Genomic DNA, 60,948 nt, shown 5'->3' with positions numbered 1-60,948 from the left:
TACAAGTAGGCTATTCAACTAATCACCTGAATTATCTAATTAACTCGAAACACCTTGCGAGGGTTTCCTGAGCCTTAAAAACACTCAGCTTGGTTCAGTAAACTAAATCACAAGTATGGGGAAAACTGCTGATCTGTCTGCTGTCCAGAGGACCATCATTGATACCCTCCATCAGGAGGGTAAGACACAAAAAGAAATTTCTCAAAGAGCAGGCTGTTCACAGAGTGCAGTTTCAAAGCATATCCACATAAAGTCTGTTGGAAGGGAAAAATGTGGCCGGAAACGCTGCACAACCAAGAGAGATGACCGCAGCCTTAACAAAATTGTGAAGAAGAGCCGCTTCCAGAATTTGGGGGAGCTTCAAAGACAGTGGGCTGAAGCTGGAGTCCAGGTATCAAAAGCCACAGTTCACAGACGTGTCCGGGAAATGGGCTACAATAGCCGTATTCCCATGGTCAAGCCACTTCTGAACTCAAGACAACGGAAGAAGCGTCTGACTTGGGCTATGGAGAAGAAGCACTGGACAGTTGCAGAGTGGTCCAAAGTCCTCTTTTCAGACAAAAGCAAGTTTTGCATTTCATTTGGAAGTCAAGGCGCCAGAGTCTGGAGAAAGGCTGGAGAGGAGCAAAATCCAAGTTGCTTGAAATCCAGTGTGAAGTTCCCACAGTCAGCAATGGTTTGGGGAGCCATGTCAGCTGCTGGTGTTGGTCCACTGTGTTTCATCAAGTCCAGAGTAAATGCAACTGTGTACCAAGAGATTTTAGAGCACTACATGCTTCCATCTGCTGAAAAGCTCTATGGAGATGAGGATTTCATTTTCCAGCATGATCTGGCACCTGCCCACAGTGCCAAAACCACCAGTAACTGGTGCACTGACCATGGCATCACTGTCCTTGATTGGCCTGCTAATTCCCCTGACCTGAACCCCATCGAGAATTTGTGGGGTATAGTTAAGAAGAAGATGAAAGACACCAGACCTACAAATGCAAATGAGCTGAAGGCCGCTATCGAAGCATCCTGGGCATCAATAACACCTCAGCAATGCCACAGGCTGATTGCCTCCATGCCACGCCGGATTGATGCAGTAATCCGTGCAAAAGGATTCCCAACCAAGTACTGAGTGCATCAATGGACATTTTCAAATGTTTGATTTAGTTTTGCTGTTATAAAATTATTCTTTTACTTAGTCTGAGGAAGTATTCTAATATTTTGAGATAGGATTTTTGAGTTTTTTTCAGCTGTAAGCCAAAATCAGCAATATTCAAATAATAAAAGGCTTGAAATAGTTCAGTTGATGTGTAATGAATCCAGAATGTATGACATTTTTGTTTTTTTAATTGCATTACAGAAAATAAAGAACTTTATCACAATATTCTAATTTTCTGAGACAGTCCAGTATATATATATATATATATATATATATATATATATATATATATATATATGTACACATATATAGTTATGGTACATCATTTTCTTTGGTGTGTCTTAGCCAAGTACAACCTGATGACGTCCATCACTCTCCAGACAATATATACTTTCAATATCAACTCGTACTGGGTACATATTGATTTCTTTAAAACATCTGGCACTCCTTGTCAGTGAAAGTCATTCACCTGTACTCAAAGCCGGAAAAGCGTAACTGCTTGGCGTCACCTGTTTTGTTATTCAAAAAGTACTCCACAAACAAATCCAATTTAATTGGAGGAGAAAAACAAGCGCGCACGACTCGGATTATCCATAATTAGGATGATTAATTCCCTCTGTGTGTTGCTTATTTTGAAGGTGAGCAGTCAGCGAGGCCTAATAGATGCGTCTCGTCAGGGGCGATTAAAGATATGCAGATTTGTCTGATACATAAAAAGTGCATGTGAAATAAGGCAAACGAAAATACAATGTTGTCTCAATTAAATTGTTTACTGCCTATTTTTTGTAAATTGCTAGTTATTAAATGTCTCATCTCATCTCATTAGCCACACCACTTATCCTCAGTAGGGTCACGGGGGTGCTGGAGCCTATCCCAGCAATCATCGGGCAGTGGCAAAAGGATATTTAGTCACGGCCCAACATTTCAATCACACATCTTCAGAATAATAGGTTCCAATTGGAAAATGACCCTGCAAAATTCACGAAATTGTGGGCTATAGGATTGACCTTGTATCAAGGCTTCGTAATTTATTTATTTATATAGCACAGCGGCGCAGTGGTTAGCGCGTGTGCAGCCACACTTCTAAGGAACCTCCTGTGTGGGTTTAAATCCTGTGCGGAGTTTGTATGTTCTCCCCGTGCTTGCGTGGGTTTCCTCCGGGCATTTCGTTTTCCTCCCACGTTCCAAAGACATGCATTTCAGGTGGATTGGCCGGTCCAAATTGTCCCTAGGTGGGAATGATCGAGCGAAATGTCTGTCCCTGTGTTCCCTGGGACTGTCTGGCAACCAGTTCAGGGTGTCCCCTGCCCACTGCCCGATGATTGCTGGGATGGGCTCCAGCACCCCTGCGACCCTACTGAGGATAAGCGGTGCAGCTAATGACATGAGATGAGATTATTTTTTGTTGTTTAGAGTTTTTAAAACGATCATATAATTTAAATAGGTGAATAAACACAACATTTTGGGAGTGATGATTGTGCAGGGTTTAAAATGGGAAACAGTGACTAAAAGTGTAGAATCCTCGGGTAATTTGTAATTCTTAAAGGAATGTTATTCTCCTAGTTTTTTATTTTGCAAAGTTTTGAGTGTTTTTACTCATTAATTATTGTTTTGTTTTTGCAAGTGTAATCATTTTATATTCTTATTCAACTTAATTGCATAATAACAATATATAATCTTTAAATACTTTCTTTATAAGGTAATTTTACGATGGTAATTGATGATTATAATTTCTTCCATTTTACGTTGTAAAATGAAGGCTTTTATTTGTGTGCTAAAGCCCAGGTTTGAGGCACACTTTCAAATTTCTGGCCAAATTGGAGTTTTTAGGTGCATTTTTATGGAAAATACAGTACTTTGTAGTCAACAATAAATAGTTGCCTTAAAGTACTTCAGAAATCAAACATAGTCAAGTTCTTTTTCCTAGCATTTTCAAAACATAGTAATTATATGAAGTGATTAGTTTGACTGCTGTGTTTACTCAGCCCCCCTAAGAGACAAATTCATCCCCCACCATGCTTCAAGGAGGGATTTAATTATCTGGCTAGTTTGACGTCGCCTTTGACGATTTTTTCCTGCATAGAGTCGTGACGACAACATGACCTTTGACGCACAACGGGCAGTAATCAGCATGAAAATGATGAAAATGGGCTCTTTGCTCCCCTCTTCATCTGCGATCTGGGCGGAGGACCTTGACTAAAGGCGATGACGGTCGGTCCGACGAGGACGGAAAAGAGCACAAAGTTTCTGTTAAAGTTGCCGTGTTTTTTCCATTAGGTCATTAGTGCTAATGGTAATGTTACCTCGGACGTTACCTAGCTGCTCTCCAGTACTGCCTCATACACTGAAGAGCTCAGGCCATTAGGAAGGCAAACAATAGACATTTTTCATAGGCCACGCTGGGTAACTGATAATTGGTCATTTCTGGATGCATTTATAGCACAATATATCACATTTGTGGAGATGCTTTTTTGGACCTTAGAATTCAGACTTTATTTTAAAAGTCATTGCATAACAAATACATACACACACACACACATATATATATATATATATATATATATATATATATATATATATATATATATATATATATATATATATATATATATATATATATATATATATATATATATATATGTGCTCAAGTTAAAAGAAATGTTTCTGCATGCTTTCTTCCTCCCATTGCCTTAGTTTTGTCTCACAATTTTTGCCTATTAAGAACTGTATTTCTGGACTATGAGGCGCACCGGATTATATGCCGCATTTCCAAAAGAAGTCTATTTTTAAAAATGTCATAAACAAAAAAGGCAAAAAAATGTCATAAACAGTATAAGGTGCCCCAGACTTTAAACTGCAAGGGATTAAAACTACTGTGGCGCATAAAAAAACATCAGAAACTAATGGAACCTTATTTTATAGAACATAAACTATTATTGTTAGATTTTGTTTCACCACTAAAATATATATTCATTCAGAAATGGTTACATATAATGTAGCATTTAATTGTAATTATGCATTTCCAGTTTTATTATAATGCAATATTTATACCATATTTTCTGGCCTATAAGCTGCACTGCATTATAAGACGCACCTGCAAATTACTGGTAAATCTTTAGTTTTTAGGTGTGCCTTATAGTCCGGAAAATACAGTAAATTAAAAGCTTAAAAAAATATTGTTTTTGTAATATAAAAGAAGATAAATATTTGGATCCAGTGTATGGAAAAAATACTTAAAACTGTTTGCTATCTACAAGACAAGACAATTGTTATTATTTTAAGCATGCATTTTCTCCCCCAAAAAAACTGTTATTTTTCTCTTAAAATTAAAAAGGTTACACTAAGTATAAGCAAAAATATCTGCAAATTCCGATTCACATATACCTTATTTTTAATCTGGTACACATGTATTCAGAATGAAAGGTTGATACATTTGTCCTGCACAGTTTTCGCAATAAATACAAATTTACAAATGTTATGGACGTGAAATAGTAGATACATAATTTTTGCCATATGAATACTGTACAGTACTGCAAAAGGAGCATCTCAAATAGATGCGCAAAATGTCAAGTAAACATATATTCACCCTAAAAAACAACAAAGTGCATAAAGTAGGATTTTATTTTCTGCAGGGTACATACACAGTGCATGATATCCATTATCTGTACCAGTTTGAAAAAGCTGGACGTCATTGGTTATCCTCTCGGTAGGAGGGGAAAAAACGTTATTTTGCATCTCACCGTTGGTGTAGCACAATGTGTTTCCATCAGAGACTCAACACTAATGTGAGAAAGTACGTCACCTGATCCAACATGGAAAGGTCACAGTCTTTTTCAGAGCTCGAGAGCAACAGTAGACTATCTGGATAACAGATGTGTGCTAAGCTCAGTATTGTATTCAATTAAAGATCATCACCAACATTGGAACGTTCATTTGCACCAGCTTCTATTACTTCACAAACCTCGATTGCAGCATTCAAATCAGTCAAGCAAGCAGCAAAATCTAGAAATAACTCGCAATCCCTAGATTGTAAAAACAAGCTGCGGGCAAGGCGTGTAAATAAAACCATGCCTGGACGATTCCAGGAGGGTCAATAAAAAGGAGCTGGGAAGCATTTAGAGGTCGTCATTAGAGGATCTCATTTCTCATTCGGCCCTGGCGGTTTGTGAGAAGATCCCAACCAATCAATACAAGCGCCATTAAGCTTAACAATGCTGCTTTGGCAATAAAACAGGACGAAAATGAAGGGAAAAACCAAAGCACTCAGGGACACCTGAGCAGCTTTTCTCAAATACTGTGCAGATATACATGTGCCCATATTTAACGTGAATAAATGAAATGGGGTTTTGGGGTTTTTAAGGGTTATTGTTCTATCTTCGTTATTCATTATCCATTATCCGTTATCGGTCAGTTCATTATACGCTACAAAGCCTAGGAGCCGGGACACTTACTCTCAGCCAAAAGGCCAAGCTAAGGTCCTAGCCCTAAAGCCATGTTGCGATCATTACGAATGCACCGTTCCCGGAGGTACTGCAATACCGGGCCGATGCGTGGAGTGGACAGAGCAAGCTCTTATTCCATCTCCGGAATGCAAAAATCAAAAGGCCAAGCGGCCAAGTTAAGGTCCTAGCAGGCCAAGCTAAGGACCTGGCATCAAAGATGAGGACGGCTTACCGTGAATTTCATAATTGCGGCTATGTGGATTGCATTACTGTATTTCAAATATTTGTAACAATAAAAAGGTTTTAACAATAACCTCTATTTTGGGGTTGACAAACTCTTTTTAGCTCAGGGGCCACATGGTAAAAAAAATAATTCTCACCGGTTGGGACTATTAATATAATTTCATAAAAAGTGAGCCTTAACTGGAGGGCTTGGGTTTATTTTCTGAGGCACACAAATAAACTATGATTCAGGGATGTAAGATTTGATCATCAAAATTTTTTTGGGATTTCAATATTTTTTTCTTTCAGTAAAATTGTAACTTTGGTAATGTTTAAACTCTGTATTTGTTAAATAAAAGAAAACATAAAAGGTAAACAACAATTAAATTAATTTCTACTTCAGCTTATTTAACTGAGGAAACTCATGCAGACTGGAAAGTAACAAATAGCATAGAAACACTCATTTAAATGACTGAATTTATGATTTCAAAGTGTTGATCTTTTTTATTTTTTTTATGAAAGTATTGAACTGACTTTGGGAACTACGTTGTCGGAGTTAATATGTACTGTATTATAGAAAGGAGGTAAAGCATCTTTACACTTTTGCAGATACACCCGGGTGCTATTTTTTAATTTTTTGTATTTCTTTAAACAGCACGTCTGTGATTTTTATTTTAAGTACAATAATGTCGTAGTGGGTTTCCTCAATGCTATCTTGTCAATAAACGGTAGAATGCAAATGCAGCTTAAGTCCTTTGTGAGTGGTGCCTGGAATCCAGTGAACATATTTTAATCTGCAGGTCATTGTGGCTCATTTTTCTCTTGTGCCTCTCCCAGCATAAAATATCGTGTCGGACCATATTTGGCCTGCGGGCTATTAGTTTGACTCATGCGCTCTATCTGAAATTAAAAAGGTTTGTAATTTTCAAACTTTTGTTTTAAAAGCAATTTCTCAAAAGTTTCTATTCTTTGTACTCCTAAATGTTTTAATACGTTCAGAACGGTTCTATTTTTACTATCACATATAAAGCCAGGTCAAGGGAAAATACTATATAGGATATTCATGCAAAGATAGTATTGCTGATTTTCTCCTTTTTTGTCTTTGTGTGTAATTCAGCATACAAATGCATGTCTACATCATAGAGACAAGTTCATCAAAATAAATCATTGCATTTTTGTTTTTTCAAGATCACGTCGCCACATGTTAAAATGCAAAACGAAAAACACAGCAACGACAACTCCATTCTGTTTCAGGACCTAATAGCCTTACTTAGCCCGACCACTTTTATCATGGATAATTGGTTGTCATGACAAACACTTGTGTGTCTATTCATGGTCTGTCTCCAACCCCAACCCCTGTAAAAATCCAACATCAAAACGACGTGAGAGGGTTTGTTATATGTCTAAGTGGCAGGAGGGAATTTTTTATTGATAAATATTAGCAATCTCCGTTCACTGCTTGCTGTCACTTTATTTAGTTTTAAATCAACAGTTAACAATGTTGAAATACAGTGAAAATAAGATTTTACTTCTTAGGTAGCTGCCATTCTACTATTAACAGATGTAGTTGTGTTTAGCTTGCTGGCATTTAGTAAAAGTCTCACTTGATAATGAAGCAAAGTATGAGCTCCCAATTGCTGTGTCAGTTTGTTACTTATTACAAACTAATGCATTTAACTAATACATTTGTAATCATTGTAAATTTACTGTCGTTCAGAATAAGGGGAATTGTCTTCATAGGACTCTTTTCATGATTACATATGGCTCAGTGATGAAATTATATTGCTTCAAATCTTTATTATTATTATTCAGCCAGTATCAACCATCAACATGATATCTACCGGAAATCATTTTGTCACGCAAAGCTATCGACGCGACTCGTCGCCTTCGATCGGCGCCGGGATTTTAGACCCAATTGCTGTGTTGGGAGTCGTTAGGTGACCAAACCCCCCAATTCCAACCCTTAATGCCGAGCGCCAAGCAGGGAGGCAAATGTTGTAAGTCTTAGGTATGACTCGGCCGAGGCTTGAACCAGCGACCTCCCAGTCTCGGAGCGGGCGCCCTACCATCTAGGCTACCGAGCTGGTTCCATAGTGTTCTGATTTTGGTGAATGTGGAATCAAGTCTAGTGAACACATACTGTAGCTGACAGCACTTATAATGAAAATGGTTCGGTCCGGTAGATAAAGGGCATACTCTTCACTACAGTTTACAGTCAAGGTGTAACACCAACAGACCCCATCTTGGCTGTACGTCGCTAAGAAATCCTTTGTATGGTAGCTCATTAAACAATTGAGGTTCACTGTTGAGACACTTTTTAATGAAAACCCACAGAAAAACTGTAAACAGCCAGAAATGCCAGCCAAGCACACGAAGCCATTTGATTAGGTGAGCGGTAGGGATGGGTGGAGTAATGCACACAGCGCATATTTCTCAGTCCAGCGCCGTTTGATCAAGGTAAATACGTCAGTATGCTCATTTGCAGTATTTTGTGACATTTTTACAAAATAAATATTCTTGCACCTTGGTTTGAAACCATTATTTATGTAAAAAAAGGGAAGGTAAAAATAAGCCTTAAAAATCTTAAGTAATTGCGGGAGGGAGACAAGTTTAAAGTGGTATATTTGTTGATATGGGACACAGGCTCTGGCATTGTTCTTATTTCATACATTTTATCAAATCTTCTAATGTGATGAAACATTTGGTTTGTCTGCGGCGCAGGTTTGACGATGTTCTAAAATTTGTCTTAAAATATATGGTATGACTCGCTCAAAAAAAAAAAATCAAAGTATTTTGCTATCATGGCTCTTTGGGTTAAATAAGTTCCTGGTCCCTAGTGAGATCAAAAACATAGAAAAATTCACCGAGAAATATTAATAACCGGGCTATTTTCCTTGGCCCTTGTTAAAACCAGAATAACAAATACAACAGACATGCATGCAGGAGTGGCGACATCACACATTTACACTCTCATCGATTGTTCAGCTCTGTTGGCATAGTATTTACAAAGTTTTCATCACCTTTACACGATAAACAGACGTCACATCGAGCATTGCAGTATTTTTTCATTTTTTTGACAACCACATATAACCAAGGTCGCAAAAACATACAATAGCACACCAATCTATAATACAAGTCACATTACCAGTTTTAACACTGGCGAACGAAATAACCCCTTACTTCCTTGGAAAATTATGACCTGTAGGTTCTCCAGAGTTAAATACATATTTCTTTTAGATTTTTCAACAAAAAAAGTATTTTTTTGACTTCCTTTCTGTCTGTTATATGTCTTTTAGATGTCTTTTCAATTATATTTTGCAGGAAAGGAAACACTCGAGAGAAAAACCTGTTTTGATTACTTTGGACTGGACGAGATATAACATCTTTTTGGAGTTGATGGCTATTTAAAACACCGCAAAATTGTGTCCATGGGCCTGACTGAACTCCTGAAAGTAGTCAAACAATAATCAAATTATTTATGAAAACCCATTTCATATATCTGAAGTGGTGTGTAACATGCATACACAAGAGACATAGTCAGAAGGTGAGCATTCAGCGAGGCCTAATAGATGCGTCTCGTCAGGGGCGATTAAAGATATGCAGATTTGTTTGATACATAAAAAGTGCATGTGAAATAAGGCAAACGAAAATACAATGTTGTCTCAATTAAATTGTTTACTGCCTATTTTTTGTAAATTGCTAGTTAATAAATGTGTTTATCCTTAATTATAAGGCAGGTCTTTAATTTTGTCATAGCAAGTCAGGTAACAGCTCTGAGATTTTCATCAAGTACTGGCAAAAGGTTATTTAGTCACGGCCCAACATTTCAATCACACATCTTCAGAATAATAGGTTCCAATTGGAAAATGACCCTGCAAAATTCACAAAATTGTGGACTATAAGATTGATCTTGTATGAAGGCTTCGTAATTTATTTATTTACTGTGCGGAGTTTTTATGTTCTCCCCGTGCTTGCGTGGGTTTCCTCCGGGCATTCCGTTTTCCTCCCACGTTCCAAAGACATGCATTTCAGGTGGATTGGCCGGTACAAATTGTCCCTAGGTGTGAATTAGCGAGCAAGTTCTCTGTCCCTGTGTGCCCTGCGATTGGCTGGCAACCAGTTCAGGGTGTCCCCTGCCCACTGCCCGATGATTGCTGGGATGGGTTCCAGCATCCCCGGGACCCTACTGAGGATAAGCGGTGCAGCTAATGACATGAGATGATATTATTTTTTGTTGTTTAGAGTTTTTAAAACAATCATATAACTTAAATAGGTGAATAAACACAACATTTTGGGAGTGATGATTGTGCAGGGTTTAAAATGGGAAACAGTGACTAAAAGTGTAGAATCTTATGGTAATTTGTAATTCTAAAAACAATGTTATTCTCCTAGTTTTGATTTTGCAAAGCTTTGAGTGGTTTTACTTATTAATTATTGTTTTGTTTTTGCAAGTGTAATCAGGTTATATTCTTATACAACTTTATTGGATGATAACAATGTCTAATCTTTAATTACTCTTTCTTTATAAGGTAATTTTATGATGGTAATCGATGATTATAATTTCTTCTATTTTACGTTGTAAAATGAAGGCTTTTATTTGTGTGCTTAAGCCCAGGTTTGAGGCACACTTTCAAATTTCTGGCCAAATTGGAGTTTTTAGGTTCATTTTTATGGAAAATACAGAAATTTGTAGTCAACAATAAATAGTTTCCTTAAAGTGCTTCAGAAGTCAGAGTCAAGTTCTTTTTCCTAGCATTTTCAAAACATAGTAATTAAATGAAGTGATTAGTTTGACTGCGGTGTACCTTCAGCATCATCTTCAACATGCTCAAATAAGGGACCCCATTTTTTCTGAAGGCCACAAAACTACATGTCAGGGCTCCTTTGAACTCGATCAAACAATCAATCAAACAGCAGAAAATCCCTAAACGGGTTGACAATCTGTCCTTTTCACTTTTCCCATTACCTTTCATGTTGTATTTGTCAATTTCAACCTTAATTGTCTTCAAAGTCAGCTTTCATTTGTTGGGATGAAATGCATGCTTTCTTCATGAGTGACTCTGTGAGTCACATAATTGCGAAGGCTAGCGTGATTCCACCTATTTTTTCTGTGACACAATGATTGATTTGATTCTGTGTGTCTTCTTGTCCTCATTCACCTCCTACAACAAGGCTGTTTTCTCCTTCTTTCACTTATGGTCTAATTTGTACTGCTGGGTTGGGGTTGGACGGTTTTGGGTTGAGGGTATGGGTTTGTGGTTAGGATTAAGGTTTAGGAGTTAGAGTTTATGGTCAGAGGCCAGGGTTAAGGGTAAGGCGTTAGGGGCTATGGTTGAGGGTTAGGCGTTAGGGGCTATGGTTGAAGGTTAGGCGTTCGAGGCTAGGGTTATGGTCAAGGTTTAGGGGTTAGAGTTAGGGATAGGCTAGAGGCTAGGGTGAGGTGTTAGGGTAAGGTGATAGTGTGTGGGGAATGGTTAGAGCAAGGGTGTCAAACTCATTTTAACTCGGGGACCACACGATAGAACAAACATTCTGTCGGGGGCCGGACTAGTAGATTAAAGAAAAAGAAAAAGAGAGATATAGAAGTAAGAGAAAGAAGGAGGGAAAAGGAGAGAGGGCGGGACAAAGAAAGAAAAAGAGAGGGAGAGAGCGTGAGAAACAAAAGATAAAAAGTCGCGAGAGAGGGAGAAAAGAAAGGGAGAGGAAGAAAGAAATCCAAAGAGAAATAAAAAGACAGAAGGAGAGAAAAGAGAAAAGAAAGCATGAAGGGTATGAAGAGAGAAAGAGAAAAGAGAGAGAAGGAAAAAAGGAAATTAGAGCAAAAGAGGTTAAAAGACAGAGAGAGTAAGAGACAAACAGCAACAAAGGAAGAGAAAAAGAGAGACGGAGTGGAAAAAAGGTGTGTAAAAGAAAGAGAGAGAGAGAGGGGGGGGGGGAGAGAGAGAGGGAGAGAAAGAAATACAAGTACAGTGTCTTTGTGAGAGGCACCTGGATTTGGCAACATCAAGTTGACATATTTCAACCTGCAGCTTGTTTTTCTCTTGCGCTTCTCTGTGTGTTGTCTCGAGGGCCGGATTCAATCCCTTAGCGGGTCTAGTCTGGCTCGCGGGCCGCCCGTTTGATACCTGTGGGTTAGAGGGTTGCAATTAGGGGGTTGAGGCTAGGTACCGGTCTTCGGTTTAGTGGTTGGGGACCCTGTTTTAGAGTACTTAACTACTTCATGTATGGGTTTAAATTGAATCCATCATGATGTTTATGTTTGTATTCATACTTATTTTGGGTTGTTTTTTCTGCTTCTACCTGTCCTCTGCAAGCTCCATAGCTCTTGCTGCATTGGAGGATTGTTATTTTAGTACTTAAACATCACAAAAAGGTTTAGTTTTTCTTCAATGCATGAACTGGAACAATACATTTTATTTAGAATCAGCCATCTCTAAAATTATTTTAGCACTCTATTTTGACAAACTGAGTGTGATCATTCTAACTTCCTGCCTTCCTCAATTGCAGCGTTAGTCAGCTTTTACTTTTCAGTTCATGTTGGGTCATTGGATTTTGTGTCTGTTGTTTTTTTGCCAGCTGCCATGCCTGTGATCAAGTTTTGTTAAGTGGTTTGTTTCTCAAAAACTTTTGGAAAGCTCCCTGTTTCCTTTTATAAATTCCAATTAAGCTTTATTTTGTTGAGTACCAAAAACAATCAGTGACAACATCTTACCGATAATGAGAAGTGGCATTTACGTTTGAAATTCTAATTCTGGTGCTTTGCATGGCCGTCACTGTGACTCATGGTTTGTATAATTGTTAAGGAAATGACTGAACAGCCAAACATTTTAATTGCTGATCAAACTTAAGTAAACACGATAACGTTTGATTAGCCTTTACGGTGTAAAGGACAAGTTTTACAAATGTTCCTTTGATATTATGAACAACTTTTACGAATGCTATTGCTTTAACGCAACACTGTTGTTTCAGGAATTTAGGAAGAAATCAGCATTATACCAAGCTGATACATTGACATTCAAAATAAGTACAAAATATATCGATGGATTTTAAACTTGCAAGGAGAACAGGGAAGAGAGCCCAAACCTCAGTTGGGAAATTCTGACACATTCTAAAAGCCCTCCCGTGAGACAATTCTTTTTATTAAATCTCTTACGTTATAAAAGCAGATCCCCCCTCAAAGGTGTGGGAATCAAAAACAGCAACATGATTGGCCTTTTGTAAAAATGATGTTATAACAGTGAAAACAACAAACTGTGCAAAATAATAGTCAAAATATCGAACTGGCATCCTATTCAATCTCCTTTGTGGATGTCCTTTATTAAAAACAGAATAAATGTATTTCAAGCTTTCTTTTTACATATCTTTTTTGATGAGAGAAATTAATTTTATGTATATTGTTATCAGTATGTGGTATCTTTGTAGCTGTGTTAGGGTTTGTCATACCTCCCACACCAAAGGGCCTTAACTGGCATTTTAAACCGGGCATCGGTGTGTCCAACTATCATACATCTGTGCCTAATCATCCTTGACCCTTTAAAAGGATGTTTTGTTTCAGCAAAATCTGTTGGGTCATTTTGAGTTCGCCTGTCATCATCCTCGTGTCATTTTCACCACCACGCCAGGCTTCTGTGTTACTTCTTTGTTCCACGTTTATGTTTCTATTTTGTTAGTTGATTTGTGCCCACTTGTTTGGCCCTCATTTCGGTAATAAATACCGTAGTTTTTGAGAACATCTGCCTGCAGTCCCTGCCTCTTCTATATGGGTCAATCATCCACGACCATCAAAATTTAACAGAATAAGTACTTGAGCGCAATGACTACGATTTTAATTCAGCTCATGAACAGTTAGCAAGTTAACGCACTGCAAAAATAACACTAACAATATTTTTGTTATTATTTTTCCATTTTCACATTATTTTGCCATATTTGCAGTAAATGGATGGACATATTTTGATTAATATTGTGTATTTTTGTGTATCTATAGTACCTAGCTACCCAAATACCTACCGATGTCTGTCTCTCTTTCTTAAGGTAAAATGTACACATAAAACAGTCCATCCATCCATCCTTTATCTGCACCGCTTATCCTCAGTAGGGTCGCTGGGGTGCTGGAGCCCATCGCAGCTATCTTCAGGAAGTGGGCAGGGGACACCCTGAACTGGTTGCCAGCCAGTCGCAGGGCACACAGGATTAGACAATTTGCCCGCTCATTCGGACCGAGGGACAATTTGGACCGGCCAATTAACCTGTTTTTGGAATATGGGAGGAAACCGGAGTGCCCGGAGGAAAGCCATGCAAGCATGGGGAGAACATGCAAACTCCACACAGGAGGTTCGATCTCATGACCTCAGAACTGTGCCGCACATGCGGTAACCACTGCGCCGTCGTGCTGCATTAAAGTCTTCCATTCCAAATATGTTTTCATTAACATTATGAGCATCATTGTTGTTTTCCTAGTTTCCATACTCACAATACAACCCACTTATCAGCGATGCATCAGCCCTTGAAGGATGTTTCCCCTGTCCAAATTGTCACCCTCAGACGTTTCGAGGAGCTTGATAATTTCCCAGCTCCGCAGGGTGCCAAGGGGCTTCCTGTTTGCTCAAGTGTGGGTGTGACAGAAGGATGCAAACGACAAAAAATAGTGTCTGTTTTTGGCAGCTGCTCTTTGAAGCTGCAACTAACCCCAAATATTTTATCCGTCACCATGGCAACACTTTAAAGTAAAAATGGCATGGCTGTATGTGCACACTAACATTTTCTTTTTAATCACTTTGGGTGCTTTAATAAATTTTTCCCTCCTGGAAATGTCAACACGTTTAGCAAGTTTGTATTGACTGGAACTAATTTGTGACTGAGCTAATTCACCAAGTGATAAATTAAATAAGTGAATTAAAAGTTTGTGTTGTCAGTTCAAATCAATGTTATGTAAAAGATCCTTAGCTAGGTCGATGAGTCTTCTCAGCTTTCTCTTCTGGACTTTAGTTTACATCCGACGTGTGCATGTGTGGGTGTTGATACTCCAGGCCTTAAATGCTTCAATATGTCCTAACATTAGGTAAACTATCAGTATAGTCAAACATATTTTTTGCAACAATGACTTTTGGTGATTTAAAAGGCACATCAATAAAACATTTTTCTCAAATTTACCTTTGCACAAAATGTTTTCATTTTGGCCTGCATTGCAATTAATCCATTAGTCATTATTGTATTTATTTTCAATATATCACTCTGAGAGCTGTTTGGATTAGGCAATAAACCTCAAGTCATATAATTGTGCAGTTGTGACTTGGATATTCTTTGCAACCACTCATGTGAAAAAAATGTTAATTCCCAGATATGAATTGCAAAGAAATCAACACAAAGGGCCAATGATGGTGACAGCGAAGTTAGTGGGGTATAATTATAATTTCTCGAGAATCACACTCTGTTGGAATTGAATAAGTTGTGGTAGAGATTGACCCAGAGAGACGGTTTGTTTTGCAAAATGACTGATAAATAATAAGCAACTGGGCTTTTTACAACTTGTTTGGTTTGCACTCGATATTCAGTATTCCCTAGCCATTTCATAGTCCGCCTTTACACTCAAACCAATCAGAGAATTGCCTTTTGTTTCCCTCTGGTGGTTTGCAGCTATCCGAATGAATCATTGCCATACCAAGTGACAAATATTCCTGTATACATGCCATTTGTGAGCAATCCAATTGGGGGGGAAGCACGTGCAACATCTTTATGCTAAGACATTGTTTCTTCACTTAACTTTTGACATTAAATACCGGTAAAGAATTATGTAATTAATAACACTACCAAAAATCAACGAAATACAGTGCTGGTTTGTTCCCAAACTCCATTGCTGCCTCCCATCTATTTACAAGTTCGGCTTGTCCATGGCTTGTCAGAAGCATGTGAACTAACACTATGTACAAAACATCATTTTTTTCTTTGATTCAATGCAGCATCATGAAGGAACCAAGTTTGGGATCTGTACCTTCCTGACAGTCCTGGTGCAGTTTGCCGTCTTCATTACCACCCTTAACAATTGCAGTGTGAAACATAATAAAAGTCAATGACTATGTTTACATGCATGCAAAAATACAATTGGAAACAGAATATTGGATTTCCTAGGAAATTCAAATTCATTGTTTTTATACCTAGAGACAGACGTGTATACAAGATGTGCTCTTATGCTTTGCTTTGACAAAAGCATAGACTTCCACTATATATAGATGTATACAACTGATACAACCACTCTTTCTCTTTCTCTCTCTCTCTTCCTCTCAATATAAAATGAACACATAGAACAGTCTTTTTATGGAACAAATACAACTGGCATTTTCCCCGTGGAGACAGGAAAAAAAGGAAATGTTAAAAAAAAATCAAACAATACACATAAGGCTCTTTCTAACATTTTTGTGTATGTGTCCACATTGCTTTGTAGTATAAAATATCGCAGATGAGGTCAACTGTGGCAGCACGGCGGCTGAGTGCTTAGTGTTTCTGCGGCACAGTACTGAGGTCATGAGATCGAACCTTACTCCGGGCACTCTGGTTTTCCCCATTATTCTAAAAAGATGCATGTCAGGTTAATTGGCCGCTCCAAATTGTCCCGAGGTGCGAATGAGCGAGTGAGTTGTCTGTCTCTGTGTAACCTGCAACTGGTTGGCAACCAGTTCAGGGTGTCTCCTGCCCACTGCCTGAGGATAGCTGGGATGAGCTCCAGCACCCCCGCGACCCTACTGACGATAAGCGGTGAAGATAATGGATGGAAATTAACTGTTTCTGCGCAGAAATTTAACACCTAATATGGGTGGTTATGGAGAGAACTATATGTATTCCATACTTAAGTCCATTTTAAGGTCTAGAGTGCTTTGTTAAAGGAACTTTACACATACGTACAGCTTGAGTAATGCATAATCACCCGAAGACATCAGTGAACCAAACATTTTCTGAATCTTATCATTATGGACAAAATAATATATTTCTTTAAAAAAGTTAAATGGGAGTACGTTCAAACCCCTCTTTGGGCATCTACAAAGACAATCATAGCAAACAGGAAACATCCAGCCGATTTATGCGCAGGAAAAATCCATGTTCTGCAATGACAAAAATGATTGATATCAAATTGATTGAATTATATTAAAAACAAAAAATACAGTATAACTAGAATTGATGATACCGTCGTTGGAATCTGAACCGTGTCTTCTTTAAATTTGCGATTCTCCTCCACGACAGGGGCGGGGAAGTACCCGATAATGCCCATCTGGTCCACGTAGCGGTCACTGTAAACCTAACAGTCAACACACCAATATAGCCTAAATCAAATCATTTTGAATCTCAAAATGAGGTAAATCTAGTTTAGTTTGTTCTTAACATACACTGCCAGACCAGAAGACTCCGCCGCCCTCCTCTGGCACGAGTTTAGAGTACACATAAACTTTCTGACCCTTCTTGATGTTGATGAATCTGCAGTCTGGAGCTATGAAGTCGTCCAAGGCCGTAGCCATGGAGAGAACCACTACATAGAAAATTTGAAGAGAAAACATGCAAAGTAAAATGTTTGAGTTTAAAAATGAGGTGTTGAAACAGGCACATTGACTTACGTGAACACTCTACATCGCCACAAATCTTGTTGTCTGCCAGCTTGTCCATGAGGACGGCCTCTGAGGTGTGAAGCATTTCCAGACAGAGCACAAGCACAAACAGATGTCGCATTTTAGAAAGTAATCTCATGTACGAGTGCATATTCCCGATGAGACTTCACAAAACTGAAAAGCAAAAAGGGGTGTTGCTCCATATCACAAACAGACTGGCCAATCACGGTTGACCTTGAGAAATGTCACACACTGGGTATTTGGGTTGCCCATGGTCCAAAAAATGTTTGCTATTTTTTCCCTTTTTTGGAATTGTCTTTGTTTCTGTGTCTGTGTTTGTCTTGCTGTCGGTCACCCCTCTTGAGGGATATGACCAAGGTCGATAGATAAATATATATACTGTATACATCCATCGATCCATTATCTGCACCGCTTATCCTCAGTAGGGTCGCGGGGGTGCTGGAGCCCCCTCACAGCTAGCTTCGGGCAGTGGGCAGGGGACACACTGAATTGGTTGCCAGCCTACTGTACTCATATATTTATTTGTTTAATTATTATTAAAATTGATAGCAATGTAGTCTATATTGTTTTACAATTAGATTTGGCATGGTGCTCCTGGATAAAAATGTTAGATTTTTATATATCTACAAGACTTATAATATAAAAATAACATAAATGAGAATAAGGGAATATAGAGATAATATTCATTAGGAAAGCGAGCTGTGTTGTGGGCACAGAGCTGGACAGCCCGACAACAGTAGCTGAGAGACCGGCACTGAAAAAGCTGCATTCAATCATGGACAATTCATCTCATCCACTACACAGCATTATCTCCAAACGGAAGAGCAGCTTCAGCGACAGACTGCTGTCACAGTCTTGTTCCACGGACAGACTGAGGAGATCATTTCTTCCTCATGCCATGAGGCTCTTTAACTCCACCCGGGGGAGCAAAGGCCCACATTAAATCACAACCGCTCATTGCATATTACCGTATTTTTATTACAGTGTGTAATTTATGTAGCACTATCTAAATACCCTATATCAACACGTTACATTGGGTATTTATGTATTATATTCCTTTTTCTTTATTATTGTTTTATTTTTAACACAAGGATACTGCTGGACGGGCAGCACGGCGGCGCAGTGGTTAGCGCTTGTGCGGCACAGTTCATGTCATGGGAACCTGTCGTGGGTTCCAATCCAGCTCCAGACTTCCTGTGCGGAGTTTGTATGTTCTCCCCGTGCTTGCGTGGGTTTCCTTCGGGCACTCCGGTTTCCTCCCACATTCCAAAAACATGCATTTCAGGTGAATTGGCCGGTCCAAATTGTCCCTAGGTGTGAATGAGCGAATGAGTTGTCTGTCCCTGTGTGCCCTGCGATTGGCTGGCAACCAGTTCAGGGTGTCCCCTGCCCACTGCCCGGAGATGGCTGGGATGGGCTCCAGCCCCCCCGCGACCCTAATGAGGATAAGCGGTACGGCTGATGAGATGAGATGAGATACTGCTGGAAGTATCTATCTATCCATCTATCTATCTATTTATAGTACATATACTTACATTACTCTATATAGTCTTTTTTTCAAGGATATGAGTCCATCTGACTCTAAACCATTTATCATAGTGTGTTTGTGTATTCGTGCCCTTCAGTATAAACCTTTATGAGACTTGGGCAATTCCTGTGTATTATCCACCCCTAGATGACTCAAGTAGTCAGAAAAAACAGCTGAGGTAAAAGGAAAATGTAGCAGTAAGATACCAGATCCTATCCAAATAAGTAATTAAATACACAGTATTTCCCTGTACATCGTGAAGAGAAAATTAGAATAGTAAAAGAAAAAAAAATCATAATACTGTAATTACAGGGTAGTGGTTGTCTACTGGCCTAAATTGTATGTGCCTTTGAAAATGGTGCAGTGACATTAGCAGCAAAACTTAGCAAAAGTAAGAATAAAGAAAATAATTATCAACATACATTTACATTCTGATGTCATTTTTTACAGTGTTGAGTCATTGTTTAGGGCAGTGATGGCTCTGTAGAATCGACTCTCTCAGCTTGTGACTTCTTTGTTTTACCAGGCCTATAGCGCCTGCCAAATGGCAGCATCTCAATGAGGTGGTGACCTGGGTGAGAGAAGATCTTAACAATGTTCAAATCTTATCAAAACGTATCTCTATGGCACTTTTCAGTCACTTGCATAGCACTTAAAAGCTCTGCTGTGGTACCACCAGCAAGTAACATCTTCCAGCCTGGGCAGGGAGCAGCCGAGGATTTTCTGGGCTGCGCTGATGACTCTGTGAGGTTCTTCCACCTATCACACTGTGACACTGTATTTGGAGTGCTAAATTATACTTACGATCAGCTGAAATGGTTCCAGCTTCAAAATGGTCCCTGATTTTGCTTTGTGGGGAACCTTACTCTTCTCATGGACCAGAAACTTCCGGAGAGTCATCAAGAAGGCAGGTCAGGAACAGAATACAACCAGGCAAAAAAAAAAAAAAAGAAAATACACGGCAAAAGTTGCAGGCGACCTTTAAAACGTCTTTTTTTAAAAGGATTATTAGTGTTCAAAAGACACCATGTTGTAGTATAATATTGTAATTAAACTGTTATTACTGTACTTTCTTAGCCAACCATTTGCAACATTTCCTTTTTAACACTAGATATTGTTGTCTCACTGCAAAGGGCACACAAAGAGTGTAAAAATAATACATTACAGTATTGTTTCTATAATTTTAATACAGGGGTCTACAATGTGTTGCCGGTGGGCACCAGGTAGACCGTAACAAACACCTGAGTAGCCTGCGGACGGGCTCTTAAAATAGCTCACAAGGTAGGGTCATATGTATTTTCTAGGCATTGGGATTTATAACTAGCATGATAATTTATTGACATGATCTGTGTCTTTAGAAATGATATTTTAGTGATTGACTGTGCTGATCAAAACCCGACATCCAATAATTACAGCCTGTTGATAACATAATAACATAGTAACTGTCAAGACCAGAACGGAGATAGGACCCACTTGCATTACGTTTCTCTCAGTTTTATTGGAGGAAAGAAAAGGGTTGCACTCACGATCCGGTGATCGCTGGACGCGGGGAGCAGGTCGCTCTGAACGCGGAAGTGGGACTTCCGTGGCGAGCGATGGCGGTGTCGGGAACGGAAAAAAACGGGTCAGTGGGCGTGACAGGAGAGCAAAAACGTGGTCGAGATCGGAAACAAGTCGAAAGCCAGGAGAGCAGAATAGACGTGGTCAGGTTCAAAAAACGTGTCGAAGCCGGGAAATAGACGGGGGCAAAAACAGGTAAGAGTCAGGGTTGAAAAAGCTTGCCAAGAGTATACTGAGGTTTGCAGACGGACTGACAACAGGTTACAAAAAGACGTTGGTTTAAATAGTGACAGGGAGCCAATCAGAGTCGGAGGCAGTTGGCGCCAAAGTAGCGGGTACAGGTGCATCATATCGGTAATCATGACAGAAACGAGAAAGTATTAACATAAGTTGCTATTTTAGAAATGCATTTCAAAGTGGTTGCCCTTCTCACTAGTGTGTAACAAAAAAATAGCTCCCGGGTTACAAAAGGTTGGCGACCCCTGTTCTAGTATATTCTAATTCTATTGTTAGAATAGAATAACCTGCGACTGGCTGGCAACCAGTTCAGGGTGTCCCATGACCATTGTCCGAAGAGAGCTGAGATGGGCTCCAGCACCCATGCGGCCCTACTGAGGATAAGCGGTGCAGAAAATGGTTGGATGGAATAGAATTAAGAAAATCATTGACCTTAAAAAGGCCATATTGCTAGATTGCTGTGACAATTAAATCAATGTTTGGAAAATGTTTTCTTCATTAAAATGGGGAATTGGGGCTTGTATGCTGGTTATAATATTAAATAAGCTACAGAAATCGTATTATTATGTAGTATAGTATTATGTAGTAGTATGCTTTCAAAACATTTATGAACAACTCTGTTCATTAAACCTAATTGCCCTGAAATCTACATGAATAAACATCTTATTTCCCTTTGTCTGCAGTTTGAAAACACAAATATATGAATTTCACACTTAAATGCAAACTTTCGTCAGTCTTGTTGACAAACATTCGCTTCCTCGTTGGCTGACGCAAAGCCCTGCAAAGTGTCTTGGGCTGGAAAGTGTACGCGCGCTGAAAATCACCTCGATAGCTGACACGGGCGGTGCTTATTAGGTTAACCTACGAAATGATGGCTCGCCGCCCTCTCGCGTTGCCCTCTGATGAGAAAACATTCGTCTATGATGACGTTACACAGTGTGACGTGCTCTTGAGAAAACTCAAAACCAGTTTCTCTCCACCCCGGTTATTTTTTGTTTACAAATACTTCCAAGGTGCCTTTTCATCGGGCTGGGGGTCCTCAACCAAAAATAACCCCTCTTCCAGGGACTAAGAGTGCTAAACAACTTGAATTTTCCTCCCTGGGGTGTTTATTATTAAGCCCCCTCCCCAGTCCCTTCGTCCCTTCACCAGGCGGCTTATGGACGCGCGGGTGTCCGAGTTGTTTTCTGCGGAAAATGGACACGACTGCGGCGGCTCTCGGACCGAAGTGAACCCGGGGGATGGTTGCAGACAGCCCCCTGCACCCAAAAAGGCTTCTGCCAAGAAGAGAAAACCGAATTTAAGACACTTTCGCAGCTACAAAGCGAGCAACAACACTCCTTTTCTGCCCCCTGAGGTAACGCTTGCCCCATGAGTAACGCTGGATAAACATGTTATTACACATTGAAAACAATATTTTTATTGACGAAAAAAACCTTTTGTGTTAGCATACCGTGATTACTTTAAGTTCGCTAATTTGACTTATACAAGTTTTTTATTGTTCATAAAACGTTTTTCAGAGTTAACACAGTTCGCCTGTTAGCATTAGCTGTGTTTGTAAATAGTGTGATACACGACGTATCGTATTGTACAGATATCACTTACAACGATATTTTTACCGCCTCTCTGGCAGACATTCTGTTTACTTTTATGTTGTATAGTTATATAATCAGGTGAACAATTGACTTATGGGTTAAAAATCGAGCAACCAAATATTTATTACTTATCAATTTGACCCAATAACAGTGGTTGTGTGGGGCTGGCCACGGTGCGGAGGTTCCGGGTTCAATTCCAGTTACCGAAGTCTCTCTGTGTGGAGTATGCACTGTGTTAAAGAGAGGTTGACTGGGATCGTGTATTGTGAGATTTTGGGAAACAACCTCCTTCCCTCAGACAGAGCATTGAAGATGGGTCGTGGCTGGGTTTTCAAACACGAAAACGAACAGAAGCACACGGCCAGGAAAACCAAGGAGGGGTTTTGTAAAGAGCATATCAAAGTTCTAGCATGGCCCAAGCCAGTCTCCCGACCTGAACCCAATCTCGTGGCATATCTTTGGAGAGAGCTCAAACTCCGTGTCTCTCAGCAACAGCCCAGAAACCTGACTGACTAGAGAAGATCTGTGTGGAGGAGTGGGCCCTGATCCCTCCTGCATGTTCTTCCCATGCATGTGTGGGTTTCCACCGGGCACTCCGGGTTATTCCTACATTCCAAGAACGTGCATGTCAGGTTAATAGGGTAATAGGGTAGATTGTCCCTGGGTTTGAATGAGTGAGCGACTTGCTTGCACCTGATTCAGTGTGTCTCACTGGTCAAAGAGTGCTCGTATGAGCTCCAGCACCCCTGCGACCCTAGTGACAATTAGCAGCGCAGAACATGGTTGTAATTCGACCAATTTTCCTGGGTTGTTTTACACAGAACGACCCAATTTTTTGCGTTGTTGTAAACCTGAGGTCACCAACATTTTTGAAGCAGAGGGCTCCTTTTTTACTGATTACCACAAAGGACTAAAAGTTTGATCACATGTTTCTAAAAAATGGTATTACTGTTATTATGTTATTACCAGGTTCTAATCACCAGCTTGGGTAAAATAGACCCAGTCAACCACTAAAATACCATGCCAGCAAGCATTCCTGGCAAATCACAATGATCCACCACTGGACTACTATTTTCAAAACCAGACTATGGGCTACTTTTGTTATTAGGTATCTTCCTTGTGCCTGTGGGCACCACTTCGGGGACCCCTGTTCTAAATAATATGACTCTGACTGATAGCTTTAAAATGATGTAATTTTGGGTGTATTATTTTAAACAAAATAACAAACCAAAACCTATTTTTTGTAGATGTCTTTCGTCCAAAAGCTACAAGATTAAACCATTTTTGTGGAGTTTGTTTCTGATAAATGACACGAAATTTTCAGTCAAATGAACCCAACTATTGGGTTGGTCGATTTTTGATCGAAACGTCAGTATTTTTTTATTCAACTGTTTAGTGTAGTTACATTGTTGTTATATGTGTGAAGTGAACGTTTAAGAAATTACCCCTATCTGGAGTTTTTAAATAACATTGAAAATGTAGAATGTTGGTAATAGTAAGCAAATGAATGGCTAAGTACACTATGAAAACTTTTTTTCAACAGTTTTGTAGAAATAACCCTACAAAAATGTATATATCTTTTTGTTTAGAATAAAAAAAATAGGTTCTTTTATACCAAAATGTCTCTTATTTTGCTATGTGTAAAACAACACAGAAATGAGGGTCAAATTGGTCCAAGTTTTATGGCCGTTCCATTTTTGTAGCAAAGAGTTTTATGGAATGGAATCTGACACATGTTTGTAACATCGTCATTATTAGGTGTGGGGTCGATATGTACTTTCATGACAGTAGTTTTTGAAACAATAAATCAACAATGTGAGCATAGAACATCTCTGGTGTGAACTGGATTTTTGAAATAATCATACCGTAACATTTTATTTTGCCGGGTATAATTGATCAAGTTTTTGAATAGTATAGACCACCAACTGAATGGTCTGAAACACTCTTTCTTTCAGTAATAGTGTTCAGCTCAGCTTTCAAACAGTCATGGTGTTCATGAAACTTAATAGCTGTTTTGTGTTTTTATTATAGACAAATTTACAAACTTTCTTTCTGTGTAACTGATGTTCTGTTCTTATCTCCCAGGTAGAAGAAGGGAATATAGAATATAAGGTAAGCCTTTTCATGCAGATCAATGCCACAATAACACATCAAATAAAGGTTGACTTGCTGATTTAATTAATTTCAACTTCAACATAATTGTCAAATATGCTAGATGCACAACGTACAGCATGGATGAAATTACTTGCAAGCATGCGATAAGGCACAATACAAATAACAGATAGCAGCAAGGACAAATAGCAGAAAATTTTCTTTTTGTGCAAAGTATAGCCGCAATGTAAATAGAGCAGTATTGCATTCAAAAGACAGAGGGGTGAGAGGTGGTATGGCAGGGAGAGAGTTCAGAGTCCTGACAGCTTGATGGACAAAGCTGTTTTGAAAATCTGCAGTCTTTTCCCTAATGGCAGCAGGTTGAAGAGGCTATGAGATGGCTGGGTGGCGTCACCTGCAATCCTGGTGGTCTTGCGGGGTTTAATCCAGCAACACACTTCAGTAGGGATATACATTATTTCCCTTGTAAAAAAAACAAAATAAAAAAACATTAGGTATTTTTGGGGTATTTTGTCAAGTAAATATCTTTTTTTTAGTGTAGTGTTTTTTTAAACTTAGGATCCATAAAGCTTTACACCCATATTCAATTTTATGAATAAAAATTGAATGCAGTTAAAGGCTACAATCTACATTATCATTTGTATTTATTTTATTCGTTATTTCCATGAGCCTTAATAGATATGCAGACCATTTCAGATCATATGCCATTGGTTGGATCTGAGTTTGAATATGTGTTCACTGTTTGCAATAACATTGTCTAAAATGTTTGAATATTTTATCTGCTTTTTACAACCTAAAATCACACACTTTAGTTCAGCCATTAAAGCAAAGCCCACAATGAGGTTAGATTGTGAAGAACATTTGTAGGTTGACATTTTTACAAGTCTATTTTTGTCGTCTCATATGTGGAAATTCAACACTGACACGGATTAGCAACTACAACAGTAGAATCGGGTTGTTCATTTCTGTAATATGTACACATCCTTTTTAGCTAAAGCTGGTGGATCCAACCCAAAGCCGTTTTGAGCACCTGGTGACGCAAATGAAATGGCGGCTCCAGGAGGGTCGCGGCGAAGCTGTATATCAGATCGGGGTGGAGGACAATGGCATGTTGGTGGGACTCCCCCAGGAGGACATGAAGGCGTCCCTCACAACTCTGCATAAGATGGCTGAGAAGTGAGCTTTAAAAACCCGTCCACCTGTCTATACTGTGTTACACATTGATATTTTACCAGCGTGTTTCTTTCTCCATCAGAGTTGGGGCTGACATCACAATCCTTCGACACGCAGAGGTGGACTACGACACTGATCAGCAACTCACCATCGCTGAAGTCCTCATTCGTAAAGTGCCAGATGATCAGCAGGTTAGCAAGACTAGAATGAAGACAATGATTCATGGTTTTTATCTCTGGTCAAATGCAGTACATTAACCCCTCATCATTTGCAATTATTGGGGACCAGAACCCCCCGCGATAAACGAAATCCGCTAATAAGTTTCCCTCCTCATTTTTAACAAGTGCAGCTTATTTTTAGTGGACTTTACAGCAAAGAAATGCCGCTTGGCATGACAAAATTTCTTCTGATGGTACCCACTCGCAGCAATAATCAACTGTGAATAATGGAACGTGGTCGCACATGTGTTGTTCATGAATTGAACCACCATGCATTACATAAATTTGCTTTCTCAACCTTGCTGGTAGCAATGGTAGCCTTTTGAATAATGGATGGTAGTCACACTAGTGCAGTTCATCTTAGGCAGGCCAAAATGGCACTTTTCATTGATCAGAACTGGAAAAAAAATGCATTTTACCTGCCCACACTCTCAGCCATAGTTAACTGGAGAAAATGGACACAACTGTGCATTACATTTTGGGCTGGCCTCTCGACAAAAGGCCCCCTGCCGATTCCTGCTCGCAGCAATACAGGATTGGCGTTTGAAGACTGCAGCTGCACTGGTCATTTTAGGTGGAAAGAACTGGGGGAAAAAAGGCTGCTACGCATGACACACTTTTGCTCTCGTGGCACTCGCTTTCGGGAATAGTCGACTGGGCATCATGGATAACACAAAACAGTAGTTTATTTTAGGTGTGCCACAATGGAACGCTTCAGCAACCTGAACTAGAAAAAATAAATTCCTTTTCCTGCCCATCCTTTCAGCCGTAGTTGACTGGATAATAGATTGCGGCCAAAACCGTGCATTATATCTTGGGCTGGCCATAACAGCAGACAAAAATGCCTTCTGCATGAGTGTAGTTTACTCAAGGGTTGATAAACAGAATGGCAATAAAATGGCGGCCAGGACTGACAAAAATAACTCTTGCTGCCCCAACTCGCAGCAATAGTCGACTGTAGATATTGGATCACTGTCACTTAGTGCCGTTCATTTGAGGCGGGCCACAATGGCACAGTTCGGCACCCAGACTGGGAAAAAAAATGTGCGCTGTGAGTGTGCATGCATGCAGTACACAGAAAGAAGGGTTTACATTTTTGTTGAATGTGTCTACATTTTGTAATGATCATTTTTCAAACCGCAATGCACTAACGCTGCCAATGCACTAACGCTGCCAAACAGCAAGGGATTACTGGATTAATTTTATTTTTCCTGCAGTTCCTGGACCTACGGGTTGCAGTACTCGGTAATGTGGACTCAGGTAAATCGACCCTGCTGGGGGTTTTGACGCAAGGCGAGCTGGATAATGGCCGAGGAAGAGCGCGACTCAACCTTTTCAGGCATCTCCATGAAATCCAGACGGGCCGAACATCTAGCATCAGCTTTGAGATCCTGGGTTTCAACAGCAAAGGAGAGGTGGGAAAAAAATAATCAATGAACATTTTGACTTTGGAGGCAAAGATAAATGTATAGTAAGTTTTTAAGAATAAAGGGCAATAAATGCCTGTTTTTTTCTAGGTAGTAAACTACAGCGAGTCTCGAACACCTGAGGAGATCTGTGAAAATGCTTCAAAAATGATCACATTCATCGATCTGGCGGGTCACCACAAATACTTGAAGACCACCATCTTTGGCCTCACCAGCTACTGCCCTGATTTCGCCATGCTCGTTGTCAGTGCAAATACCGGCATTGGTAAGTGACTAGGACTGGAGGTCAGTTAGCACCTTCCCTGTGATGACACTCGGTTGTTGCAGTGTTTGTCCCGCTCCGCCTGCACTGTAATCAGACTGCTGGGTGACTTTAAAAAGAGACGTGTTTTCCCCAAGTTGAACATTCTTTTACTTTCAACGACCAGAAAAAAAGGTTTCTCACCGCCCAGTGCCTCATTGCACTACAGGCATTTTCAACACAGTGTAAAAACTCGCCGCTGTCATTACAAGCAATTGGAACAATTCGCTCAGAGCGGGAAAATGCTTTTGTGGATACAGGCCCTAACTGTAGCTCATAAAATGGCCAGGTACTTGACCTGTAAGCCTTCATAGGAGCGATCATAAAAGCAGCAGCACTGACATTTAATACTCTAATTTACCAAATCATCAATATTAGTCTTCCATTTTATTACAATCAAAAGTAACATTGGTGATTTGGTCTGTTTACTGCAAATAATAGACGATTGGCATCGAAACAACACCTAGTTATTTTTAGTTAATTAGATGACAACCAGATTTTTTTTGTTTTTAACTATTGTCTCGTTTACCATGCTTTGTGGTTGTGACTTTTTTGGAGTGTCATTGCTTTTCGTAACTAGTGTATTTTTAATTCAATGATTTAAAAGAGCACACATTCTTTATAGAATATCTTGATTTTGCTCTGAAAACATAATAGATGATTTTAAAATGGAAAATAAAAATGGCCCTATTTGTGTATTTAAACTACAATAAAGTCAATGTCTGGATGGCTGATATATATAAGGCAGTGTGACTCTCTGGAGGCTGATGTGTGTGACTGGAAATTGTATGACACTAATTTTCCAACACCTGCTCCCTTCTGTAATTCTAGTAGCCATTATACAGAAATCAATTGCCATTTAATGTAGTACATGTGTAAAATTAGTCCTTTTTATCCTTGACTAAATTTGTTGAGCCAACCAGCTGATAGGTAATAACTTGAAATCTGACCTTATGTAACCAACCTAACACAGTTGCCAGCAGTGCCAGGTTTAAAAATAGAATATCCCTGTCAGCTGCTTTACATGCTGATATTACCAACACATGCGGAATGGACAATTGGTTCTAGGGGTGCGCTCAGCAGACACCCCGAATGAAACTGGTATATACCGAACTGCATTAGAAAGTGCTGATTATGATATGTTCATCTATCCATTATCTGCACCACTTATCCTTACTAATGTCACGGTGTGGAAGCCCATCACAGCTATCTTCAGGCAGTGGGCTGGTTGCCAGACCGTCACAGGGTACACAGAAACAAACAACTCACTCACACCTAAGGACAATTAGGACCGGCCAATTAACCTGACGTGCATGTTTTTGGAATTTGTTAAGAAACCGAAGTGCCTAGAGAAAACCCACGCAAGCATGAGGATAATATGCAAACTCCACACAGGAAGGCTGGTAGCTGGATTTGATCCCATGACCTCAAAACTTTGCCGCGAACTCACTAACAACGCAGCCGCCGTGCTGCCCATGACACATTCAATAGCTCCTAAAGTTTTCGTCTCGGTTATAAATAATTCCTGTTTGAAATGCGATTTGAACACACGCCCCTATAGAGACTTCAACCTAAACGCAGTGCCTTATAATGTATTTTAAATCCACAGACATCAACTGCACTGATAAGTATAAAAAATTGATTGATAAGGACTTTTTGTCATTAGGAACTTTTTGTCAGAAGCACTTTAGACCACTCCTGCTATAAGTTGTAGTAATTCTTGAAATTCGTTGAAATTTATGTCGCTGAACTGCACTGGTCAGTATAATATATTTATCTCAGTCATGGAAAATAGTTGTCAGAAGTAAGATTGTAATCCACATTCTGAATAGACTGCAACCTTAATACAGCGCCTTGGCCCCCTCAGCCATCCTAATGTGAATCACATTCATTCTTGAAATTTTTGTTGCTGAATTGCACTGGTCAGTACAATAGATTATTCTCAGTCATAGAAAGTGATTGTCAGAAGTGGGATATGAATCCACAACTGAAAAACAGACTGCAACCTCATCAGAGCACCTTAAACCGCTTGGCCATCCATACATGGATAGTGCACAATCTTGGAATTTCTGTCACTTAACTGCACTGGTCAGTACAATTATCTCAGCCATGGAAATTAATTGTAAGGAGTAAAATTTGAAGGCGCACCTCTGAAGAGACTGCAATCCTAAGGGGCCGGTCACACAGACATTTGCGGCTGAATCACGGCTAAAATTTTGCGGGTTTTTTTTGCCCGTGGTTGCCCGGGATGGAAAATGCGCAAAATTTGACAACCCGCCGTTCGTCTGTGGTATGGCCGGAAAAAAGACGCCGGCGACTGTTCCGCTTCCTCATCGCGTCATTTCTGCGTCATTTTCTCGTGTGGACCACGGGTATAAAAGCTCCCGAGCCGGTGTTGTGCCCAATCTCGGCAGGAATGTATTTATCGGGCTGTAGAATTCATAAACGCTCTAGTCACAGTCCCGTGAATATCAAGATTTCAAGCTATGGCATCATATTTATTTTATTATCTTGATAAGAAATGTCAAGAAATAAATATGGGTTAAGACGAGATCACTACGCTGACGGGGAGGGGTTTATTGAGGGTAATTGTTTTATCTATTTTTCTAATTATTCATTATCGATCAGTTCATAACACGTTACAAAGCTTAGGTGCCGGAACTCTTACTCTCGGCCAAAAGGCCAGGCTAAGGACCTAGCATCAAAGCCTTGCTACGACCATTGTTAATGCACCGAAAGATTTATTCGAAATGAAGAGAAACTACGCTGACGGTGATCCATGTTCACCCCCTTGACGTCACGAGCACAATGGTGTGCTCGGCAAATCGCGCTGTATATACGCGGAGAAAGGCGTTTGACTGTCACACGCGTAACACGCTAATTTCACGTAATAACACCGCGATACAGGCGCAGAACATGCTATTACCATGCTCCGCCCACGATTACCCGCTGAAATTTCCCGTCCTACCCATGCGTAACTACGCCCTGGCTGCGGCCAGAGCACGTCGTTCCGCGTCATTTCCGCGTCATTACCTCGTGTTGACCACGTGTGCGGCACGCGGTTTAACACGTGCTCAAACTTTTGAGCAGCTCAAAAGTTTTGAACGCGGCCAACCACGTGAAAATTTCCGACCGCGAGTAAAGCACTGCTCTATCTCGTCTATATGGCGGTCTCAAAACGTCCAACAGCGCCCAACGACATCTGCTTCACGGCCAGAAGTTTACGGCCGCGGTCCAGCCTCGATAAACTCGTGAAAGGCTGTGTCCACGCGCTCTCGAGATCGCGCTGCCACCCGCGCGCGAATTTCCGACCTCGTGTTATGCACTGCCGTAACTCGTCTGAATGGCGATCTCAATGCGTCCTATAGCGTCCGCCTCAAAGTCAGAAATTTCTGGCCGTGATTCAGCCACAAATGTCTGTGTGACCGGCCCCTAAAGCAACGCCTTGGACCACTTGGCCCTCTTGACACAATTTGGACTTATTCTCGAAATGTATGTACACCAAACTGCACTAGCCAGCACGTTAAATTTATTTAAGTCATTGAAAACTGATGTCAGAAATGGGATGTACATAGAGACTGCAATTTTTTTCACAGCGCTTTGAACAACCTGGCTATCCCAACAAGGATTGAAGCTATTCTTGAAATTTACATACACCAAATTGCACTGGTCAGTAGGATAATTTTGTGTCTCATGAAAAATTGTTCTCAGAAATGTTTTTTTTTTTTACCCATGCCATGCCTTCGACCGCTCAGCCATGCCGACATATTCTGTTCTCGGTTTTAAAATTTACATACACCGAATTTAATTGGTCTGTATGAAGAATTTATCTCAGTCATAGAATGTGATTGTCAGAACTGGACAAGGCTGAGGTCTTAAAGCAGTGCCTTCGACCGCATGGCCATCCAGACATATGTTGGACGCAGAGAGATTCAAAACCTATGACTCCATAGAGACCGCAAAACCACTTTTGACATCTCTGCTACCCTAGCATGTACTAAAACTCAGCTGCTTTACATGCTGATATTACAAACACATACAGATCCTTTGCCAGTGCGACAAATTCATCTTTGTCTATTAAAATCAATACAATTTGCGTACACTGAACTGTACTGGTCGCTAGGGACTTTAGTCACTACGATAAATAAGTCTTGGTCATCAAGAATTCCTGTCAGAGGTACAAATTGAACTCACGACTCAAGAGAGACCGCATCATGGACATAGTGCCTCTGACCACTCAGCCATCATGTAGCATACCACATACACAAAACTGCACAGGTCTGTACGAAACAATATCTGTCATATGTACTTAATGATCGCCGTCTTTGTTTTTAGCGGGCACCACAAGGGAACACCTGGGCCTGGCCTTGGCTTTGAAAGTTCCTATCTTTATCGTCATCAGCAAAGTGGACTTATGCACTCGTGCCGCTGTGGAACGAACAGTACGGCAGCTCGAAAGAGTCCTCAAACAACCGGGTTGCAACAAGGTGCCCATGGTGGTGGCCACAGCCGATGATAGCGTTGCTGCTGCTCAACAGTTTGCACAATCCCCCAAGTGTGTACCAACCTCTCAAATTCAACACAAGTACAGTGGTACCTCTTTATACGAGCACCTCCAAACAAGAATTTCGGTATACGAATGATATTCGCAACAACATGTTCCTGCTATACATTAGAAAATCCAGGTCTCAGAGGCTACCAAGACCACTCATGACCGCTCACCAACAGAATCAGCATTCCAGTTTGTGCAGGCAAACTACTATACGAAAAAGTAATTGGGCTGTAAAATGTTTAAATATGTACGTTCATGTAAAGTTACAGTAACTTTAATTTTACGTCTACGGTTAGTGCTTATGTATTATCAACAGTCTTTTGATCCCATGCCAATCAACCTCAGTCAATTGTGCCCCATGTTAATGCTTACATTAACCCCTTAAAGTTTTGACTGCTTGCCGTCTGACTGTTGAGAAGCAAATATGTGTCTGTACGATGTTACCAGGCACTGAAATTCATCATGCTACATATCAATGGAAAGCTTAAACCCATGGGATTGAATGTAAATGTAAATGGTCTGCATTTATATCGTACTTTTCAAGTCTATGAAAACCCCCCAAAGCGCTTCACAATGTGCTTCACACTTTTCCCTTTTACACACTAACTAACCGATACCAGCATCAGCCATGCAAGGCAACTACCTGCTATCGAGGGCGTTAGGGATTAAGTGTCTTGCCCAAGGACGCTTCGACATGTAACAAGGAGCCGGGAATCGAACCTGCGACCTCCTGATCCCAAGACGAGCTAATGCCGCCCTAATTCAAGATATGATGACCATTTCTACTTGTTAAAAAAACATCACAATCAGTCTAAAACAAGATAGCTGAAAACTAATCCGGCACAGCTCACCAAAGACGTCATTGTCAGGGATTACCAGAACAGAGCAGGAGACCCCAGAGCGTTCGTACAATTCTTTATTTGGGGAAGCGTACAGGGTTAGCGGGAGACGCGATGACCGTCGAACGTCAGCAGCAACGCTGTGAAGACAGCTTCGGGACACGTAGCCAATCGTAGCGTGGGACGAAGGCAGGTCGAGTTTACCAGGACTGAAGAGAGGATCGTAGCGTGGGACGAAAGCAGGTCGAATCGGAGGCAGGCAGAATCAGGTAAACAAGGCACAGGTAATCGGGAGCGTCATACGGGGTACAGATGTTAATCCTCCGACAAGAAGTTCTCCGTGTAACGCGTTTAAAAGGGGAGCATTGACCAATCAGGAAGCACATTCCAGCGCGCCACATGATTCCCCCAGGTGACTCCACCTGGGTAATCATGACAGAACCCCCCCCTCAAGGAACGGCTCCAGAAGTTGCCCAGGGAAAAAAATAAAATTAAATTAAAATAAACCCACGACACATCACAGAGTAACACAGGGAAATCAGGAGAGTCAACTCAGGACAGGAAGAATCAGACAGGACAGGCGGATTCAGAAGAGTCCAGACTCAGGGGGGTCGGATACAGAAGAGTCCAGACTCAGGGGGGTCAGATTCAGAAGAGTCCAGACTCAGGGGGGTCAGATTCAGAAGAGTCCAGACTCAGGGGGGTCAGATTCAGAAGAGTCCAGACTCAGGGGGGTCGAACAGGCAGGCATGGGGGTCGAACAGGCAGGCATGGGAGTCGAACAGGCAGGCATGGGAGTCGAACAGGCAGGCATGGGAGTCATTGCGCAGTCATACGGCCGGAGGTGCCTTAGCCAATTTCGCCACGTCGCAAAGGACTTGCCGAACTGCACATTCTGAATGGGAATTGCGCTGCTGATTCAGGCTATCATGGTCAGGGGGCAAATGTACGAACGCGGGGTCCATTCTGGTCGGAGGATTCTGTCAGGGATTACCAGAACAGAGCAGGAGACCCCAGAGTGTTCGTACAATTCTTTATTTGGGGAAGCGTACAGGGTTAGCGGGAGACGCGATGACCGTCGAACGTCAGCAGCAACGCTGTGAAGACAGCTTCGGGACACGTAGCCAATCGTAGCGTGGGACGAAGGCAGGTCGAGTTTACCAGGACTGAAGAGAGGATCGTAGCGTGGGACGAAAGCAGGTCGAATTGGAGGCAGGCAGAATCAGGTAAACAAGGCACAGGTAATCGGGAGCGTCATACGGGGTACAGATGTTAATCCTCCGACAAGAAGTTCTCCGTGTAACGCGTTTAAAAGGGGAGCATTGACCAATCAGGAAGCACATTCCAGCGCGCCACATGATTCCCCCAGGTGACTCCACCTGGGTAATCATGACAGTCATCTTGCATCATAAGGCAACCATCGGCTCCTTACATCCGCAAGAGTCTAGTAGTGAATCCAACCAAGTGAAATATTTACTCCAAAACACAATAATGCCGACACATGAAAAAAAATCTGCCTAAAAGCATTTGTGCATCCTTTAAGAGATCAAAACGGTCCATAGTCTCCAAACGGTTCAAGAACAGCTTTCAATTTACTTTGGGCACGTCTTGGATTTGGATTTTAGGCGAATTTTAATGGACCGTTAAGGGGTTAACAAACACTACACGGCACCTATTTATTCACAGCAAGACAAAATATGTAGAATGATGTGACAATACAAGGAATTTATGATGGCATTCTCGTTTGCTACCAATAGCAGATGATCTGGATTAGAGCCGAAGTAGGCACGACGAGATCTGTCTTTTTTAATGCTTTTTTCCCCCCCAGTATAAAAATTGTTATATGGCCTACACAATTTAAAATGATCAAAAAATGTATAAAATACAGGGGAAATTGACTGGTATGCAGGTTCTCCGTCACGCGGCCTTGCAAACACCCTCCACCCTTTTTACAGCAGCATGCAGAAACCTCCGTTACGCTGACTTCCTCTCCGGTTAGAGCGCAAAATCACCTCGCATTTTATTTTGATAATATAAGCTTATTTATCTTATTACTGTATTTTTTTATGTTTAATTGCTATCTGAATTTGTTGTTAGTAATCAAGAATATGGGTTTAATAGCTTTTTGGGGTTCACTCGAATGCTTTTGGGAGGACGCAAATGAACCAATTAGTTTTGATTATTTCATATCAGAAAAATTGACTCAGAGAAGCTGCAAGCACGATGCTGGAAAGAATGAAGCTCGTATGAAGAGGGAACCACTGTAAAAAACTTTGTATATGCTGCTTGCTCTCATTTGGCGTAACATTTCAGTATTTTTGTGCTAATAGAAATACAGTGTGTTAATGGTTTGACTTTTCCACCCGGCAGCGTGACACCTGTCTTCACGGTGTCCAGTGTGTCAGGGGAGAATCTGGACTTGCTCAAGGTTTTCTTCAACATTATTCCTCCTCTCAGCAACAGCAAGGAGCAAGAAGAGCTAATGCAGCAGCTAACAGAATTTCAGGTAAAGGATTAACATTGATTAAATCTCTTGCCTCTTGGGGATCTTGAACTTACAATTGTTTGACAACTTAATAGGTTTGCTGAGTTTAGAGGCGCCGCAATAGCTTTGCAAGTGCTCTGACTTAATCAAAGAAGTAACGCTCTACTCACTACGAACAAATATATATTCAGCCCTAAAACATAATTTTCTGCAACCTATCAATAAACACCCTATAACATCAATATATTTAATCATTAAACATACGTCATTGTCATGAGAAAAACAGTAATCTGTAAAAAAAATCCCTTTTTCTTGTCAGGATGAGAAAACAATATTAAGAGGAATTACTTTTCATCCTCCAAATGTTTGTTTAACATATGTGCTGTGTTTTAAATCTTTATTACTGGTACTGTATATCATTTAACATGTTAATTTAACACAAAACCACAAGAGGGCGCTCTAAGCCTGTGTTGATCATTTCAACCATGCCCTGTTATGGAGGGACATTTTTTGAAGCAAAAGCAGGAAATCGGCTTTTCTTCCACTACCTCCCGAGTTGGAGGAGTTGTTTACTGATAAAAGTGACACCGAGGATGAATATTGGATTGGATTTGGTGATTTGAAGTGAAGCTGATAGTTTGGGAAGCAGGTTCTTTATGCCAGAGTTATCTAAATAACTTTTAATATTTTATGTCATAACGCACGTATTCAAGCGTGTCTAAGATATATGCACATACAGACGCTGTCCTACTTACGAACAAGATACGTTCCGGACGATCGTTCATAAGTTGAATTTGTTCGTAAGTTGCTTCAGTGCTAAATTTTGTATGGAATGTATGTTTAAGGTATATATGAGTATGTTTAAGGCTTGTATAAGTAACCTGTATTGTTTGGTACTAAAAAATAAACATTTAATGAAATAATATGCTCTATAAAGATAAATAGAGTTACGTTTAACTAACTTTTGGAAGATGAGCCTCAAGAATTTGGCCTCTTCCTCCTTTGTAGTAGAAAGTGGCCGAAATAAAGTGACTATTTTCTCAACCGCATCAAGCTTTCTTATTCCACTTTCATTTCAAAAGAAACGCTCGCCTCTTCTTTACACTTTACAGCAACCATATTGAATGGACGCGAGATATTAAACAATACAAATGTCAAAGTTGTTAGCGCGCTGGAGATACAATATAGTATGTTTACAGACAAACTGGGAAGGGGAAGACGGATTTCTTCATGGTGGATGCTGGGTGAGCTCTCACAGCGCTACACGCCGGTAGCGGTGAAAATAAGCACTCAAGTACTGCCCTGTACTCCGAAAAGGGTGCACAATACAAAATCTAACTTACAGCAATGTCTGGATATTTTTCGACATCCCTAAAAAATGTTCGTATCAACCGTCACGGTAGTATACCGTACACTTATTCAGCCTGTTATTCTCAATGGTATTTTTGTATTAAATTCAAGATGACATGTTTTTGGTGTTGGATTTAAAAACAAAAAATCCGACTTATACTCCACGTGCGACTTATGTATGTTTTTCCTTCCTAATTATGCTTCTTGGGCTAGTCGACCTATACTTCGGAGCGACTTATAGTCCAGAAAATACGTTAATAGAATGACATTTATATGTTCAACAGAGGTCACTTACAGCCTCACTGATGTTTAAAAGAAGCATTGTTTTCATTATTTGACAAGGACTTCTAAGCTTTGTTGCGAAACATTCCCTTACCCATACAAGAGAATCAGGCTGCCCACTCCCAAATTTCATCTTGTCGCTTGCATAATTTGCCTTAACAAGAAACAACCAAACAGGATGAGCCCCCTTGAAGTAGCCAGAATGCTGATTTTAGATAAATACTGATACTTGAAGCCTTCGCTTTATCACACCTCGATCATAATTAGAACCAATTGTACCAGTGATATCGCAATATTTGTGACTGTCTTTCAGGTGGATGAAATCTACACTGTGCCAGAAGTGGGGACGGTGGTGGGCGGGACATTATCCAGGTCAGTTTGTCTGCAATGACCAATCAAAAGCCCCAAATGCGTTTTTGACCGTGTTTCGGATCGCAGTGGTGTTTGCCGCGAGGGGGACGATCTGGTTGTCGGGCCTACGGATACGGGCCGGTTCCACAAGTTGACTGTGGGCAGCATCCAAAGGAACCGCTCGGCATGCCGAGTTCTCCGTGCCGGACAGGCTGCCACGCTGGCGCTTGGAAATTTTAACCGCACGTTATTGCGAAAGGTGAGCCTCAGTAACTTGTCTATGCGAGTATTCGTCGGTCAATGCGGTGTTTCTCATCTTGTTCTTACTTAACAGGGGATGGTGATGGTGAGTCCAGAGATGGACCCGACCATCTGCTGGATATTCGAAGCTGAGATTGTGCTGCTCTTTCACTCCAAGACTTTCCACAAAGGCTTCCAGGTGACCGTCCACATAGGTAACGTCAGGCAGACCGCTACTGTGGAGGCCGTCTATGGCAAGGTGAGTGCTTGAATAAACAGGCTGATTGGATTCCAATGCTCTTTTTGATTCAGTAAAGAAGTACCGTATTTTTATGACCATACCCCGCACATAAGTCTCCGATTTTATTCAAATCGTGCAGCGCACCTTGTCTCTCTTGTGTGATTGCCATCAAATACCGCTTGCGCTGAAGAGGACGCGTGACATCACACGCAATGAATTGTTAGCGGAAGTCCTTATGGATGATAACGCTCTGGCGTATCCAGCAATTTGAAAGTTATTGTGCTACCGGAGGCGGAACAGAGTTTTCCCCTCAAATATTCAAATCGTGAGATCGTTCACATTTCAGAGTAAATACGATATGTATATGATCTCCTGGGTCTTTTATGCCTTCTCCTGTCTTTGCGAGAAGTCTCCCACAACAAGCAGAAAAGGACCCCCACCACTTTAGGAAATGTAGTTGTATAATGAAAAGAAAACACAAACTAAAACCTGCTCCCCTATTTCGTGATTTATGCTAAGAACAGCAAGACCAGTGAGCCATTCCTGAGACATGGTTGACCATAGGTACAACTTTATCAACTTTTGTTCCAAAGAGTTCCTTTCTGCCATAGCCACTGTAACTGGCGGAGTGAGACACATGGGCAGCAGTTGGCCAGTATTTTCAAGTTATGAATAATGTCTGTTATTTATAAAACAGTAGCTGCCAATTTTTTTCATGTATAGTAGTAATACGGACATTATTCCCCCTCCAGTCAAAGGTGAAGTGTCTCCCATGCCGCCCTTCCCCTACGCTTTTCTTCGTCTCAGCCTCAGTCTCTCCGCCCCCCTTCGCATTAAGCAGGGCCATCAAAGCTGCAACGAAGGGGCGCCCATTTGACAATAGGCAATGACATATGTTGTTAGATAATACAAACCCGCTTGGTGGTGCACTTTTATTGTCATTGATTTTTTTTCATTTTTTTTAGAAGATCTTGTGCCGCGTCCCATGTGTCATGGTAAAAATGCCACCCCGGGCGACTCCCCGCCACTGACTTGACATCACATGCAATGCATTGTTTGGGAAAGACTTCAGAGATTTTAATGCCGTAGTCTATCTAGCAATTTAAAAGTTATTGTTATCTTCTTGGTGCTTTCATTTCATGAAACTATCATTTTCCCACCTTGACCAGGACTACGGTGGCGTAGAAACTCACAGCGAATTACAATGAAACAAATAGATTGTCGACGCTTGGGCGGAACTGTTCAGGCTTACGTAAAGTGACTCTGAACGTGACTCTGAAAATGAAGAAAACTAATCTTTTAATGGAGATTGAGCATAGCTGTTCTGGTCAGAAACAGAGAATGAGGATTTTGACGGTTATATTATGGGCAGCTGACATGAATTTCTAACATTTTGCTGTTGTGGGTACCCTTAAATTCCAAAAACCTCACAAAAGAAAAAAAAATTGGTGCAGTTCGGTCACTTTGAGTCTCCATAGTTTGTAATCTTCCTTGTGGTTTGTAGTACTGGTTTTGTGTTGAACTACAGAATACAGTGATATTTAGTTCAAATATTGCACGGTGCCCCCCTTTGAAGAAAAGCATTTAAAAAAAGAACAGGAAGAAAAAAATCCTAGCAACAAAAAACATTGAATAACATCTCAAAATTATTCCCCCTACCCAAATAATTATTGGTTATGGGTATCGGTAAAAAAAAGTTATTGTATATCTTTGATATCACAGTTCACGGAACACTTAACCGCTAGGGTCTTGGGGGCACCGTTTCCTATAGTGTTTCTCTGGTAAGTACAGCCTGGTGGCGCACATCCCTCTCCAGGGGGTGTTTTTGGGTAGAAGGCTTTTACTTCCCCATATGATACAAATAGTACTCGTTTTCAAGGTTACCAGTAGCAGGGGAAGTTACCTTAACTGACTCAGATACAGCACCTTCATCATCTGGTCACTATTGTTTTTTGGTGTAAAGTGTCATCCCGCTTTTCAGAAATTTGAATATGTACTTGTAACCCTAGTTCAACAGACTCCTCAGTATTTATTTAAGCCAACATATACCGCGTAGTATATGTGACATTTAGTGCTATTAACTGCTGTGTACATCAAATCTTTATTTTCTATTTAAGTAGGCCAACTGTGAATAAGTTACAGGTATTGTAATATGTTTGTCTTACAAATGATGTGCAAAAGTGTTAAAACTGCCAACTTTTCGGCGTTTTACAGGAGGAGCTTAGGACGGGGGAGAAGGCGGGCGTCCAGTTCAAATTCCTCAAGCATCCCGAGTATCTAAAGCTGGGGGCCAAAGTGTTATTCAGGGAGGGCGTCACCAAGGGAGTCGGCCACATCACCAAGCTTCACCCCATCGCGCAATATTCACACGATCCGGACAGCGACGAAGAGGAAGATGACGATTAGGAAGTGAACACTCGGCACATCTCCGTCCTGCAAAAACTCACGAGCGTTCTTTGGTTTTGTATTTCGTTTTTTTACACAGGCAAGTTCCCGTGAAAACAAAAAAAAAAACACAACAGTGAATGTGTAAAGGAGTTACGGCAGCTGCACTGGGACAAACAACTCAGCTCCCAAAGTATTGCACTACTCTAAAACTGATTCATTTCAGGATAAAGGTAAAGTTTTTGTTATTATTTTGCAGAGAAACCATCCCAACGACGTTTTTACCCAAAAAGAATATTGCAGTATTTGGTGTTGGCAAGTGAAAATATAAATGAAAAATGCATTTCCATAAAAACATTGAAGAAATCTGGTGATACCGTTTTACAATATTTTACCATGGTTGTAGTTTTTATAATGGGAATCAAACTGAATTTTTTTAAATGTATTCATGCTGACAATATCAAACTTGCTCCAATTTCCTTTCCTAGATCATTGCTGCAATATTATTGTAAAATTTAAAAAGAAAGTATTTATTTTCCCCCACAACCATATTCACGCGTCACTTTTTCACTTATAAGGCTAACAGCTCCGCTTCAACCCATCAATAAATAAATCCAAGTCACAATAATTGGGAGACATTAGTGTCACATAGCATCCCAAGCACAACCTTTGGGTTGTGAGCTCCCCCCATTCGCACTGATGACATACATCCAACAGCTGATTTCTGATTCCTTTAAAGAGCATTACGTCTAAAGAATAATTTTCAGTAGACCCCCGGGATATGAAAGGTAATTACTTGTCGTCCTCCGCATATTCATTTAACACAAACGGAATGGCTCGGCATAGCCGGGCATTCTCCTAGGCCTAGGTTGTTGGCGTTGATAGTGAGCCTGGCCGAAAGTGCAATTTCCTTCAGAAGAGCCAGAATTCCCATCCCTGATCACGCGTCCGAAAATGACCTCGCATAAATAACTTGCGAGCCGAATAACCCCTCCTGCCCGGCACTCATGAAAGAAGCACCGCCTGGAGCTAATGCCACCAAAATGATAACAATTCAAACGGCCAACCTCACCAGTTTTCACCACCAATGAGCAATGCCTATGCATGCACCGCTCGGTCAAATGGCCAATTGTAATGCACACGTTTCAGGAAACCACTGCCCCCAGATAGAATGCCCAGCATTGCCATGGCACACTTATTGATCTTGTTTGTATTTATTGAGGGTCTTGACACAAAACCTTGGTTACAACACTCCTAGAGCCCTAAAGTACAACTGTGTAAATTTCCACAGAAATCAGTAGCTGTTTCGGAGTCTATAAGTAAAATACGAACACACCCACACAAATCGAAATGTATAAATAGATTTAGAGTACAAGTTTAGATTAGATGTAGAAGTTTGGATTAGATGGAGTAGATACTGGTTGTGAGCAGTTCTTCTGAAAAGTTTATTCAACAGAAACAGAATATTCTGGGCTATGAGAGAGGTACAGAACAATGCTGTATCTTTTCTAAAATCACTTTTATACTAGTGGGGAGATCTATGACAAACGTTAGAAGTAGTAGAAAAGTAAAAAAAAACCCTGTTTCACACCATCCCTTTGCCTGGCGAGTACTGATATGTACTGGTACATTGGAGTACTGGTCGGATGGAGGGGGTAGGGCATTAGGCGACAGCAGATTAAAAATTAAGACGATTTTAAAACTTCCACTTTCAAAGATTGTCATACCTTTTGAAGAATCGATTGCTCTAATAACTGTCTGGCTCATCATAGTTACCGCCATGCAACTTGGCAAGGGTAGCCAGTCACGTGCCTTTTTCGTATTTCTTGATAATTGCTAGCTTCTTTACATGGTTACCATCATTACAAGGCATAGTACCCATTGTTAATATATACAGTAGAAAAAACATATAGTATAATATAACTGATTCAAAAGTGTTAACGGATTACTGCAATTCTGAACTAAACGAAGAGAAAGGAATTGGGGGAAGTAGTTAACCAATTTCTTGTTGGATTTTTATGTTGCTGTGATGCTCACTAATAGCAGACCAACATTTTATATGACGTTGACCAATAGCAGACAGGCCTCTTCAGTACACCGCAAAGTTTGAATTTTTTACAAATTATTATTTTGTTTGATGTCGTAGAGTGAGGGAAATGCTGTAAAGAGGGGCTGAAGAAACATCTTTTAGCACTCTATTAAGTGAAAAGGGGGGACGCCATATCCTTGGGGGTCTACTTTATGTAGTACATTGTTATTTTATATTTAGATTTCAAACCCGTTTTTTTAAGTTTTTTGTTGTTGAAGTTCTCAAAGTTACTGATGTCTCAAACACAAACACATACAGTGCCTCAGGGAAGTGCCTTCCAACTCGTTTACCATTTAGTCAGTTACAAAAATAAAAGTGAAAGTTGGTGCTACTCCTTCAAAACAAAACGACTGTTATGTCCTGCTCCAAACCAAACTGCTGTGGTCCTTATTTCCCTTTTTAGGACCGTCACACTCTCGAGTCAGCTTTATACATTCATGACCCACTGTTAATTTAAAGAGCTTTATATTTACATTATTTGTGTGCATCTCAGGAGTATTTGAAATCGTTTTTACATTTTATAATCAAACTCCTTTTAAGCTTTGTGATTTGTGCTGTTTTTTTTCAATGGATGTGGAGAAGTTATGTACAGATCCAATTGTATGATCATGAGAAAAATGTTTATCCAAAACAAGTTGACTTCTGAGTTTTGATTTTGGATTCGTTGTGAGTTTATTAAGAAATGTTGTTTTTGAACGTCCATTGAATGAGTTTTCTGAACGGGTTACATGATGCAAGACTATTCAACAACATTCATACACCCGTACCACACCTTTAGTGAGGCATAGTGCAGAAGGCAATTTCACAATAATACATTTTTCATATTTCCCATGCTCATTGCCCTTATTGGAAAGATTTCTATTTCTATTTACCCTGGTCATATCCCTCGAGATGGGTGAACGACAGCAAGACAAACATACACAAAAAGAAAGAAAAGGAAAAAGTCGCAAATAACACAAAGAATTGACCATGGCCAACCCAAATGCCCAAACAAGTTAAGCGGCCATGTCACTCGGGTCAGGGTGACACAACACACTCTTCCGTTCAACAGCACGGCCCGACAGCTTTAACTGGTTTACCCCTGCCGTATCATAGAATGTGTCCAAACATCCCACAATCCTTTCACAACACCTCTCCACTCATTCCTATCACCAACAAGAACTCTAGCTTCCACTACTTTAGTTCTCTTTCCTCCAGCGCACTCATAACACCAGTCATCCACGTCAATCGCGGCCTTCCTCTTGGTCTCCTTCCATTTACTTCTGCTCTGTAGATCCTCTTCAACATTCGCTCCTTATCCATCCTCTCCTTTTTTCCAAACCAACTGAGTACTTTCTCATCCACACGCTTGCTCAGTTCCACTACCACTGCAGTTATGTCTCTCACAATTTAATTTTTCAATCTATCCTATCTTGTCACTCCTAGCATACTCCTCAAACACCTCAAAAGCATTTAATTTCCTTTTCAAATCTGCGTTCAGGCTCCAAGTCTCTGCACCATGCAACACAGTTGGCACAATCACACTCTTGTTAATCAAACATAAAAAATGGAAACATAAAAAATGGAAACATAAAAAATGGAAACATAAAAAATGGAAATAACCCCTCTAAAAGTGATATTTTATCCTGAAAATTGTCAGGATTGTTTGAAAAAAATTCTTTAAAAATGGCGTGAAGCTGAACTGCGTATTAATAATCTGTTTTACATTTAGACATTGTTGAAATTCAACATAAATGCATAAAGTCGACGAAAATGTAACGTTAGATATCATTTCACCTCAGCTGCGGCATCTGCTGGTGACTTGTGGTATGACGACAAAGTAATAAGGATATATAATGGAAATATTCCCTCTAAAACGATATTCGAGCCAAACAATGAGTAAATTGATTCCAGATTAAATAAATTAACAGAAATCTGAAGCCTATATGCATTTTCCTAACCCGTTTTGTGTTTGGACAAGGTTTAAATTCAACGTTAGCTGCAAAAAGTAGCTGCAAATAAACGGAACGCTTGTATTCAGTGGCCTCTGTTGGCGACTTTTACAATGACAACTAAAAACGACGACACTAAAAAATGGGGAAGTTCTTGCGTTTTATCTTTGTTCAGTTTAAATATTTAAGACATGTAAAAGCGTTAAAGGTGCTTCAATACTTTGAGTGAAATTGTACCCTATGTTGGTTTTGCTTAATCTTTTAAACAAGTTTAAAATCATTAACTCGAGATGTGATTCATGAGTTAAAGCTTTTAACTCAAAATTTAACTCATGAGTTAAAACTATTAAGCTGCTCTAAAATCAAACAGTAAAGTTTTGCTACTAATTTTGAACGTGTTAAAGCACAAGTGAAATTGCAAATTTGATTTTGTTTCATGATTTTCCGCGCACTAGCGGCATCTGTTGACGACTTATGGTACGACAACAAAAAAGACAAGTCATGTTTATTTGTATAGCCCTTAATGGCGATATTTTAGCCTGGAAAATGGCTAGATTGGGTTAAAATAAAATAAATAAAAATGGTTAAGGGCAGCACGGCGGCGCAGTGGTTAGCGCTTGTGCGGCACAGTTCATGTCATGGGAACCTGTCGTGGGTTCAAATCCAGCTCCAGACTTCCTGTGCGGAGTTTGTATGTTCTCCCCGTGCTTGCGTGGGTTTCCTCCGGGCACTCCGGTTTCCTCCCACGTTCCAAAAACATGCATTTCAGGTGAATTGGCCGGTCCAAATTGTCCCTAGGTGTGAATGAGCGAATGAGTTGTCTGTCCCTGTGTGCCCTGCGATTGGCTGGCAACCAGTTCAGGGTGTCCCCTGCCCACTGCCCGGAGATGGCTGGGATGGGCTCCAGCCCCCCCGCGACCCTAATGAGGATAAGCGGTATGGCTGATGAGATGAGATGAGAGAAAATGGTTAATATGCTTGCTCCTAACTCACCTTACATTTAGAAATGTTTAAATTCGACGTCATTTGCCAAAATGATTTGGCCTTGGGAATCAAAAAGAAAAGGGAAAACAATACACGTTCGACATTTCATCGCTTATCCTCAGTAGGGTTGCGGGGGGTGCTGGAGCCCAAACCAGTCATCTTCGGGTAGTTGGCAGACTGCACTGCTCCGTACAATAATATCTCAGTCGTAGAATATGATTGTCAGCCATGGAATTCGATCTCACATCACTGAAGAACTTAACGTCAGAGCTAAAACCCACTTGGCTATTCGGACATGCACCAAATTTTTAATTGTACATACACAAAATTGCACTAGACAGTACGATAAATTCGTATTTGTCATGGAAAACAGTTGTCAGAACTAGCATTCTAACCCTTGTCTCTGGATATATTGCGACTGGAGCACAGAACCTTGGACCTCTCGGCTATCCTGACATGAGCAACCATCTATCCATTTTCCGCACCGGTTATCCTCAGTAGGGTCGCGGGCGTGCTGGAGCCCATCCCAGCCATTCTTGGGCAGGGGACACTCTGAACTGGTTACCAGCCAGTCGCAGGGCACACGGAGACAGACAACTCACATCACTCACTCAATTCACAATTTGGACCAGCCAATTAACCTGACATGCATTTTGTTGGGATGTGGGAGGAAAACGGGGAGCCCGGGGGAAACCCACCCAAGCACGGGGAGAACATGCAAACTCCACACAGGAAGGTTCGATCTCATGACCTCAGAACTGTGCCGCACACGCGCTAACCATTGTGCCGCCGTGCTGCCCATGTGCAACCATTATTCTTGAAATTAACGTAAACCAAACTGCACTTGTCAGTAAGATAAAATTATCTCAGTCATAGAAAATGGTAGTGAGAAGTACAATTAGAATCTACTATTTGAAAAACATGCAAACCTAATGCAGTTCCTTAAACCGCTCGCCTATCCTGACATCTCTGCTGTTAGTCTTTGAAATGTGCATGAACGAAACTGCATTGGTCAATAAAATAAAATTATCATAGATTATGATTGTCAGACATGGTGTTCACCTCTGAAGAGCAGCAACTTCACCTCAGAGCCTAACCCACCCGGCCATTCAGACATAATCTACACTTATTTTTTAATCATACAAACACCAAACTGCCAAAGTCAGTACGATAAATTCGTATGTCATGGAAAATTTCCCAGAAGTGGGATTAGAACTCACACCCCTGAAGAGGCTGAAACCCCAACACAGCACATTGGACTGCTCAGCCATCCTGAAACAAACTAAAGATGTTCTTGAAATTTCTATCCATCTACCCATGTCATCCATCGAGAGGAGTGACTGACAGCAAGACAAACACATAGAAAAACAAAGAAAATTTAAAAAAAAAGGGAAAAGTAGCAAAAAACACAAACATTTTTGGACCATGGCCAACCCAAATGCCCAAACAAGTTAAGCACCTCGGCACCTAGGGTGGTCATGCTTTCGTCCTTCAAGCTGAAACGGGACACAAGAAAGCGGCCATGTCACTCGGGTCAGGGTGACACAACACACTCTTCTCTTCAACAGCAGGGCCTGACAGCTTTCACTGGTTTACCCCTGCCGCATTATACGGGTGCCCTGCCCATCTCTTAGAACGCGTCTAAACATCCCACTATCCTTTTACACCACTCCACTCATTCCTATCACCAACAAGAGCTCTAGATTCAGTTCCACCAGGCACGAATGGTTTTGTGACATCAGAAGAAGTTGGTGCTATCCTCAGTGCTCAGTCTACTGGCGGCGTAAGTCAAGTGATCGGAACGGATGCTAACTTCAATCTTCTGCAGAAGGAAGATCAGTCAACGGCACTCCCACAAAGTCAGCTTGTTGGTTTACAACAGGACAACACAATAAGCAGAACCATATACTTTATGCATAGACACAAGAGACCTACCGGGCGTGAGAGAGCTGTCGAGTCGCCTAGTGTGATGAAACTACTGAAGCATTGGAGCAGACTCACCATACAGAATGGCATGCTCTACAAAATAAGGAAAGATCCTCGCATGGCCAAGAAAATCTTCCAGTTTGTGGTGCCTGACTCATTGAAACAGAAAGTCCTTCACGGTTTACATGACTCAGCAGGTCACCAAGGCCAGAACCGTACTTTGTCTGTGGTGAGGCAACGATTCTTCTGGAATGGCATGGAACGTAATGTTGTGAACTGTTAAATCCTGTCAGCGTTGTATATTAGGGAAAACACCGGAACCACACAACCGTGCACCACTCAAGAACATAGTCACCTCTGAGCCTATGGAGTTGGTCTGTATAGACTTTTGGACTGCTGAGCAAGAGAACAAGTCTATCTATCTAGATTCCACGATATTTAGACCTCTAAAATTTTCTTGAAATTTAGGTACACAGAACTGCACTGGCGAGTACTTTACTTTACTTTGGTCTTAGAAACTGGTAGTCAATAGTTTTTTGAATCCACAATTCCTAAGACACTGTAATGGAGCACTAGATACAACCCGGTCATACTAAAACCAACTATCTATTTTTTTAAATTTACGTAGACCAAACTGCACCAATCAGTACGATAATTTTATTTCCGTCATAGGAAATGTTTATTAGAATTAGAACCAACAGATTTTTATGAATAAAAACAATCATGTAATTTATAAACAAAAAATAAGGCAGTTTTTTATTCTTTATGAGTTTAACTCAACCATCACAGGATACAGTGGAAACAGACTTTTTAGTCAAAACAAAGCTTTTTAAATGATATTGATTAATTATTTGTGGGAACAAAAATGTCCCCATTTTAAGTTCATTGGAAATGAAAACTGCATTAAGCTGCCACCTACGAAAGATACACTACATTTTATTTTAGGACAATGCAATGTTGCATAAAAAAAAATATCACAATATTGTGGCATTTTAACCAACATTTATTGATATCCACAACTGATTATTTTCAATAGAAAATTCTCTTAACAAAAATAAAGCATTTTTCTTATCTCTGTGGTCTAGGCTTTACTACCGTATGTCACAAGGGAAACTAAAACATTGTTAGTCAAGACAAAGCTTTTTTTTAATGACGAGTCAGTAAAATATTACATTTATTGAAAAAATCAGGACTGCATTAAGCCTTGAGATGCAAAAGAAACCTATTAAAAACACTACATTTTATCTTGTTATTTTAAATTATTTAAATGAAACAAACTGGCCATTTTACAGAAAGAAAGGCCACATTTGTAGAAATTTTAGATAAGGGATGTTAGCAGGCAGGGTCATACTGCTTTTTTGATTGGGCAGGTTCTGATTTGTCGTTTCCACTTTAAGGCAAGGAAAATAAGTCCCAAGTATATAAACCAAGAAGCTGCTTGAAACTGTTGGTGCACTTTTAAGTCCAGGCACCTCAAAAAAACGTTGAAGATCAAAATTTTTGGAAAAAGGAATCCAAAGTACCAGCTCCTCCTTGTGAACGAGATCTTTTGGGTTGGGGTCCCCCTAATGAGTTTCTGTTTTTCGTTTTGCATGCGGGAGACGCGGCCGGCACCGCCCCCTTTACAGCGGACGAGGAAGCAGAAGAAGAAAAGGATTTGTGCAAGTCCACAGCAAAGTGATAATCATTGTGTTCCGGCATCTCCCACGCCGAAACCTCCCGGCCGCAACGTTTGCAACTCAACATGTCTCCCCCTCCCGACACGGACACGCCGTCATCCATTTTTTGATCGTTCCGTGGCTCGAAAACCGCTTCGGTGTTTTTCTTTTGGAAGAAAGAGGCGATGCCGGGACGAGGTCCCGCCGAAGCGCTTTCGGGAGATCTCGCAGACGGGACGGGAGGAGATGGAGAGGTCTGGCTTTGCGGTTTGGAAAAGAAAGACTGGATGGTAGGGGGCGTTTTCTGTGGGGCTTGGCCGGGGGAGGGGAAGATTTGAGTGGAGGGCACGTCGGAGCTCAGGAAGCCTGCGATGCTCCCCGCTGATGCTGAAGGGGCGTCGCAGAATTTGCTGGCGGAGAGGTGCAGCAAGGTGAGAGGTGGAGACCTGTGAAAGGTGGGAAGATATCAAAAGGGTCAGGGTTTTTTCGTTTAAAATTCTTAGGCAAAGGTGACGTCCGTAACTTCAAAATATTCTACTTGCTGACGCCATCTTCTGGCTGAAATCATCATCGTAGCCTGTGTCAAGCTCCTTTTGTTGCACATGCAAGTATGTGAAATTCTTAGATGCGCTCGAATAAACTTTTTCTTTTTCACCTTTTGTAGGGTTTGGATTGGCGTTTGGACTGCATTTAAAACGGTCCTTTTCTTACTTTCACTATTTTCATCCTCGAATAAAAGAGAACTGCGAGCACGCGCATGAAATCACTCGCCTACTCCAGATCACCGCCGCCTCCTTTCTATCAGTGTAATGTGCTCCATGGCCAGGACACCCATGACAGAAGTAACCACACTTTTAAGTAGATAGGGTTGTTTATTTTTCAAAGACAGACGCTGCCCTACTTACGAACGAGAACGTTCTTGAAGATCGTTCGTAAGTTAAGTTTGTTCGTGAGTTGCTACTGTGTTATATTTTGTATGTTAAAGGTTTATATAAGTATGTTTAAGGCTTGTATAATTAACCTATATTGTTTTGTACCAAAGAACAGTTCATAAAATAATATGCTCTATAAAGATAAATAAATTGAAGTTTAACTTACTTTTGAAAGATGCGCTTTAAGAGGTCCTCCGTGGTAAAAGGAGGCGGGAAAAAAAGCGTTCTGACCATTTTCTCAACCGCATCAATCTTTCTTATTGCAAAAGAAACGGCTCGCCTCTTCTTTACACCAACCATATTGAATGGATGCACGAGATATTAAACAATAAAAACATCAAAGTTCTTAGCGTGTTAAAGATACAGTACATACAGTACTGTATGTTTACACACGAACGAGGAAGTAGAAGCCGGTTTTCTTCTTCGGGGTGGATGCTGGGTGACCTCTCACAGCGCCACACGCCGGTAGCGGTGGAAAGAAGCACTACAGTAATGTCATGTACTCTGAAAAAAGTGCACATATTTGTTAGGTTTTTAATTGTCAATGTCTTTTTCTTCAAGAAAATATGTTGCAAGTACTGTATCCTTAACTTATTATTTAGATAACGTCTAAAAAGCATATTCACGTGGCATTAAAATTGAAGATTGGAGACTAAGGACATTTTCACTATAAGAATAAAGAACTGCATTGACTTATACAGGAACCAAGTTTAGCTCAACTCAAATCAAAACTCTAAACCGGCTTCATTTTTATTTTTTGCGATTAGTTGTCTTATATTGTTTTAAGTTGTGAAAAATGGGGCAGGCAACTTTATGGCTGGGCAGGCAACTTTTTAGAGTTGTCCGTGCACATTTGCTTTATTTTTCCTCAACCTCGTGCTGACATCAACTTCAAAACAGCGCGTTTTAAACACCACAGAGGGAACCTGCATTGTTTTTGCCTGCATGCACTGTAATTCTGTGCATATATGCTCCTGATTTAATTCAATAACTTCGAGTCCCGAATTCAGGGAACATTAGTCATAATTCTTGAGTTAAAGCTTGAACACCACTAAGTGTGTGTTTGGTAACACTGAACTTACCACGTCTCCTGCTGGTTTCCCGCCATATTAAGGCTCTTTATGATGGCAAAGCTGTCCGCAGACAATTTATCGGCGTCGTAGCGCACTAAAGCGCAACAGCGGGAAAAGCTGCTTAGACGCTTGTCCCCCAGCTGACGGACGCCCACTGTTAACTGCTTGGCCACACGGTAGTTCTGTGAGCAAAATCATCGAGAGCACTGGTAAGTCACTTTAGGGAAATATTCAGGATTTTTAGTCGGGAATGGAATCTTTTTTCACCACATCTCTGTCTTTTGTCAGCCTTTCCTCTAGCTCCAAAGCAAGCTGATGAAGCCAGTACTGGACCTGTGTGTGAGCAGAGTGGTATGCAAAAGTATGTGAACCTTTTGGATTTTCTAAGATTTATGCATAAAATCACTGTCAAGTGTGATCTAAAACAACCCCGACATTTAGAGCATTTACATGATTACATGATTTTTGAATGAGAATAGCATGCAAACAATAAGCGAAGGGGGAGAAATCAGAAAATGAAAAGTCACATTTACAGTATGTTGAACAGACATCCACAATATTAGGCACAAATCAATCATTAAAAACAAAAAAAACAACCACTACAGTGTTAAATAGCCGAATTTAGAACTATAAAATACAAGACTGAAATCATGTGGGTGGCTTACATGCACTTTAAAAACTTATAACCACCTGAAGGCCCATTCCAATTGTGTTCTAGAGGGACCACATCTCATCTTATTGTGATTTAGTGTGTTTTGTTGCATTTTACCCATCATGATTGATTCCAAGAACTGATAAGAAAAAATGAAAAATAGTGACAAAAATGATGGAGTCAAAAAAGAAAATGATGGTGAAAAACATACGAGTGTCTGGCATCAAAGAGCTGTTTCAAGATAAGGTAAATGGTTTCAAATTGAATTATTTCTATATTTATTACCGGGATATTCATCTTTATTATCAACACATTAAAAAGATTCCATCGTTTGGATAGATGTTTCATTGATATTTTACGTGTGTATTTTCTTTACTATATGGCTATTCTAAAGTAAATTTTGGAGGCCGGCTTATAGGTTATGTAAGCTTACATGCAAGTATTTACAGTACCTGCTCTTTTGTGGCTAAGGATGTTTTACCAGGGAAGTTCTTACTACAGCCAATAGATTTTGGAAGCTGACGTGGTTTCACTGCTTCAAAGTCAATCCCTCGACACAAATCGTACAGCCATTGACTGAAAAACAGCAAATATTTCAGCGACTACAGAAGCATAAGAGACAGGATTCAAAGTTTGGGCATATCAGACTTACCCGGTCTTCTCCCCAAAGTGCCGCCACAATTGTGCCTGGGAGAAGCGAGTCAGATCCCCCATGTGCTCCACCTGCAAAGCTTCTGTGACCGACACTCCCAGTTTCCCTCCTAGGTTGCGTCTGCGACGAGAAATAGATGCATTAAATATTGAAGGGGTCTCCAGTATTTGGCGGTCCTTTTTGTTGAAATGCTCACATCTTGCTAATAGGCAGCGTGCTGAAAAGTTCAGCCACTGAGTCCAGCGGCAAAAGTGTTTGTCGATTTGGTTTGTTCAGACCGCATGCCAGTTTAGCGAGCACCTGGGGAAAAAAGGCTGTGTTTAAAGCACAAGGTGGGATGTTACGTCACGAAATAAAAAACGGTCACGGTATCAGTGTTGCCGTGTTCGAATATTAAAAACTGCACATTTTGCTAGCCGATTTCAGTACTGCAATTTAAGTTTCGTAAGGAATGTTTTGGTCACCGTGGCTGTTAAAATAAGCCAGTCATAGCAAATCTTTTTCAACCTGGCCATCTGTTAATTAAGGTTTTAGGAGTTAAAAATAATATAGATGCATGATAATTATCAGACAATATTCATCACACATGTTGAAATACATATCACGGTTAAAAAACAACAACAATAATTGGTCATTTAGAGCCACGCGATGACATTCAGAGTTGACCCTGCTGTTTGGTGATGTATTTACTTTAGCTGTACGTGTTTAAAATGTAGACAAAAAATACAACATAGTAATTATAACTTATCATATTTTGTCTGTTTATCTTTATTTTAACTAGAACATTTTTTTAAATATGAATATTTTTGCTACTTAAACAATGTTTCTGCATTTTTTTACGATAGAGAGAAAAATAATCCAATAATAATATTATTTCGAATAAGTTTGACAAAATATTTTTCTCTTTTCTAAATGATTTTTTTACTGAAATCAGAAAAAAATAGTAAAATGATCTTCAATCAACAATACCAGACAATTTTTTCTATTTTATGATATCACTTTTACAAGAAAAACAATATTAATGAAAATAGTAAATTCATTTTTCTATTTCGCTCAAAATACAAATTTAAAAAAAATACGAAAACAATATTGGTTAAAAAAAATATATCAATAAAAAAATTATTTTAAAGAAATTCACGAATAACCTGCCATTCAATTTTTTTTGTAAAATGATGACTACCAAATCAAGAATTTAACAAAACCATACTTTGTTGTGTGAGATGCCAGCTGAACATTGGAAGCTTGTGTGTTGCTCAACAGCTGCTCTCATTTCCTCCACAATGAGGGCCCCGACAGTGAGCTGAACCTCAGCCGAGTCGTGCACCGGCATGGACGCTAGCCACTGCTGGACGCCCATTAACCTCTGCTTTTCTGTTGGATATGGTCATATTAACAAATATTTATGAGAGGAAAGCAATAAGTCTGCGTCAGTTGGACAATAGAGTCGGATTTGATGGGAAAAATATACACCTTTATCCAGAATAGTGTCCTCCTCAGTTTCATAGTCTACCTCAGATGAATCTTGAGGATAACCCTGGATGCAAGTGGTCTTCAGCAAGTGAGGCTCTATCCGCTTTCCAGCCATGTCTTTCAAACGCTGCTGGACAGCCGAGGTCAAGTCCATGTAGGCCTCGTCGATGCTGGCCCGCTCCACCACCGCAAAGCGAGACATGACCTGGATCACCTCCACACTGGCTTCCCTGTAACTGCACATCTGGTTGAGTTTGACTGCAATTTAGTCATCTCGTGATTGGTCCAAAGTGTCACTCACGGGGACAGGTCGGCCTTGCCGTGAGATTCGCGCACACGTGCCACCTGGAGATCCGGGCACTGTTTTTTAGCATCGTCCACCCACATATTTTTTGTCACCCCGTGAGCCCGGGCCTCATAGCTTACTGCGATGATCCTGAAAGAGAACAGACTATGTGAAGGAGGTCACAATTCAATCTTTAATCTATGATTTTTTTACAAGGGGATGTAACAATAGTGCACTTTTTTAAGGTTTTGAAGACTGAAGTAATCTTATACAGGGGGATTCAAACGTGATAAGACAGTAGTTTTATATATGAAAATTTAGTGTGGCCTACGCAAGTTTGATATGGCTGCTACCCCCAGGCTAATTGGTTAGGCAGGGCTTAATTCACAAGCTGATGTTTGAGATCAATGTATATCTGCCCTGCAATATGATTCACTAGCTACATCCTGGTTTGAACCACATCAGTGCATAACCATCAAAGCCTCTAAAAGAAATTAGTCAAGTTAAGTCATGTTTATTTGTCTCATCTCATCTCTCATCTCATTAGCCGTACCGCTTATCCTCATTAGGGACGCGTATATTTGTTTATTTGTATAGCCTTAATCACAAAGAGTCTCAAAGGGCTGCACAGACCACAGATTATTACAAACCACAGACTATTATTACACCATCCCCTGATCTAAAACCTACATGAGGGCAAGGAAAAACTCATAAACCTCAACATAAGGAAAATGAAGAAACCTTGAGAAGGGATTGCACATGAGGTAATCCCCCTTCAAGGATGACCAGGCTGCAAAGGATGTTGCAATAACAAATAATAAACAGATGTTGTCAACATAAAATATAGTTTATTCATGTGATATAGAATTGAAGTGTGTTTTAAGCCTAGATTTAAACCGTTCCACTGAGGTTGCAGATCGAATCTCAGGGGGAAGAGCATTCCACAGCACCGGGGCCCTAATAGAGAACGCTCTCGAACCTGCGGATCTCTTTTTGGCTCTTGGGATCACTAGTAGACCAGCATTTACAGAGTGCAGGCTTCGGAAGGGAATATAGGGGGGAATTAAAGATATGAGGGAGCAAGTCCATGCATGATTTTATATAATACCAACAGAACCTTAAAATTACATCTTAAGCTAACAGAGAGCCAATGCATTCCAAAGACATGCATGTCAGGTTAATTGGCCAGTCCAAATTTTCCCTAAGTGAGTATGAGTGAGTGAGTTGTCTGTCTCTGTGTGCCCTGCGACTGGCTGGCAACCGGTTTAGGGTGTCCACTGCCCGAGGATGGCTGGAAAGGGCTCCAGCACTACCGCGACCCTACTGGGGATAAGCGGTGCAGATAATGGATGGATGGAATGCTTTTATCAGAGCTTCTTATGGACAGCCCCAAGTTACCCAACCCCTAACAGTAGATTGCATTTGAGAACACTTTAAATAATTTTAAATGACAAGTGCCTTTTTCCACAGCAGTTGTTTTAGTACAAGTTTTGCTAAATTCAAGTAACGTTAAGAAGCGAAAACACTTGTCAGAAGCTCACCCGCCTCCTTTCCATGTTTTGTACTGCGCTACCACACATGGCGTTTTCTTGAGTGCCGGATTCAGTCTTTGCTCTACTTGCACGTAGAAACAGTCCATGTCAACTAACGCCACCACTCTTTCCTTCCCGTATTCCATTCTGGAGGACAACAGTCAGTTTATATCCTCTTAAAAATCTTTATTTGAAAGTAAAAAAGCGTTTCTGTCAAGTTCGTTCAGAACGTGAGAGTTGGTGGATTTTGCTTTCCCGCAATTCGGGTGATTACATAATTACGTCATCAAAAGTGGACGGACGACTTGTCTTTTGATGATGTAATTGTATCAACCAATCAGCGCGAAGAGCTTGTTTTTTTTCTGGCAATTTGTCCTTTTACTGTATTAAAAATGCGTGAACTGGTATCTAAAAATTAACATCAATAAAAAACAGTAGCCAGTGTTCACTATGAGATTAGAAGTGGCACAACATATTGTAATAAAACAATGTCGAATAAAAATATTCAAATTGAATCTTTTCTTCCGGCGCCGTCACGAATGGCAGCCACTCCAGCAGCTCCCGTGTTATTTTCGATTGTTCTCGATTGTTCTCAGCTCAGGGATGCTGCTGGAAATGTGAATTTCCCTTCGGGGATGAACAAAGTATCTATCTATCTATCTATCTATCTAGATTATAAATAATATTGAGAGAGGTAATGTGTACCTTGAAAATTCACTCCTACAAAAGAACAAAACAGTAAAAACAAAACAAAAAAACCTATTAACCACGTGGCCTTTGATTACTCTTTTTAAACGCATACTTAGAAAAAAAAAACTACTCACGACAAACAGAAATCTATATAAATGAAAGATGATTGCCAATAATGCAGTATTTTTTTTTTTTCCTTGCAGACACTTTTGCCTTTTCCCCCCCGCACGTTTATTTATCTATTAGTTTACAAAAATATATCACCAACAATCAATATTTATTTTTATAAGTATTGCACATAGAACACAATCGCTTGAACGAAGCACCAAGCAGTATGTCTAAGAAGATATAATTATTGAACAAAGAAAACACTCCATCGGATGTAACACCCGGCAGTATATTTAAAAATTGATAATTTATAATAATTGAACTAAGAATTGATTGAAAATATGTAATGTCCTGTAAAGTATAAGGCATTAATTTAAAAGAGCATACAAGTAAAAAACTAGAAAAAATGACAATCTGATGGTTAATTCATTGATATTTCTTCCCATGTTATATTTTCATGAGCACAATATAATGTACAACTGCCAATTCCAAAACAAGCATAGTTATTATATTTCATGAATATGTTGTTATTATCTGTTTAATTGATCTTACTGTGCACTGAAAGGAAAAGCCCTTCACTTTTGTTGTACTGTACCATGGATAACAGCAATAAAGGCCGATTATATTATAATCTCATCTCATTCGCTGCGCTGCTTATTCTCAGTAGGGTCGCGGGGGTGGTGGAGCCCATCCCAGCAATCATCGCAATCAAGAAGTGGGCAGGGGACACCCTGAACTGGTTGCCAGCCAATCGCAGGGCACATGGGGACAGACAACTCACTCGCTCAGTCACACCCAAGGACAATTCGGACCGGCCAATTCACCTGAAATGCATGTCTTTGGAATGTGGGAGGAAACCAGAGTCCCCGGAGGAAACCCACGCAAGCACGGGGAGAACATACAAACTCCGCACAGTAAGGCCGGGAGCTGGATTTGAACCCACGCAGGAGGTTCCCACGACCTCAGAACTGTGGCTAACCACTGCACCGCCATGCTGCCCCATTATATCCTATTCTACTTAATTCTATTATATTTTATTCTATTCTACTAGTGATCCCAAGAGCCAATAAGAGAGCGGTGTTGTGGAATTCTCTGCCCCCTGAGATTGATCTGCAATTGCAGTGGAACTGTTTAAATCTAAGCTTAAAACACACTTCTATTGTATAGATTATGAATGACCTATATGTCCTGTTGACAATATCTGTGTATTATTAGTCATCCTTACCTCATGTGAGGTTTCTTCATTTTCCTCAGGTTAAGGTTTTTTTAGTTTTTCCTTGCCCTCGTGTAGGTTTTAGATCAGGGGATGGTGTAATGTGGTCTGTGCAGCCTCTTTAGACTCCTTGTGATTAAGGGCTATACCTATAAACATGACTTGACTTGACTATTCTATTCTATACTATTACAAACAACTTTTTGAGTTATTACTTACGTCCTAAATATCAGCCATTAGCATGATTTACTTTTCTTTTTTAAAAATATTTATTTTACAATCAACACAACTTGTTTTGTAATTATTTTATATTTTACTCAGGCATTTTAGAAGCCAGCCCGGAGGTCCTTTAACGGGATGCAATAGGTCAGGTTTCATGTGAGCGCAGTCTCCTTCAGCTCGTCCTCCAACTGGTCAAGCCTGCCTCGCCCGTACGGTTCGAGAAACATCCGTAATAAAGTCTATTTAGCTCACTACTAAACACCCATCTGACCGGTAAGTGTTACTGTCGAATGGGGGTTACTTTAAACTTTAATTTATTCGTTTTAACGGGCTTTCTAACTCGCTTTGGCGACTCACCGGTAACTCTCCTAGCTCTAGCATTGATAGCTAGGCTAGCTTGGGCACATTGTGTCCTGCTCTTGTAAAATGTAACCGAGCTGCCAACATTCGGGGAAAAATGTCGTAAAATACACCTGACCTTTTTCTGTTGCATTGGCAGTGTTTAGCACTTTTTTAATATCCTAATGTTTTTTTTTTTAACTTACTATCGTTTGGCCTATGCCGAGTGACTGCCCCCGGGCTTCACTTTGACGCGCTGGTAATTAGCGGCAACATGCGGTCTTAACCCCGCCTAACTTCCTAAACTAATTCGAGATAAGAAGTGGACGATCGTTAACTGTCAGGCCACTACGAGCGGTGTCATTCACTTGTTCGAATGTCACAATGACGTGAACACAAGAGCACGAGGGGAGAGTCTGCAAGGACTCAAAATTGCATCACTTTGTATATACAATATTGGGTTTATACTTCAGCAGAATTCTGTACCATCCTTATTTTTTTTTTTTTTGTAGTGGAAGGATTTCTGTGACATTTAGAAGTGAATATGTAAGATGGCATCATTACGTAATAGCGCATTTAACTTTGCAGTGGTGCTTCAGCTTTTGTACTTGATCCATTCCATGTTTATGATCGAGGTATTATTTATTTTCACATATGAAGTAATTGCAAACCCATTAATCCATTCCGGCCCAAACGGAAAGTCCAATAAATGTGGATCTAACTAACAATATAGTCCTTAAACTGATAATGATCAAAATAACAATACCTCAATATAAACATGTTTTTCTATTATTTCATTTTTGAGTGACTCACGATGGCAACTTCTCCTTTATTATGGTCAGTATTGACCGGCATTTCTTTCGGAAAGAGACAACTTTCATTGCAATGATACACTTGTTGAGAGGGGAAAAAACGTTATTCAGCTTTTGTGCACTGGGCAAACTCAATCAAGTTTTTTTTTTTTTATATTCTGCTATCTGTCGTACTTCAGTATTATGACAATAAACTGCCTATTAATTTTTAAACACTTTATTAACAGTTCCATCAGTTCTCTGATTAATTCTTACGCTGGGGTATGTGCGTCTCAACTCTTCCAGACAACAAATATTTAAGTGGAATGAGAGTGCCTTTTAGTCAATTTGCTGCCTCTCTAAGTCTTGTTTACATGGTGGATACACGTTTTCTGCTTCACATTCCCTTCATATTTAACATTTCCCACACTTTTTTTTTCTTTTTATAATCATCATAAAAATAGCGAGTGCATCTAGTTTATTCACACTTGGCTCCCCAAAACTTTGAGCGTGATCCTGGCCGTTGAACAGCTGAACTTTGGTCGAAAGCGAGTGCAATTTATTTTCAAATTTTGGTAGATGGTCAAGATATTCGCGGGTAAAGAAATTCGAAAGTACAGGCACCTTTTGTATTTAGATTGTACAGTGCTTGTTTCCACAATAGTCACCACTGAGCTGGAACATTTTAGCTTAATTTAGGAACAAGAGTTCGGTCAGCATTTGGGCAATTTCCCAGTGAACTGTAATGCACATAACCAAAAAAGCTTTACCTAAATGTTGCATAATCTAAAATGTATATATATATATATTTTTTTTCTATTGTTAAAGCTTTGCTACTTGCATAAATGCTTTACTAATTTAGTTTAGTTGATTACAGAGTGAAATTCCATTATTATGGTTACATTTACAATAAACATCAACTGGAAATGAGAAACTGCTTTAACTAACCAATCTCTTTTGAGGACTTGCAAGCAGATTTTAAAAATAATTAAAGTATCGTTCTATCTTCAAATTTTGGAGTTACGTCACAAATAAGGTGATGAGCACTTCATTTTTAAACCTTCCAGAATAATGTTCAAATGTATTATTTCTATGTGAATTTTCACACTTTACAAGCTCACAAGGTAAAATTGGATTATCTGAAGCATATAAGCACTGTTGTGTTAAACATTGTTAGAACAATAGTGGAAAGATATTGTATGTTCGTGTTTAAATGTAAACTTATGCTGGCACAAGATACAGATAAAGTAAACAAAAAATAACTTTTTGGCGTTCCTATCAAATGACAACTGTTATCCACTTTGCTCTCCAGAAACGATGGCCGTGCCTCCATCATATGCTGATCTGGGCAAGTCTGCCAAGGACATCTTCAACAAGGGCTATGGTAGGAATTTGTGTGTAAAACCCTGAATTATTTTATCACGCAGGGCTTGATCCAAACATTGTTTTTCTTCAGGGTTCGGCCTGGTGAAGCTTGATGTCAAGACAAAGTCAGCCAGTGGAGTGGTAACTACCTTTATGTTTTATTGGAGTGGACGCATGCTTTAATCAAGTACTTGGGACTCAAACGAATTAATCTTTGAAAATAACTTAATTTGGATTTTTTTTAATGACGTTAATTGGGATACCATTGTGAATGTCTAACCCCTCTAAAGGTAAAGAAAATGGCAAAGAATCTGTTGCTTATTTAGCCACTGTGTAATGAATGTTTTACTTGGTTAAGTACATGAGTACCTAAATGTCTGTTGTCATTTACGCTTGTTGTTATTTCAGGAATTCAAAACATCAGGATCCTCCAACACGGACACCAGCAAAGTGGTCGGCAGTCTTGAAACCAAATACAAGAGGGCAGAGTACGGCTTGACCTTTACTGAGAAATGGAACACAGATAACACTTTGGGGACAGAAATAACCATTGAAGATCAGGTAAGGGAAACTGGAAATATAAATTGATAACCAATCACAAGGAACACAAAATTTAGCCACTAATGCAATTATTTTCTAATAGATTGCTAAGGGACTGAAGTTGACCTTTGACACCAACTTCTCACCAAACACCGGGTAAGATCATTTGGTTTGATGAAATGTGGAAAACGGCAAC

General features: G+C 40.2%; 4 protein-coding genes and 1 pseudogene across 5 annotated transcripts in view; 2 read left to right on the top strand and 3 right to left on the bottom strand.

Moving 5' to 3' along the window:
• Window positions 1-5,652: 5,652 nt before the first annotated feature.
• Window positions 5,653-5,769, bottom strand: LOC148354274 (U2 spliceosomal RNA; annotated as a pseudogene).
• An 11,001-nt stretch (window positions 5,770-16,770) lies between these two features.
• Window positions 16,771-17,634, bottom strand: LOC148354273 (otoraplin-like). Its single transcript, XM_088351863.1, has 4 exons — window positions 17,412-17,634; window positions 17,187-17,326; window positions 16,988-17,098; window positions 16,771-16,904 (listed from the first exon to the last, which is right to left on the bottom strand). Exons 1-4 carry the CDS (start codon window positions 17,551-17,553, stop codon window positions 16,881-16,883), a joined length of 417 nt encoding a protein of 138 aa, XP_088207989.1. The 5' UTR covers window positions 17,554-17,634; the 3' UTR covers window positions 16,771-16,880.
• A 4,049-nt stretch (window positions 17,635-21,683) lies between these two features.
• Window positions 21,684-41,636, top strand: gtpbp2a (GTP binding protein 2a). Its single transcript, XM_088351533.1, has 12 exons — window positions 21,684-22,105; window positions 24,429-24,455; window positions 25,447-25,631; window positions 25,711-25,819; window positions 27,064-27,261; window positions 27,364-27,538; window positions 31,910-32,129; window positions 35,336-35,471; window positions 37,396-37,454; window positions 37,521-37,692; window positions 37,768-37,932; window positions 40,129-41,636. Exons 1-12 carry the CDS (start codon window positions 21,908-21,910, stop codon window positions 40,318-40,320), a joined length of 1,836 nt encoding a protein of 611 aa, XP_088207659.1. The 5' UTR covers window positions 21,684-21,907; the 3' UTR covers window positions 40,321-41,636.
• Window positions 41,637-48,018: 6,382 nt separating this feature from the next.
• On the bottom strand, window positions 48,019-58,400 carry polh (polymerase (DNA directed), eta). 2 transcript variants are annotated; one of them, XM_088352047.1, is made up of 10 exons: window positions 58,263-58,400; window positions 53,968-54,102; window positions 53,667-53,902; window positions 53,404-53,567; window positions 52,393-52,496; window positions 52,197-52,316; window positions 51,997-52,120; window positions 51,160-51,225; window positions 50,902-51,074; window positions 48,019-49,333 (listed from the first exon to the last, which is right to left on the bottom strand). In XM_088352047.1, the coding sequence occupies exons 2-10, from the start codon at window positions 54,051-54,053 to the stop codon at window positions 48,721-48,723; spliced, it is 1,686 nt and encodes a 561-aa protein (XP_088208173.1). In that variant the 5' UTR covers window positions 54,054-54,102; window positions 58,263-58,400; the 3' UTR covers window positions 48,019-48,720. The 2 variants fall into 2 exon arrangements, with proteins under 2 accessions (XP_088208173.1, XP_088208172.1); XM_088352046.1 differs by lacking the exon at window positions 58,263-58,400 and adding an exon at window positions 55,494-55,749.
• LOC148354270 (non-selective voltage-gated ion channel VDAC2) overlaps window positions 57,827-60,948 on the top strand; it is a 5,684-nt gene continuing 2,562 nt past the window's right edge. The window contains exons 1-5 of the mRNA XM_088352048.1: window positions 57,827-57,990; window positions 60,160-60,231; window positions 60,304-60,353; window positions 60,621-60,773; window positions 60,856-60,908. Of these exons, the coding sequence (XP_088208174.1) occupies window positions 60,165-60,231; window positions 60,304-60,353; window positions 60,621-60,773; window positions 60,856-60,908 (323 nt within the window). The 5' untranslated portion in view covers window positions 57,827-57,990; window positions 60,160-60,164. The remainder of the gene's footprint in view (window positions 57,991-60,159; window positions 60,232-60,303; window positions 60,354-60,620; window positions 60,774-60,855; window positions 60,909-60,948) is intronic.

Source organism: Urocampus carinirostris, chromosome 13 (assembly GCF_059441175.1).
Source record: "Urocampus carinirostris isolate Australia breed hairy pipefish chromosome 13, RoL_Ucar_1.0, whole genome shotgun sequence".
Lineage (NCBI taxonomy): Eukaryota > Metazoa > Chordata > Actinopteri > Syngnathiformes > Syngnathidae > Urocampus > Urocampus carinirostris.
This window is presented reverse-complemented; position numbering and strand designations above follow the sequence as displayed.

What these genes read in the sequence shown, in the direction of transcription:
- LOC148354273 (XM_088351863.1), bottom strand. Translation starts at nt 17,553, where the DNA reads ATGCACTCGTACATGAGATTACTTTCTAAAATGCGACATCTGTTTGTG. An exon ending in TGGCGATGTAGAGTGTTCAC is followed by an intron (nt 17,327 to 17,411) that starts GTAAGTCAATGT and finishes TTTTCTATGTAG; the next exon opens with TGGTTCTCTCCATGGCTACG. An exon ending in CGGTTCAGATTCCAACGACG is followed by an intron (nt 16,905 to 16,987) that starts GTATCATCAATT and finishes TTGTCATTGCAG; the next exon opens with AACATGGATTTTTCCTGCGC.
- gtpbp2a (XM_088351533.1), top strand. Translation starts at nt 21,908, where the DNA reads ATGGACGCGCGGGTGTCCGAGTTGTTTTCTGCGGAAAATGGACACGAC. An exon ending in AAGTGCCAGATGATCAGCAG is followed by an intron (nt 25,820 to 27,063) that starts GTTAGCAAGACT and finishes TTTTTCCTGCAG; the next exon opens with TTCCTGGACCTACGGGTTGC. An exon ending in CAGTTTGCACAATCCCCCAA is followed by an intron (nt 32,130 to 35,335) that starts GTGTGTACCAAC and finishes TCCACCCGGCAG; the next exon opens with CGTGACACCTGTCTTCACGG.
- polh (XM_088352046.1), bottom strand. Translation starts at nt 55,630, where the DNA reads ATGGAATACGGGAAGGAAAGAGTGGTGGCGTTAGTTGACATGGACTGT. An exon ending in GGACACTATTCTGGATAAAG is followed by an intron (nt 53,568 to 53,666) that starts GTGTATATTTTT and finishes CATATCCAACAG; the next exon opens with AAAAGCAGAGGTTAATGGGC. An exon ending in GGAAACCAGCAGGAGACGTG is followed by an intron (nt 49,334 to 50,901) that starts GTAAGTTCAGTG and finishes CACCTTTCACAG; the next exon opens with GTCTCCACCTCTCACCTTGC.